We start from the raw sequence: 72089 nt of genomic DNA, 5'->3' as shown, positions 1-72089 counted from the left end.
AAGCCATGTATCTAAAATTTGAAATCACTGACCCCCATGTTTTATTATGTCAAAATGATACTGAATACATATGTAGGCAAACTGGATTAATCTTCTAAAATTCTTGATATTCAAAATGTTTTTATTTCAAATCAAATTGTAACTATTATAAAAATTGTCTATTTTAAGTGCAAACAGGTCATACAAACATTTATGCAGCTTCATGCAAATTTTTTTCGTAATCCCTCTATTCAGTGTGACCATTGTACATAATTAAAAACAACATTTTAAGAAAAGAGTTTGCTTAATCAATAATTCTGACAACAAATCCTAATCAGGCTGAAATCGCATTTTAGGTGCAAAAAGGTCAAATTTAATTGACCATAACTCAGAGGGATGAACACTGACCTCCCATTATCTTTGTATTATTTAAGTGTGTTTTGTCTACAGATTTCAATAGAATACTTCTCAAGAAATTCTTGATACAAGAACATTGAGGAGTGGGATACCTTAAGATAAATGAAAGATTTAATGTTTTTGATTTCAAAGGATACATATACTGAGTTATTACAAAAACAAAAACCTCCTGTTTATAAAATAGGTCTTCTAAGAACTGATAGCAAACATATAAATCATAATCTCTTTTGCATTATAGTATCTGGTACATACGTGAACAACTTATTTGACGGCAAAAGAAATAAAAAGCCTTCGATTTAAATGTTCTCTTTAGTACGGCTGATTTGACTTGTAAAACACCCTTAACTTTTTTTAAATCCAATAACTGTGATCCAGTTACAAACCTGACTTTTTAGAGTGTTTCTTTAAGTGCACAACTGTAGTAGATGATGATGAGAGAGAGAGAGAGAGAGAGAGAGAGAGAGAGAGAGAGAGAGAGAGAGAGAGAGAGAGAGAGAGAGAGAGAGAGAGAGAGAGAAAGAGAGAGAGAGAGAGAGAGAGAGTCTTGAATGAAGTGTAATAATATCAATATGCCGGAAACTGTATAATATTTTGGTCCATTTGACACTATTCAGACTTGTCACTGTTATAACTAAATTATATGTGAATTAATTATTCAAAAGTTTATCAATTTAATCAAGTTTTGTATTTCTTTTTTTCCTATTTCTATTGATAATTTTTTGTAACTTATGACTATGCCCTGTATACTTTTCAAGGCCGAGATTACCGGAGCGTCGTGAATTTACCCAGCACAGCTACAGTGTCAGAAAACTCGGACACTGGAACAGTCATATTGTTTAGTTTGAGCTGATAAATCAGTACCTAGCTGTCACTTCGGACACATTTCAATATGATGCTAAAAGCAAAGATCAGAAAATTGAGAATAATTTTAAAAATAACAGCGATAAGTATTTAGATTTAGTTTACTTATTCATTTTCTTAAATGAAATAGTATTAAACTAATGATAACATCTTGATTTATTTTAGAGGATAAGTTTATTTTATTACTCAAATAAAAATATATTTTCTAAATTCTGGAAAGGTTAACTCCAGCTTTAGAGATTATCCGATAAAAATGTGTTTTGAAGATGAACCTGAATCAGTATCATTAAAATCTCTACAATGTATTGGATTAACAGGTAAAATAATAAGAATATTCTTGTTGTCATGCAAAACAAATACAAGAAAGAACTACAGTCTTCTCGGTTATGATGGAAACCAAAGGACCTTTGTTATTCATATTCGTAATACAACTTGAAGACGTGAAAGAACCGGGGGGGGGGGGGGGGGGGGGGGCTTGGCGTCTCCTAGATTTTCAGGTTGTTGTGACGGCATAAATGCATTAAGATGGTTGGTCTCCGTATTTCCAGCAATTGAATTACTCGTTTTGACATTGTACCTTGCAATTTTGATTATTTGATAGGCTTTTTTTGTTGATTTATAATAAAAATAACCAAAGTTTTAGCACGTAACAGCACGAATTTAACGTATTGAAATTTTATCAAATTGATGTTCAATTATGTTACGAGAGCGATATAATCTGAGGACATTTACACTCGAAAAATAGCATCGAATGATACATTTTCTTCGTTCTAATTTACTTTTAAGTGCATGAGAAAAACCGGTAATTTTGCTTGATTTGTGTCCTTATGCACTATGTTTGCATCATCAATTTAATTCGGTCACAGATCATTAAAATCCATTAAATTGGTTTCACAATTATGTTTTAAAAAATGTTGATCCTTTAAAATGACTACGTTTATTCAATTCCATTTAATATGTTTTAAGTCTATAAACGAGCTAGTCATGGACTAACACTTCCTGATAATAAAGAGTGAATGTTTTTATTGTGCCACTCCGAAAGGAAATATCTGCTTCATAACATGATTCATTATTTTTGAATCAATTTGTTTTCCCCAAGAGCATTCTTTGTATGGCATCAATAAAGATGGAAAATGGTACCAGCAATAAAAGATAATAAAGCATTGGTTTTTGGAACGCACTTCGCAGTTCGCTATTCGCAATAGAAAAGTGAACTGCGTTTTAGAACGCAGTTCGCAATTCAAAATTTAGAATTTATACTTGGGGCCTGATATTTTCAGGGTCATCTACTGGTGTTATACCATTACCACCCTGAAAACATGGTGAAATGATCATTTCTACTTTTTGAGATTCGGGTTTATTTGCAATTGAAAAGTGAACTGCGTTCTTGAACGCAGTTCGCAATTCAAAATATAGAATTCATATATAGGGCCTGAAATGTTCAGGGTCATCTACTGATGGTATACCATTACCCCCACTGAAAATATGGTGAAGTGGTCATCTCTACTTTTTGAGATTCGGGCCTATTTGCAATTGAAAAGTGAACTTCGTTCTAGAACGGAGTTCGCAATTCAAAATTTAGAATTCATATTTAGGGCCTGAAATGTTCAGGGTCATCTTCTGATGGTATACCATTACCCCCACTGAAAATATGGTGAAGTGGTCATATCTACTTTTTGAGATTCGGGCTTATTTGCAATTGAAAAGTGAACTGCGTTCTAGAACGCAGTTCACAATTCAAAATTTAGAATTCATATTTGGGGCCTGAAAATTTCAGGGTAATCTACTGGTGGTATGCCATTACCATCCTGAAAATATGGTGAAGTGGTCATCTCAACCTTTTGAGATTCGGGCTTATTTGCAATTGAAAAGTGAACTGCGCTCTGAAACGCAGTTTGCAATTCAAAATTTAGAATTCATATTTGGGGCCTGATATTTTCAGGGTCATCTACTGGTGGTATACCATTATTACCCTGATAATATGGTGAAGTGGTCATCTCTACTCAAGATTTAGAATTCATATTTGGGACCTGAAATTTCCAGGGTCATCTACTGGTGGTATACCATTACCATCCAGAAAACATGGTGAAGTGGTCATCTCTACTTTTTGAGATTCGGGCTTATATTATCTGTAATTGAAAAGTGAACTTCGTTCTAGAAAGCAGTTCGTAATTCAAAATTTAGAATTCATATTCAGGGCCTGAAAATTTCAGGGTCATCTACTGATGGTATACCATTACCACCTTAAAAACATTGTGAAGTGGCCATCTCTACTTGAGATTCGGGCTTATCTGCATATGAATAGCGAACTGCGTTCTAGAACGCAGTTTGCAATTCAAAATTTAGAATTAATGTTTGGAGCATGAAATTTTCAGGGTCATCTAATAGTGGTTAACCACATCCACCATAAATATATGGTGAATAAATTTTTTGAGATATAATGCCCTAAAAAATCTACTTTTTATTATTTTGGGATTTTCAACATCGGACTCGGAAACATCGAAGGCCCCTACCCTTGACCCTGAAAGTTTGAAAATTTATAAACTGTGCACACCTCACAGCCTTATTAGCATAATCGGAACCTTTCTGGTTTTTATATTCACGAAAGAATGAAAAAACCCGAGAAAGTCAAAACTTCGTATATCTCGGGATTTTAACGAGACCAGTCTCATACTCGTGAAAATCGAGAGAGGAGTTTAAATGGAAAAAGTAAGTAAAAGTTTTTGTTTCTTATATTGGCAAGCTTTTAAATTATTTAAAGTTGCAGAACAATTGTTTATTAATGTGAAGTCGAAGTTTGGGGTGATTAGCCTTATCTCGTTATATTTTGTTCAGCATGAAACAGTCTGAACAGCAATCCTCGATTTTGTCACCAATCTAAAACGTGCTAAGGAGTAGTCATTCGTCGGTAAGAACATACTTGCTTCCATTGTTAAACTACTCAAAAACTCTTTTAAAAGCCTACAATGCATTAAGTCTAGTACACATGTCACAAAAATGTCGATACATGTAATTAATGGTCGTTGGTGAAATGTGACTTGAAAGACATGTTTTAGTATGAAATTGTATGCAGGTGTATTATAGTCAGTTTTTACACATATTGTTACGTAGCATACGTTAAAAAATATTGTATGTTTTTCCTAGAATATTGAGTTTGTATTAATCATGCTTTCAGTCATTTCCATACAGAAATTCCTCGACACGAACAATGTACACTGTACATGTGGTTTTGATATCTGTATCTTATTCAAACTGTTAACTTTATGTCTTATTTATCTATTAACGATGAGAGTGTTTATGAATCAAGGGTCTGCATTTGTTATGTATATAAATATAACATTATACGATTGAGAGTATGAGAGAGAGATAGACTCAGAGAGAGAGAGAGAGAGAGAGAGAGAGAGAGAGAGAGAGAGAGAGAGAGAGAGAGAGAGAGTGTGTGTGTGTGTGTGTAATTACAGTGTACATGTAATTGTTATTGATTGCCTTGCGTCCATGATTGAACCATATATATATTTCAATAATGCCACATTGCACTAGAAATATTGCTGACAAAGATGTTGAGAGAGATCATGGAGAGAGAGAGAGAGAGTATGAAAAGCCATAACAAATTTTATAGTTATGTCATTTCCCACTTAATGAGTTGTTATAGCTGTTATCATGGTAATGTTTTTACCATGTCTCAGATATTGCATGTGCCCATAAAAAAGTGTAATCTAGGACACACCCTATTGTTTTGATAATGACAGCATTTAGTTTTGTAATGATAGCTAGTGTATCTTTTTTCTTCTAATCTACAGATTTACCTGCGGCTTCCAGATGATCTGAAGATCAGGAATATAGAAAATATTGTCAATTTGATATTGCTGATGATCCAGTCAAGTCTGCTGAAGCCCAGAAGGTACTTCTTTGTCATGTAATATACTTACAACTTGTCTTCCATATGTATAGATATATTTGGTTTAAGCTGATTGAAAGCCAAGCAAGGTCATCTAAATAGCTACAATGTCTTGTGTAAAAAGGAAAGGTTTATATGGGCATCTTGTTGCAAATCTGTTTGATTATTTGTATTTTAAGGGGTGGGAACCTCTGAAAGGAATACCAGGATTTTGAAAATATTATAAACTTTAGGAGATGTGTTTTACACTCTCTGAGTAAATGGGATTTGCAGAAATCCCATGAATTTCTGATGCAGGAAATATGTTTTTCAGATTAGTTTTTGTTATTGACACATTCATATTTTGGTGTACATAGAATGTTGATAGTTGAAACTCATACAGACAATCATATGTTACATAAGTGTTACATAAGTGTTTATGACTTTGATCTTTGTTCAATATATTTAATATCTTTCTGTCCACTGGATATCTAAATATCTTTGAAGTTACACCATTATATTTACATTTTCCAGTGTTTTCACCTGTGATAACACTACGTATCGATTCTGTACTATATAACCCATAATACAAATGGTGCCAAATCGAGGCGCCAGCGGGGTTTTCTTATCTATCATTTAAATATATAATGGTACGATGGCTTAAAATTATATAAATATAAGTAATAAGGAATCATTCTTTGAATATTATGAGATGATAATTTCGGTCGGGGTGTGATCAATTCTATCATAAAGCCCTTCGGGCTTTATTGGATTTGATCACGCCCCGACCGAAATTATCACCTCATGATACTCAAAGAATGATTCCTTATTCCTTATGAAGTTACACATTCATTACATTTATCATGTGTGTGCAGGATTGATTGAGCCAGGTTTCCTGATGTTGTCATATAAGTGATACATTGTACTGCTTTAAAAAGTATATATCACTTGTGACTTACTGATATATTAGTACATATTTCATTTGTAAAATTATTTGACAAATTTAAAGTGTTTTGTAGTACTGAAATGTTTTTATGGCTTTTAAAATTACTGAAAGTACATGCACATGATGCAACTATCTTTTGACGCTGTATATATAACAAAAAGAAACTGTCAGCTGGGTTTAAAATTAGTGGCAAAATGATGTAATACATGTATGTACAATATTAGAAAAGATTACATTGTTAGTAATTGCATATTCCATAAATAACTTCATTGAATATATACATGTAAGTATTTGATGAGTGCACAATGTTTGCAAAAATTACATGTAATTCTCTTAACACTTTATGTTTATTCTATTTTAGTTTCCAGACCATGACATTAATGAATATTTCTTGAATGGAATGCATGAGGATTAGAATGGAACCTTATTCTGCCTTTTTACCAACTCACACCATCTTTTCAAGATTTATGGAGCCAAGCACAGAAGAATTTGTTCTATACACATCATTCATAACATTCTTATTTATGTTGCATAACTTTAAATGTTACTAGATGAATTGTGTTCACATAATGAATACCTGCAAACTTTTTATCGAGTGCACTTATTTTGTATTTTTCCTACCCATCCATCTACATATTCATATACATGTAACATTTTTGGAAGCAGCTATTTTTTTTAAATTGGAATTTAGCCTTACTATTTTATACAAGTTTTTTTCAAAGGGACTTGGACACAATTTTAGATGAACATTTTGTTTTCAATTTCTTTATGCATAATGATTTACGTGCACATTTTGAATAATTGACCATAATTTGAATGTTAGAAGTCAAGTTATAAGAGAGATACAGGGGTAAGAATTTATTGTTATGTAAACAAAGCTCGAGTCTTATGTTTGTTTACAAATAATATAAAGTATGAAATTACCACTTCTTTAAGAAAATGATACATAGAAAAGAAGGTAAACTGATTCGATGTGATCATAAATGATATTATTAATAGAAAAAAGCAACATTTGAATGAAACTTACACCAATAAAACACATATGTAAACAATAAGAAGACTCGCGCTTTGTTTACAAAACAAAGAATATTTAATTCTTTATCTTTCTTTTAACTCATTTTTTGACTTTCAAATTTTGACAAAGCATTAAAAATACCCATATCAACCATTCTAAATATTGAAAATGGAAATATAAAATTTTGAATTTTAAAGCTCAAATCGTGTCTAAGTCCCTTTAATATACTCTTTTGTATACAAACAGAACAAAAATACCTAGTTACAATGGGAAATGAACATAATATATATAAAAGTGTCTGATAAAAGTATAGGTCTTGTTCATGAACAGAAGAAATTGACAGAAAAATATTCAGTTTTAGCCATGAAATACAAATATTAATATTTTTTAAGAATATTATTTAATCTAAAGAAGTTATAAAAGTTTTTTCCCCTTTATTCCAATGTTTGGAAACAAATCCAATATATAATTAAAATTGCTGTACAGTATATCCTATTGATTCCTATAATATATCACTTTAGTTTCTTGAACAGCATGTTTATTACTTTTTTTTTCTTAAAATGATGTATACAAGGTCATTAATTTATTTTCATTATATTCAACTAGATACAAATAGGCCTTCTGCAACCTTTTCATTGTTTAAATGGTATGGAGTTTTAATTACCTTTCATATGAAAAATGACATCTAAATCTTAAATTGCTGTACATTATATCCTATCCATCTAATGTATCACTTTATTTATGTTGAACTTCGTGTCTATTAGTATTATGATTTTTTTTAGAATGATATATGCAATTTCATTAATTTATTTTTCATTTTAAGAAAATTCATTTTAAAAAAGATCTCTTACAACCTGTGTATTTTTTTTTCAGTTTACATAACACAGTGTATTAATTGAATGTAGTTGTGTAGATTTATACATGTACCTACAAGCAATATACATTTAATATTCACCAGGTACATGTACCAGCCTACTATATTTGATAAATAAATGTACTTCTTTCATGCCTTTTACTCATTGTTATATGTATTGTTTATAATTAAAATACTTTGAAAACTTTTCTCAATTTATTTATTTTAATAAGATTAAGAAACGGACTATAGTTAATGCACGTTTTCAAGAGTTGTCTCTCTTGGGGACAATAATGAATGCTCCCCAGGGTTCATGACCCTGAATGTTGAGTAGGCTGTGAGGTGTGTGTGGATCTTACTGAAAATACACATACGCTAATATTGAATATTTCCAACTGTATTAATTATATATATATATATATATATATATATATATATATATATATATATATATATATATATATATATATATATGTACTTAATTACATTCACCAGAAGAAGGATGTAAATCCAGAAAGCGCTAGTGAATAAAAACTTTGGAACTGTTCATTTTCTTTTTCTTATTTGATTATTTATACTATGTGATATCACCTTTCACTCATTTTGGATTATATATATATATAATATATATGCATGGCTTGAGTAATTGTGCTTCTGTTAAAAGTGGTAATTACTTTGTCAAATTTTGGTTGTTATAAAGATCAATGTCATGAAAGATATTTGTTCTAAACACAAAAATGAATAAATTATTCTTGACATAGCATTCGATATTTTTTTAACTATAATATGGAATTAGGCTCAAACAAAAATGAAAAAAAAGAGAGGAAATTTTGACTTAATTTTGCAGATTTTGTTTTCTGCTAAAGTTAAACTTTTATATTTAAGTCAATGTAATTTTGCATGTATTGTGTTGGTATTATCTCACTTAATCATTAAAATAAACACATGACACGCAATACAAAAATATATTGAACAATGCTTAATAACGATAAAAGACATCGTATCTCAAAATTGTTATCATTGACCTCATAGTAATTTTTTACCCGCAAAATAATATCAATATAATTTAATTATTTTATTAATGTTTTTGTATTTCATCATTCAATTTTTTGTTTAATAGAATAAAAAATGGGAACGGATTTTAAAACTAATAGTTCGAGCTGGAATATTTAAAAAAAAAATATAGGTTAAAAATTAATATTGCTTATGAATAGCTTAAAATTACTACTATGCTTCTGAATCCAACTTCTCAATCTTTCAAGGTAAAATAAGGAACAATAATCTTTCCTGCGAAAAAAAGTGTGGGGGGGGGGGGGGGGGGGGCTGAACCCTCTATCATCCTATGTTTCTAATGGTAAGGTATAACTTTGCAAAAAAACTTAGCCCCCCCCCCCCCCCCCCCCCGGTTCCGACGCCTATCAAAGTACTTTATCTACAATGTCTCAGTCCACCCAATTGAATTTGGGAACGATTTACGGTGAGAGTTGACCTGCGATAGACTGCTGTCTCATCCAAGTGTAAGGGGCAATGACTGCCATCCACTTGCACCACGGATAATGGGTAGAAGTACCTATCTTTGCCTCAGAGAGAACTTTAATGGACGGATGTGGTCAATCGGTTTTATGCGGCGTCGACTAGAAACTTATTCAAAAGAGTGTATTCTTTTTTGATCAAGACATCATCAATGCAAATAATTTTACTGTTACGCAAATATTAAAAACTTGTCATATCTTTAATTTTTCAATAACTTTAACAGATTAAACACATTTGAAATTTTACATACATGTGTTTAACGTTTTAAACTGACATTGATCAATTTAGCCTATAAATCGACTGTAATGTAACTGATACCAGAAATTCTACAAATTATACAAATTTATAAAATAGATATGCGAATAAAACATTTCCAGCAAACATAGAAAAAACGGAAGAATTGAGTGTAAACAGACGCGGAAGCAGAAATATTTCAAAAGAGTAGTGAGGGGTGATGGGAAATTTAGATGTATGAAGTACATGTTTGCTTGCAGGGTTTTTCAGAAGGAGTGGGATTTGGGGCTGCATAGAAACTCTAGCTTGTTTAGGAGGTCCAGGCAGCGAAGCATTCAAGGGCTCCTAAATTTTTTTTAGATTTGATTAAGTACAAACGAAACCGTGAAATAAGCATCTGCATTGGCGTTCCCGTCCTTCTCGAAAACCGACATTACAACCAAAAGATGCACAAACATATTTACAGCAAACCCCTATTGATGTAAACTGTATATATATGTTATTAAGTACTGTTCTATGTAAGGTTCAGGCAGAGGGTGGCACATGTGCATGATGAAAAAAAAATTGATCTTTTTTATGTAATGTATGTTCACAGACTTGAGCTTTGAACATATTTTTTTTTTATTGTTAACTGTTGCTATGGTAACCAGCTGGATATCATTCTTGGATGAAATAGTTAACAAATATGCAGGAAAATTACAATTTTACTGTATTTTCAACACAAAATCCATCAATCACTGCAAATTTCATAAAGAAATTTTTGTTATTTTCAAAAACTAAAATAAAGAATGTATTTATTTCAACAACTCTAATGTTTCTAAGCAATACTGATTCTCATAAACTTCAAAACTCCGATATGGTTTGGCATTTCCCTTATGGTTAGGATACTGACAAGAGGTCTTGGGACGCCAGTGAATACCTAGAAAATCTCTGTGATAGGGACAAACTGTAAAGGTGTCCTCGACAGTGAAGAGTCCCACCCGCTTGCAAATTAGATCTGCTTCACTGAACACACCAGCCTCTCCTTTTACAAAAGATCGAACTCCATTTTTTATTAGATGTGAAACAATACCTCTCTTGCAGTCTTTTAATCTAGTCAAAGGACTATGTGCGGTTATAGAACGCAGTTCACTTTTCCATTGCAAATAAGCCTTATTCTCAAAAAGTTGAAATGATTACTTTACCATATTTTCAGGGTGGTAATGGTATAACACCAGCAGATGACTCTGAAATTTTCAGGTCCAAAATATGAATTCTAAATTTTGAATTGCGAACTGCGTTCTAGAACGCAGTTCACTTTTCCATTGCAAATTAGCCAAAATCCTATAAACTAGAGTTGTCCACATTACCATATATTCACAGTGGTAACGGTATACCACCAGTAGATGACCCTGGAAGTTTCAGGCCCCAAATATGAATTCTAAATTTTGAATTGCGAACTGTTTTGTACAGCGCAGTTCACTTTTCAATTGCAAATAAGACCGAAAATCAAAAAGTAGAGATGACCTCTTCACCACATTTTCAGGGTGGTAATGGTATACCACCAGCAGATGACACTGATAATTTCAGGCCCTAAATATGAATTCTAAATTTTGAATTGCGAACTGCGTTCTAGACTGCAGTTCGCTTTTCATATGCAAATAAGACCGAATCTCAAAAAGTTGAAATGATTACTTCACCATATTTTCAGGGCGGTAACGGTATACCACCAGTAGATGACCTTGACATTTTCAGGCCCCAAATATGAATTCTAAATTTTGAATTGCGAACTACGTTCTAGATCGCAGTTTACTTTTCAATTGCGAATAGCAAACTGCAAACTGCGTTCCAAAAACCGATTGCCTTCCTTTATCTGATTTTATATGAACATATATATTTTGTGTTATATTTTTTTTTACAGTGGAATAGGGCACAGGTTCGAAACAGTTGATTTGAACCCCCCTCTCCCTCATCACCCCATCACACTCCGCCACATGCATTCATACAATTAATACGGGACATCATCAATGATATAAACACTATACTACAGAATAAAAATGTGTACTTAACGAGGCAGAGTACAGTTCGAGTGCGCTTTACTTTGCACAGCTTTTTATTTTTATGCAGTCGCATGCACAGATTTTGAATTTTTTTTTTGGGGGGGGGGTTGGTTTTATTTAAAATTAACATAATTTGTAACGCTTATGACTTGAAAATTGTTATTTTATCAGCTTAATTGAGTAAAATGTAAATCTCACGCCCACGACATAATTGTTTTCCAATATTCCTGAAATGTCATTACTTTCTCATTTCGCATGAATCACCAAAGAAAGAATGTTATTGTTTAAATGTACAATATTTTTTGTAAACTTCATTTTTAATACAATATTTCAATTTCTGATATGGTGAAAATAAGCAATGCTGCACAATGCATATCTGATGCTTTGCAAAGCAATATAAAGATAAAATTATTTTTCAGAAAATCATTGCATTGAATTTCTAGCTCCATCAGCATATTGGTGAATTATTATTTTTATCTACTGCATAATTTCTACTCTATTTCTTTAGAAATCCTAAATAAAACTGACTGGGTTGAACTCTACACGATACAGTTCTAACCAGTTTATCGAGCGCTCGAAACCCTCAGCAACGAAAAATCATTGACTGCATGAAAAAATCATTATGATGTCAGACTCGAATTCCCATATAGGATTACATGGTTATTAGTCCCCTACCGGTTTCACCGGAGGGGACTATAGCTTTCCTCTGCGTCCGTCCGTCCGTCCGTCTGTCTTTCCCACTTCAGTTTTCCACGCTTTTTTTTTCTTTATGCGTTTGAGGAATAATATGAAACTTGCTGAACAGCTTCAAAATGTCATACTACAGATCAAGTTTACACTTTTGTGTTATCGGTTTGGTCAGTTGATTCGGGATACAGAAGATGGTAAGATCTAAAGAAGTGATATTCTGCATAACAGTGCATTGTTTTCACAAATTTCTACCAGCAAATACTTAATGGACTTGGCGAAATTACAGGAGACAAAATAAAGTGTATTATTTTACCCATTTTTTATTTAATTTTTATATCAACTATATAGTTTGAATTTCCTCTAAATTTATCTCTGATTAAAGCATAACATCTCCTTTATAATAGTTTTGAAGTAGTTGTATGCTGCGAAGCTTTCATAGAATAATACAAAACGGTAGGGGACGTGTATTGTTTTGCAATACCCTTAGAATGCTTGTTTCTTTTATCTAAAGTCGTGATGTACATTACCAATAATTAAGTTAACTCTTCTTACTTTTAACGATCAGTTTATCAAATTGTTTAAAGAAAGATGAGAATATACACAATTCTAACGCGATAATGTGTTTTTCTACAATGTCGCTACATTTATATCTCGCATGGACCACCAAAGACAGCAGACAGCATTTTATTGTTCAAATATATATTGATAAATTGTATTAAGGACAAAGTAATCATTCTTTGAGTATTATGAGTTTATAATTTCGGTCGGAGTGCGGTCAAATCCAATAAAGTCCGAAGGGCTTTATGATAGAATTTTTGAATCTACTAGGACGTGGTCTTTATTATCGATGTGAACTTATTTAATTTTTATCAATCTAAGTACAGACATCTTGATCAAATTGTCCTATGGTTTTGATTTAAGACCCACTGGACATATCAGGAAAATAGCTGATTATTCCTGTTTCTTACTTCTGCTTCTATTTAATTAATTTGGTCTCACATTTTTTTAAATTTGATAATCAAATAGTCCCTAGTTTACATTACCGAATTTAGTACTTACTTCAACCGATTTAAATGATTTGGTATTCAGTGTCAACAGAATGTGATTTAAAGTGATGGCGTTATTTTTTAATAATCTGCAATAAATATTTTTCAATGGTGTTTTTATATGTTTAAATCCAACACTATAGTTATTGGGCCTTGACAGATTTGTGCCAAGTACATAAATGTATGTCGATGGAGACATTACATTGAAATTATGTAATATTGCACCTTAAAATTCATTTGGAATCGCACGGTTAGTTGTAAATTTAATATGTTAAAACGAAACATTATGTTTACAATTTTGTTAACTTTGAAGGTTGACAAAAAAGTATAATAATTTTTTTTGTGTATAATCGCCTTTCTGCATGCAGTTTATTACCCTGAACTACCATTAAATTTCATTAATGTAACACCGGAAAAAGTTTTCGAATGTTTCAAAACAATTTTTGCAAATTGATATTACTTTACATTTTTTAAAACAACGAATAAAATAAAAATAATAAAAATACAATAAAGGAGAAAAATGAAAAAAGCATTTAAGGTATAAAATAACGACATTAAATACCTGTCTCTGCACAGTACCACGCTAGTAAACTAGAAATAGAGGACATGCGACCGTACATGCAATAAAATTGTTGAAGATAAAATGATTAAAAAAGATCTACCCTTAAGATTACAGAGTAAGATGTATCCGATAACCAAGAAAAATGATAAAAGCTTTAATATCATTTTAATAATAATAATGCATCAAATAATTAAACAAACATTGATAGATTATGAATTTAACGGGTAAAATTGATAATATATTAATAACGGTATTCCATTTGGCCAATTCAGTCTTGAAACTATTAATTTAAGAAGTATTTTATTCAAGTATATACTAGATACATTGAAATGGATTGAACAGCAGGCATAATGCCTATTAATGTTCCCTCCTGTAGTCAAGGTATTATATGAGTAATTATATAATTTTATATAAGATATATATACATATATATTGCAACTGAATTTTGTATAATAGATTAATATTATAAATGGCATTGGAAGGATGTACAGTGCAAAAAAATAAACAAAACAAATAGCTTATGATAGGAAAATGAAAATAAAAAAATAGAAAAATAATCATGGTTAATTGCTAAGGTTGAAAATAAAAAAAAGTATATGTAGTGTAGAGAAAAAATGAGAAAGAAAAGAAAAAACATGTTATAAAAACAAAACAGAAATTGATAACAGAGTAAAAAAAAATGGAAAGTGGGGGGGGGGAGGGGGAGGGGAGAGGAAGGGAGTGTAAGGAAAGTCAGTGGTACCAATTTTGATACATTTTTTATACAATGTGTACATTTTTACATATTGACTTACTAAAATCTGTTTGTACTTTTTATGTAAAAATGGATTTTATCAAAAAATAGTAAGTTATTTTGAAATGTTAGTTTATCACTTCCAAAAAGTAGATTCTTAATTGTGATTGGTATGGAATTGTCGTTCATATAATCAAATAGAGATTTTCTTTGGGAGGCATATAATGGACAGTGTAAGAAATAATGTTTAGAGTCTTCCACTTCAAGAAAGCACTTCTGACATAGTGGAGAAGCAATAAGGTGGTGTGAGTAAAGGTCACCATTTAAGTTACTACTGTTATTTCTCTACTGACAATGCCAAATATTTTCTAATCTGTTGCCATGGTTAAATAATTTATGCATTTTCAGTTTTTTACTATTAATATTTTTGAGGCTGTTCTTAAATGCTGAAACTGTAGTTATATTTTTTGTATTCTGAGGTATATTATTCCACAATATAATTGTAGATGGTATAAAATATTGAAGTAAGATGTTGTTCTTGCAACAGGAGTACGATAGATGAAATTGTTACGAAGATTGTAGGTATTATGTGGGGGGAGACATTCACTAACAATTTTAGATAAATAACCAGGGGTATAATTGTTTAATATTTTGAACAATAATATTAATTTATGGTTATTTCTACGTTTTTTAAGTGTTTCCCAGCCTAATTCCTGATATAGGTATTGTTTAGACGAGTTTCGTCTAAGACCAGTAATTATTCGTGCAGCTTCAATCTGTATACTTTCCAATAAATTACTTTGTTCATCTGTACAATTGTCCCAGACAACATCACTATACTCTAACACAGGGCGAATAAATGCAAAGCAAATTTTAATCAATGATTCCCTATTTATTTTATATTTGAGAATGTGTAGCATGTTCAATCTTTGGCACGCTTTTTCGTAGATATTTGATATATGATGTGACCATCCCCCATTTGATTGCAAAGTAAGTCCTCAGTGACAATGATTATTTTTTTGGATTATATTGTTAAAAGTGTTACCAAAAGAGACCTGGGGATGGGTTTTTTTCTTTCTAGAAAAGTTTACATTTATTGTTTTGTTTGGATTAAAATCCACCAGCCATTGATTAGACCACTGTTTGATTTTTTCAAGATCAGCTGTAAATGATTTAGCTGAATTATTATCATTATCATCAACTACTACAAAAAGTGATGTGTCATCTGCAAAGAGTCTTATTTGGTTGCATATATTTTCAACAATATCATTAATGTAAATAAGAAAGAGGAAGGGTTCAACACTGACCCCTGGGGTACTCCTGCATTAGTGGTTTCAATTCCTGAGGAATAGCCCTCGATGACAACCTTTTGTGTTCTATCAGTAATATAGTTTTCTATCCGTCCAAGGATTTCTCCTCCAAATTCCATATTTTTGTAATTTATAGATGAGACCTTTATGCCAGACCTTATCAAATGCTTTTGATATGTCACAAAATATGAACATAATATCTTTACCTTTATCAAGGTTAGATATTATAATATTATAAATTTCAGTAAGCTGATTAATAGTGGAATCAGAGGGCTGAAATCCTGATTGGTTTTTGAATAAAAAATTGTGGTCCTTCATATAATTGTGCAGGTTTTTGAAAAGAATTTTTTCCAGTATTTTGCATAAGGTGCATGTGAGTGCCATTGGTCTATAGTTTGAGGGGTCCTCCGGGTTGCTCTTGTTCTTATATACAGGTGTAATATGTGACAATTTCCATATAAAAGGTAATTCTTGATTTTGAAGTGTAAGGTTAAATAATTTAGCGATAGGATGCTTGATTGAAGGTATGATATTTTTAAGAATCTTAGGTGAGATACCGTCTGGGCCTGGAGGTTTGGTGATATTTAGATTTGATATTCGATCAACAACATCTTGGGCTGTGATGTTAATTCTGTCTATGCTGTGAGGGGGCCCTGGGCCCTGATGTGGAAGCCTGGGTTCATTAGTTGTTTTTACATGAGATATGCTTGCAAAATGTTTGTTAAGTTCTGATGCTTTATCTACTGGGTGTATATATATTTTACCATTTGATTTTATTGGAGGTGGTACTGTTTTTTTGTTTTTTTATTGTTACACTTTGATAATGATTTAACTATTCGCCACCATTTACCAGGAGGAATTGATTTATCTAGTATTTGTGATGTAAGTTTCTGCTTATACTTGTTTTTTTCCGTATGAACCATGTCAATAACCTGATTTCTTAAGCAACGATATTTGTTCCATTGGTAGTCACTATTAGTTTATTTTGCTTTGTAATGGATCCTATTACGTTGGCGCATTTTACGTCTTAAGGCATTGGTCATGAATGGTTTATCAGAAGGGCGAATGACAACTACTTTTTTAGGAATGTGTTGGTTCACATGCTGTGTGAATACATCTGTAAAGTTTTTATAGACATCATTAACATTTGTAGAGTTAAATACATCTCTGTCCCAATTGACCTGTAGTAGATCACTATTTAGTGAGGTGTAGTCAGCATGTGCGTAGTCTGTAAGTATTCTTCTGTATGTCCTTTGTTTGTAAATTTTAAAATGAATTTCAAGGGTTACTGGACTGTGTGTACAACAAAATGGGGTTAATACATCTATGTTCTCTATTCTTTCTACAGCGTTAGTAATAATAAGATCTATACAAGTACCCCTTGTGGTGGTATAATTAGTTGTAAGTGAAAATTTTTGAGCATATGCTTAATTATATGGTTGCCATCAGCTAACATATCAATGTTAAAATCACCCATCAAAAATTTGGATAAGCCAGTGTCTAAAGCATTTTCTAGTGATATTGCTAAGTTGTCAAGTACATCAGCCCTGGAATTTGGAGGTCTATACATGACCCCAGTTAAAAATTTGTTATTAACACAATGAATTTCTAACCATATAATTTCAATATTTGGATTACTCAGGTCGTTGCGTATAAAAAAACTGCAAGTTGTTCTTGACATAAATTATAACTCCACCTCCAAATCTATTATGGTCTAATCTGACAGGCTTGTGAAATCCCTCAAATTCAATATCCTCATCAGAAATGGTTCTATCTAGATGACTCTCAGATATTCCTATTACATCAAAATCACAAAGTTTGTTAAAAATAATATCTACCTTCAACTTAAGACTACAAACATTATTATGTACTATTTTGACATTTGACAACAAGAACCTTGAACGGGACCAGGATACTATCCCACCAATTAATAGTAAAACAGTAAGTACCAATAAAGCGTAAGACAATAACGTACCTTTAGGAATTGGATGAGTCGGCTGTATTTCATAGTAAATACTGTACATGAAAATATTAGTTATAAGTATCAAAAATGTAGAATAAACCTTTATGCACAGCCTTCATCCCAAAAAATGTAAACAAATCTACTTTTACTTTCGTATTGCAAGCTAATGACCGAAATGGCCTACATTTATAGTAATGTACTCTCGGTGAACAAAGATAATCAAGTAACATAGTATAAGCGATATTTTATCACGTCTATAGGCTAATAGTTGTGATTTATAACAAAACAATAATGGGTTATATGATTTTCCACTACAGTAGAAAATAAATGAAATAAATAACTTCTATACACATGGGCATTGTCGAGGTAACAAATAAACAAAAAACTTATTTACAAGGCATTTCTGAACAGTAGAAATGTCGATTTGGTTACATGAGGAAAATTTAATACAAGGTAAATAAATAAGGTGGAAATAGATTACACAGAACATAAATAGATCTATTTCCCCTAACTAATGGGGTAAGTTAGACATGTTTACTGAAATTATATGAATCCCTTAAGAGACAAAGATTATTATGCTTCTTAAAGACATTGATCAAGAATACACATGTGTGGGTTAAGTGAAAGTACATAGCGTTTCTTGGATTTTTGCGAATTAAATAATAAAGTTGACCAGTCTGAAAATGGACTAAGACACGTGGGTGGCTACAGAGCAACAGCTCTAGTAGCCAAAGTTAATCACGAACAACGACTTAGTCCCTTTCAGTGACAGGGGTAGAAGTGGTCAGGTTACGTTCATCATAATGATGCACCAAACGCGTTTTTAGCTTTTCAAGGTCGTCCTCTGTGGTAAGTGTTACACGATTTTCGTCCATTTTTACAATGATGCGACCATCATACGTCCACACACTATCGACAAGTCTGCTGCGAGCAAGCTTCCGAGGTTCACACAAGATGTTCGATCTTTGTTTAGTCATTACCTCGTTAATAAAGACTTTCGATGAGGTACTCGGATTATGGTTGTAGTTTTTAAGATTGCGCTTGTGATAAAAAACTGTGGCGCGATCTCTGTAACTAAGAAACCGTACAATGATATCTCTTGGTTTCCCATTCCTCTTGCGCGGGCCGACTCGATGGGTTCTCTCTATTCGGTCCAACCCAGTTTTGGATGATTCCTTGGGTAATATCAGGTTGATGACATTCATTGCTAGTTTGTCAGTATTTTCACTGATTCCTTCTTCAGGAATTCCTGAGAATTTTAGGCAAGTTCTGCAGAAATGTTCCATCTCGTCGATCCGGTCTTTTAATAATTTTGTCTCATTTTGAAGTGATTTAATTTGGGGCATGAAGAGTTCACTTATACAGTTTTTGATGAAGGGTTTCTGCATTATTAAATCGATAACCTGTTTGGTGCCCCGTTGATCCTTGGTGAGGTCATCAAGCAAGGAACTTAGTTGGTTGAGTTGGGGGTCATCAAATGATGTTGTTGAATCATTGTTGGTGGAGTCGGAGGTTGAGCTCTCAACTCTTCCCCTCTTTAATGGAGGTTTGTTTGGTGTAGTCGCTGGTCTTGCGGCTCCCTCACCAAGTTGAGCACTATCAGTGGGTCTGTTTGTGACAGATGATTTGACTGCAGCTTTATTGATGTTTTTAGTGGCAGGTTTATAGTTTGACATCATTAGATAAGTAAGTCGCAGCTGGTTTGGTAACAAGTTATTGAGGATTAGCACAGATAGATCACACTGGTATCTCTTAGTTTACATTAACAGTTAGGTTGGTGAAAAGTATTCACATACCTGAATGCTCAGAGTTCATTGTTTTTCCAAGAATTTCACCATTTTCTCGCTAAATTTTAATTCAAGACTATACAGCACATACCAGTCACCCTAATACTCATCACACAATCCATTTATAATTAATTGGAATGGTATATATCACATTACCAACTGGTTTAGGGGAGAGGTGAAAAGTGTGGCCTACTCCATTGCTGTGACCTTGACCTTTTTTTGAAACTATAAAGTTTGCATCAATCTGAAATAACATATTTTTAAAATGTTTCTTGATCAATTTCTTATTTCAAAATATAATGTACGTGCTATGTGTTTTCAATTTAATTATTTTGAAAAGCAATTCGAGAAACAAAGTTTTTGATTTCAAAAGAATTACACTTAACTCGTGGAATTATCTAGTTTTTACAAACTTTGATTTTTATTTTGATGTACAGGTGTTAATTTGGCACCTCATCACCACCTTTTTGTGTTTTAAAAGACGAAAAAAGTAGCAGAAATTGTTTAAAACGCGTTTTTGCCATATCGAAAAGCGATAAGAACCCATTGAATTTTTTATTACCATAATCAGAGTTAATTATTACATTGCTAAACAATAGTAATTAATTTTGAGACATAAATTATTGATCTTTTGATTTTTTTTTTTTTTTTGCTTTTAAATGGAGCAAAGACAGGTTCCCTCCAAATAATTATTCCACTGTAACCAATCTGCGTTTTAAAGAAAGTAACACTGAGACGAATTGATTTTAACGTTTTCCAATGAAATATTTTTTAGATATGTATCTCTTCGCTCACTCCCTATATAAATGTACATTGTGACTATGAAAACAATTTACATGTATAACTTATGTCAAGGATAAATAGAATGTATACTCAACAGGGAGTTTTAGTTTTCTTGGGATTTGCTTTTGATTTCCTCTCCGTCAGCTGTAACTTTTGAGAGAGAGAAAGAGAGAGAGAGAGAGAGAGAGAGAGCTTTCTTTTCATTATTTCATATTTCAACTTTAGCAAAATTGAATTTAAAAAATACACATTTGAAATTGAAACCATTTAAAGGTACAATCTCTTAGAAAATAAATTGCCTCAGAAATTAATATCTCGCATTGTTAAATATCCTATATAAGGAAGCCTCTGTCAAATGAATCCATACAACAAAGTATATAGTTTAAACGACATTTATTTTCCTGGTAATACCCCCCATAGAGATTTGTAAAAAGAAAATGACCAATATTTCCCGTTTTCTCTTTCTTGAAAAAGATTAAGTAATTATCTATAAACAAAATCTATAAAAATTGTATAACATCTTATGAAAATAATGTGCTGTGTTAATATTTTTGAAACAAAAAACATAACAGTCAAAATTCTCTGTAAGCTTTGGAATAGCAGCAGCTTCTAATCTTTACCATTATTTTATCTTTTTTAAGAAGATTATAATTTATGTTTAAATATATTTCTTTTTATTATTTTATGATTGAAGAACAAACTGTCAATTTACCCAACAAAGTAACAATACCTGAAAACACGGAAACCGGAGTCACTATATTTACCATAGAGGGTGATCAGTCTGGCTTTGACTTAGTCCACCAATATCCAGAGGTCACTTCCGAAGTTTTAGAATACGACGCTAAAGGTAAGTTTACTCTCATTTATACTAAAAACCATATTAATTGATAATAATAATAAAAGAAGATAAATAGAAACTCAAATCAACACTCAGTAGACATATTTTGATTTTAGTCCCGCTTTTTGCCACAAAACATTTGTTGTTTGTTTAAAAGGTTAGTATTATTCCCCATCACTTCAAAAGGAATTTACATGCAAATTTTTGTCTAATGGGAAAAAAAGATTAAATCAGTGAAAAAGGCGACTAAAAAAGCCTATTTATGACATAGTCTGTCAATCTAATATACTAACCTCGTTAATTCGAATGCTTTTATGCAGATTAAAAAGAGAAGCTGAATATGTTTACTTCTTATACTATAAACATTATCATATATCTGAATCTTAAAGACTTTAAGTAATATCAACGAAACATTGATATTTCGTCTGCAAAGCCTGGTGATTTTTTAACCGACGATATCCAAAAAATAAACATTCAAAGCGTATATTTTTCTAATTTTGATGTTTATTTGTATGAAATATTCCTGTTTCATCGCTCTTAAGCCATAATAAATACGCTTTCGTCAGGGATATGAATTTTGGATGGAACAGCCATAAAGCACATCATCTAGTGCGCTTCCGAGACTAACAACATAGTGCCAGAAACTTTGCCGGGAAAAAATGTGTTTTAAAGATTGTTTTTCAAAAGTAAATATAAAAATGGTAATGAAAGTTTCATTTAATCGTACAATGTACAATGATAAATCAATTTAAAACGAGTGATGACTTCCACTTGTGCTCATTCGCCGCGTGTTATTGAAAATTAAACGTCACACATTTTCAAAGCTAACCTAGAGGGAAAAAATATATGCTGATAAAAATGAATGTAGTTTTTGCCTGTGCAGCGAATGGATGATAAAATGACTAAACATTATAACGGTTCTTTGTAAGCCTAGATTAAATCTGTATTATTTTTAAAACCAAGAATATTACTACATTATAGATCAAGTCATTAAGATAAGGAATGGCATTTTATTCGATTATGAGGGAGAACACAGGACCTACGTAATGCAATTTCAGGACACTTTTACTGAAATACCTACCCCTGATCTGATATTGGTGATAGAAGTAAAGGACGTGAAGGAGTCCTCAGACACGGGAAGCTTGTCCTCTGGTTCCTCGGGTTGCTGTGATGACGTCAGCACAATAAGATGGATGGTCCCCGCCTTCACCGCTGTTGTGTTGGTCGTTTTGATTGTGAGCTGTTCAGTTTTGTTAATATGGTGCGTTGAACTTTTTTCAATTTGTAGAATTTTCTTAAACGCCTGAAATACTAAACTTTATCACGAAACACACAAAATGATTAATAGTATTAGTATCTTATTTTTTTTTCAAGAATAGTAACCACTCTACAAACCATGAATTAATAAATTTAGACTACTTATAGTTGTCATTCATGGCATTTGATATCATAATAATTCAGTAAAATGTTCAGTTGTAAATTAAAACATTGAAACATTTCTTTTGCAGCATTTTAAAAATGAACAACCGCATCACAGCTGAAAATTGAAAGCGAAAAACTACGAACAATGTATGTAAATATATATATAGAAAGTGGATTTTTACACCAGTACCAACACCAATGACCTGTATATTAAATACAAAGTTTATATACATGCACAGACTTATCTGCCTTTCTAACATTCAATGTATTTATGTATTTATTTATAATTATCTATATATTTATGTTTGGAACATATAGATGATATCGTATGTTCGAATACTATGATTATATAATATTGATACATGTATTAATGTATATTATGTGTATTTTACTGGAGGATTTTATTTATTACATAACGTTCAGTCTAAGTATTCTATTCCAATCAAAGAATCTTTTTTCATTTTCATTTTGAAAAGTCAATAAAATATTTCACACTTCAAGTCTGTTATTTGCATAATATATGCCTGTTTTTTATTGTAAAAAATTTAGATGTTTTATCGTGTAGTAAATATTATACATGTACAACGCTTTTGTTAAGAGCAATACGGTCTGCAAAATCTATAAAGGATTTTTTTTTGTGAAACTTTAATTCATTTTTAAAAAATAAACATAGTTAATAAACTTCTGATTGTCATAATTTTATAAAAAAAAAAAAAAAGAAAAAAAAAAGCCTTCTATATATCCTGGATTATGCAAAATTACTTAAGACATGAATTTAACATTTTTTCTATTGTTAGACGTATTGACTGGAAAACTTCATCAATGCACGTAGCTGTTTGCAGGTGACTCCCCTGTGGTAGCATGTGGAGTAACTCGATATGTCATAAGGAAAAGGTTAATTTCCTTCGTATTTACTTTGCTTATTTCTTCATGGCAGCTTTGAAGCTCCTAACAAATCTTTCTGCCAGTCCATTCGTTCATGGGTGATAGGGTGATGCTGTCACATGTTACACTCCATTCTGTCGCAGAAATGTCTTAAATTCATCCGCAACAAACTGTGGTCCATTGTCCAAAACCAGTGTCGCTGTAGATTATGTAGAAGACAAAGGTACAACTTCCGGCCATTTGGAGTGGGAGTCTACCACAAAAAAGTACATCTGTCCTTTAAATGGTCCAGCAAAGTCCACATGAATTCTCTCCCAGGGTAATTTGGTCCATTCCCACGGGTGTACAGGGGCTGATTCCGGTTTTGGTAAGTAATGTTGACAATCAAAACAGTTTTGACACATTTCTTCAACGTCAGTGTCAAGAGTAGGCCACCATACATAAGACCTTGCTTAGCTATTTGTCCTTACGATTCCATACTTTCATGAAGTTCTTTCAGAATTTCACCACGTAGTGATGTAGGAAAAATGACCCGTCTCCGGAAAGAAGACAGTTTTGATGAACAGTCGGTTCCTTGCTTCTATTTCTGTATGGTTTGAAGTCATTTCCTTGGGAAAATCACATGTTCCTTGTAATACAATGTCCAGTACTTGTGATAACACAGGATCACGTTGCGTTTCCTTTCGTACAGTGTCACTTGAAACTGGTAAGTTTTCTAACTGTGAGATTGATACTCAATGCTTCCTTATCTATCTGGGAATATGCTTTCTCTGCTTTAGTCAAAGTACGAGATGCATACGCAATAGGACGTTCGGTTCCATCCTCCATTACATGCGAGAGTACAGCGCCTATCCCGTAGGGTGATGCATCTGTAGCTAGACGAACAGGTAACGCTGAATTATAGTGGCACAGAACTTGTTCCGATATTATAAGTTCTTTCACTTTTGCAAATGAGTCATCACATTTTGTTGTCCACACCCACTTCTTATTGTTCTGCAACAATTCATTGAGGGGTCCCAGCACTGAAGCGAGGTTCGGCAGGAAGCTATGGTAATAAATCACCAAGCCCAAAAATGAACGAAGTTGGGACACATTTTCAGGTTTTGGTGCTCTTTCATTTGTTTTCTCATTAGACTTGTGTAACCCGTCCTTGTCTATCACGTGTCCGCAGTAGCTAATCTGGTCATTGAAAAATTCACACTTGTCCAGATTTGCTCTTAACCCATACTGTTCAAGTCCCTGTAACACAAGACTGAGGTTATGTAGATGTTCTTCATCTGTTTGAGCCTGTGATGATCATATCGTCCAATATGCACTTGGTTTTTAGAATGTTTGCCAGAACTTGGTCCATTGCTCTCTGCTAGATGGCAGGGGCTGATGCGATTTCAAACGGAAGTCTGTTCAGACAGAATAGTCTCTTATGAGTGTTGATGGTAAGTAAGTGTCTTGAAGTTTCGTCAACTTCCATCTGTAAAAAAGCTTGTGTCAAGTCGATTTTGCTGAATTTCTGTCCATCACCTAGGGATGCAAATATTTTGGCTATTTTCGGTAACGGATATTGCTCTATCTTCATTGCACAGTTAAGTGTCACTTTATAATCACCACATATTCTCACTTTGCCATTTGCCTTAGGTATGGGAACAATGGGTGTTGCCCATTCGCTGAACTTGGCAGGTGAGATAACTCCTTCTTTCTGCAATCTATCTAGTTCCTCTTCAACTCGTAGTCTAAGGGTATAGGCTACTTCTCGGGCTTTACAGAGCTTTGATCTAGCGCCATCCTGTATGGTAAGTTTCCCTTTCATGCCTTTAAGTTTTCCTATCCCTGCATCGGAAACACTTTTGTACCTCTCCAGAATGTGTTTCACATTTGTGTTGTTTTCATCACATAGTCTGATGGATTTGATTTCTCACCAGTCAAGTCTTAAGTGTTGTAGCCAGTTTCTCTCCCATGAGGGCTGGTCCTTCGTGGTTTACAACTAACAAGTCCAATATTTCTTTCTGATTTTTTAGTTCAACTGTGACCCTATTTTTCCCACTGGGTGAATCTCCTCCCCGCTGTAAGTTATCAAGCGAGCGTCTCTGTGGAGGAGTTTGTACTTCGTGAGGTATCGATCCAGAGTCTCTTTGGGTATTATCGACACAGCTGCTCCAGTGTCCACTTCCATAGGAATTTCCACCCCGGCGATGTTTGGTTTTACAATAATAGGTTCTACCGTGATCTTGTTCACGTCACTGAAGTCGAAATGTAGTAAGTAACTGCAATCATTTCCAGACTCAGCATTGTCATCTTTCACATCAACGTAGTGGATTTTTCCGCTACCTATGTCGCGTTGTTTCTTAAAACACACTTTCTCTAGATGTCCTGGGTTACCACAATACCTACACTTTGTGTTTAAGTGTCTGCAAGTCTTTGCCTTGTGGTCTCCACCACAACGGTAACATTTCCCCTGTGTCACACTGACAGGTCTCGACGGAATTTTCTGTTTCTGTTTCACCAGAGGTTTGTTTATGCCCACGTGTTTTCGTTTTCCCTGCAACTCCACGGTGTCCCGACTTCCTGTTTCCATGGCGACCGCGGTCTGTATAGTTTTTTTCTAAAGTTAGGTTTGGTTCAACCAGCAGCTTTTTTTGAATGTGTTCTTGTTTAAGTCCACACACAAATCTGTCTTTCAACGTTTTGTCACAGTGAATGGCCAAGCGCCGCAACTCGGCAATATATACCGCTACCGTTTCGCCCACTGTCTGTTCACGTTTGTGAAACCTAAAACGTTCTGCAATTTCTGAGGGTCTGGGGCTTAAATGATCGGTAAGTTTATTAATTAGGTCATCGAATGTCATTGCAGAGGGTTTTGTTGGAGCCCACAAATTTTTCAATAGTGTATAATGTATTTAACTGAGCAAGCCTCAAAAGCCTTGTATGGTGTATTTAGAAAAATAAGATATTTCGATTTACCAATCGATGTCAATTTGATCTGTTTGATAGTGTTCTTAGTCCAATCTTATTTTTTGGTTGTGAAGTGTGGGGCTATGAAAACAGATATTTTAGAGAAAGTTCATTTAAAATTTTTGAAATTTGTACTGCATATTAAGTCCAGTACCCCAAATTGTATGGTTTATGGGGAAACTGGGCGATATCCTTTGTTAATTTTTATCAAGGTACGGATAATAACTTACTGGGCTAAACTTTTTGTGGCGCATGATTGTAAACTTACGCATATAATGTATCGCTATTTTTATAAATGTTTTTCTGAGGGTTCGTTTATGCACCCATGGTTGAAATATGTTAGAGATATTCTTAACTCATGTGGTCTATCCTATGTCTGGATTAATCAAAGTGTTTCTAGTATCAACTTGCTAAAATCTATTGTTAAACAGACGCTAATAAATCAGTTATTACAAGATTGGTTCAGGAATGTAGAAAATGCACCCAAATGTTTGAATTAGAATCTTTAAGAAAAGCTTTGGACAGGAAACTTATCTTATGAAATTTCCTATTATCTAAGATTCAAATTTACAAAATTTAGAACCTATAATCATAAATTACCTATTGAAACTGGGAGATGAAATAACATAGAAAGATGTCGTAGAATTTGTTCATTATGTAATAAAAACACTTTGGGTGACGAATAACACTATGTTATGGAATGCCAGGCATTTTCTTTATTCCACAACAAATTAATAGAAGAAAAAAATTCAGTAAATGTTAATACTTATAAGGGAACCTTATGAATACCAATGACATCGACTCATTAAAATAATTGTCTATATTTGTTAAAAAAATATTAGCTCGATTTATTTAACTCTGTACTCTTCCTTACTTGACCCTGCATTTGTACATTTTTGTAAATATTTTTGTTTTTTGTACCTCATGTACCACTGATATGGTTTGAGAGAAATATTCTCAAATAGCTGGTACAGTTGTATGTGCATGAAAATTTATGATATGTACTATATTTCTCTAAACATCACTTTTTGAATATGTGAGATTTAAGGTTTAATGCAGTCTAGCAGAGATGGTGACCTTTGCATTTGTTTCAGTTTGAAGTATCTGTTTAAAAGACGTCCAAAACAGGTGACACGACATCTTTTGAGTTTAAGACAACAGTTGATGTTTCCAGCAGTGCTACAGAGAAAGACCAATCGCTGGTTCTGTAAGTTACCTCTTGGTTTTTTTTTTTGGCACTGTTACTCTTATTTTTTTCGTACAGTTAATGAATAGATATGAGATTGACAAGATCCGATTAAATTGTACCACAGGGACTATATAAGTCCGTTTTAACATTAATTTCAATGTAATCATACATTGAAATTAATGTTAAAACGGGCTTGGCCCCTGTGAATTGTAGATATAAAGAGATACTCATGGTCATACTTCTACATAGTGAGAAGGAAATGATTTATCTTCGCAAAGAATTATTAGGGAATATACAGATTGCACGCATCTCTCAACAGAAATGTTTATATACAATCATATTTTGTTTCGTAACATAAATATGCATGATAACTACATTATAGTGTATAAATTCTAAAGCCTTGTCTCATCTTGAGCGCTTCTCGGTTTAGATTTTCTTCTAATTTGCATTTATTAGCGAGCGCAGCGAGCTCTTGGAGTAGTTGCACATTGATGCAACGGATTTTTCACACTCTCACAAGAACAAGATAAAAATAATTAAAGACTATGTACATGCATTGTAAATACATGCATACTGCTGACAAACGTAATTCCATTACATGAGACTAACGGAGTTATCGTCCTTTTGAGTGACGTCACAATGGATCCGACAGAATTTTTCGGCGTCAGAAATTTCGACCCACAATGCAATGCCGTTAAATTCTCACCTTCTCGCGAGAATCAAAGTAAAAATGTTTAAGTAAGTAAAACGGCACATTTCGCTTAGTTGTTTTTTTCAGGGTAGTTTTTAAAAGGAAAGACGAGACTTGACCGACGTGAACTTTGACGTCATAATAAGGGGAAATTACTCTCTCTACCTATTTATTTTAAAAATCTGCTGAAATAGAAATACCAATTGTCAAAGACATTTCTTCAGAGATAGGAAACAGATGTAACTTGCTCTCATTTGAATGAATGCTCACATTAATTTTATTCACTATATATACGGTAATTTCCAGGAGCGTTTTTTAAAAGGGGACGGGGCAGCCTCATTCAAAAAATCTTCACAAGCAAAAAATAAAAAAAAATATCAAAATCAGGAAAATTCTAATCCGGGGTGAGGAATGGGGAGTGTGTAGTATGCCTTTAGCTCTTTAGCTGCTCAATGGTATCTTTATTTTCACTTCCATTTATTACATGCTCCCAGGGGGGGGGGGGGTCCATTTTCGTTATATGATCAGCAAATTGTTTTTATACGTTAATTAAACTGTATGATAATTAAGCTTTTTTTAATATGTAAGTTTAAGAAATTGGTCTGCTGCAAGAAAAGAGGAAATAAACTACAGTGAACATTATGTTCAAATCTTTATTATTCAACAACGTTGTATCTGAGATAAAATCTACTTAAAAATAAATACTTATATACTTTAATTTACATCAATGGATCAATTTAGACACGCTTGGAATGCTAAGAATTAGAATTGTATCTGAGATAAAATCTACTTTTAAATAAATACTTAGGCTATCTACTTTAATTTACATCAATGGATCAATTTAGACACGCTTATAAATGCACTGAACACAAATAAAAACTTATTAACCTAACTTTCTAATTAAAAATAAGTTTGGAAACTATATGTCAACGCACTTTTTCCAAAAGATTTTTAAAGTGCGTTTTAAAAAAGCTAAAATATTTTGATGTTCATACAGAAAAAGAAACTCCGTTTATTTTTTTCAAAGTTGTACCTTTTCTCAGGAATATAAAAATATGACATGTAATGAACAAAGGATTTATAATTAATGAAAGATTTTAAGTAAAAAAAAACATTTGCAAATCAAAGTACTGATAGTACTGAAAAGCGCTAGCCTAGCTTTGTTCTAAAAGAAAGTTACTTTATGCACGCTTAGTTAGAAAGAATCGATTCCATTTTTAGGTCACCTGAGCCACTCAGGTGACCTATTGCAATTGGTCTTCGTCCGTCGTCGTGCGTTGTGCGTCGTGCGTCGTGCGTTAACAATTTTACATTTTTAACTTCTTCTTGAAAACTACCAGGCCAATCGTTACCATTTTTGGTGTGAAGCATCTCTATGGTAAGAAGAATCTAAATTGTGAAATTTATGGCTCTACCACCCCTGGGGTTCAACGGGCGGGGCCAAATATGCAAAAAAAGCCAAATTTTCAAAAATCTTCTTCTCTACTTCCACACAATTGAGGAAAAAACTGAATGCATGGTTATGATGTCCATGAGGCCCTTTACCAAAATTGTGAAATTTATGGCCCTTGGGTCAGGGGTTCTGGCTCTAGGGTGGGGCCAATATGGCCATATAGTAAAAATGTATTAAATCTTAGAAAATCTTCTTCTCTACTCCCATATATTTTTGTTAAAAACTAAATGCATGGTTATGATGTCCATGAAGCCCTCTACCTTAATTGTGAAATTCATGACCCCTGGGTCAGGTGTTCAGGCTCTAGGGTGGGGCCAATATGGCCAAATAGTAAAAATGTATTAAATCTTAGAAAATCTTCTTCTCTACTATCATATATATTTGTTAAAACTAAATGCATGGTTATGATGTCCATTAAGCCCTCTACCTAAATTGTGAAATTCATGACCCCTGGGTCAGGGGTTCAGGCTCTAGGGTGGGGCCAATATGGCCAAATTGTAAAAATGTATTAAATCTTAGAAAATCTTCTTCTCTACTCCCATATATATTTGTTAAAAACTAAATGCATGATTATGATGTCCATTAATCCCTCTACCTAAATTGTGAAATTCATGACCCCTGGGTCAGGGGTTCAGGCTCTAGGGTGGGGCCAATATGGCCAAATTGTAAAAATGTATTAAATCTTAGAAAATCTTCTTCTCTACTCCCATATATATTTGTTAAAACTAAATGCATGGTTATGATGTCCATTAAGCCCTCTACCTAAATTGTGAAATTCATGACCCCTGGGTCAGGGGTTCAGGCTCTAGGGTGGGGCCAATATGGCCAAATTGTAAAAATGTATTAAATCTTAGAAAATCTTCTTCTCTACTCCCATATATATTTGTTAAAAACTAAATGCATGATTAAGATGTCCATGAGGCTCTCTACTAAAATTGTGAAATTCATGACCCCTTTGTTAGGTGTTCATGCTCTAGGGTGGGGCCAATATGGCCATATAGTAAAAATGATTTAAATCTTAAAAAATCCTCTTCTCTACTCCCACACATGTGGGCAAAAAACTGAATACATGGTTATGATATCCACAATCTCCTTTACCTAAATTGTGAAATTCATGGCCCCTGGGTCAGGGGTTCAGGACATGAGGGGGGGGGGGCAATATGGCAATTAAGTGTTAATGCATATAATGTTTAAAAATCTTCTTCTCTATTCTCACACATCTGTATAAAAAAAACCGACTAATAATTATGTTTACCAGGAAGTCCTCTACTGAAATTTTAATTTTCATGTCCCCTGGGGTATGGGTTTTGACTCTAGGGCAGGGCCAAAATGGATGTATAGATGCTAATGCATATAATGTTAAAAAATTATCTTCTTTACTCCCACACACCTGAAAGGAAAACTAAATTCATTATTTTGTAGACCAGATCTTTTAGTTTTTCACCAAAATTATAGGTTTCACAGTTCTTTTTGAATTATATGTGGTTGTCATTACAAATTTATAATTTTTCTACTCCAGTATGAAACCTAATTAATTAGATGCATATATGAGACTCCATGACAAGTTTGTGTATTGGATATATGCTACTCAGGTGACCGTTAAGGCCAATTGGCCTCTTGTTCTATATTTCAGCTTCTGTTTAGGCACTATATTTCCTCATCACTGTGTGGCAGCCCCAGCAATGTTGTACGTAAGCCCTGCACCTTAGATTCACAATAGCCACGGATACTTTATATTCACAATAGCCCGTGTAAATATGTGCGTAAATCCCTGAAACTGGTTCCCTATTTCTGCTCATAGGGGCGGTTATTTGATGCACCGGAAGTAGAAGTCTAACGACAATAAAGCGCTTAGCTATGTTTAGCGCTTTAGAAAAAAGACAGCCTACATTTATTATTAATTCCTGATATTATCCAATTTACATGTAACAGAAGTATCGAAGTCAGATTTCTTATGTCATATATAGCATTGAATCATGATTTTTTGAAGTATACACTCTCATAACTGCAGCGGTGTGTGCATACAAATTGAGTCATGCGCGTTAGCGCGTTATGAAAATTTGAATGCACACACCGCTGCAGTTATGAGAGTGTATACTTAAAAAAATCATGATTTAATGCTTATATTTACATTTTTTTAACTTCTTGCCTTGTCTGCAAATGTGATTAATACCTTAAAATTCCTATCTTATCCTAAGGGTAAGTTAATATTAATGGAAGAGCCACAGTAACAGCCACAAGCGTGAACTTTGATTTTCGCTTGTGACGTTGCAGTTTACAGCGTTCAACGTTTGTGACGTCATAATAAAACTCGTCAATTTGACCTTTGACTACCTGTTGCATTTAGAGGCATTTAAACATCACGGAATTTAATGGAAAAACACAGTAGAATGTAAATATTTAATCTATAAGGCTTAAAAACGGTAATTGTAATGGATAACACTACACGAATATAAAGAATTTCATATCTTCTTTTTTTAAGAACCAGAAAAAGACACAGTCGTCAAGGAAATTGATTTGCGTTCTGAATACCATTATTGGGAAGACAATCAACAAAGACCAATAAATTGCAAAACTCTATTCCACGAATTTGATAACGTCAATGTGGATCGGCGACCAATCAAAATTGCCCATTGTGAGGCAGTTGGTGACGTCACTATTCAAATCGGTCTAAATGGAAGGAACGGTATGCCTAATATCCCACCGAGTGAAATCTCGACCGTCCAGATTAACTATGGCTATTTTCGGGAAGCTGTAAACGTAACTATAGACGTTTATGGAAAAATATTGACCGATGACTTTATAGAAGCACTTGAACATAACGATACATGTAATTACATGTGAGAGGTTTAATTTTCGTGGTTTCGTGTCATATTTTTGTTGCAAAGGACGACGATTTTTTTAACATTTAATTTGTATTAACATTTCATGATGTCGTAGAAAACCATACTGCAAATAAAAGAAATATGTAGAACGCTGAAATAAGTGACTCAAGATTACTTTGATTTTAGGGTATTGGTGTCTTTGGTATTATAACTGAACAGAATGAGAATTAACGGAATGGTTGTATGATTTGCATTACTGAACAAGAATTATCAGTATATTGAAATGAATGTGTTCTAATCCATGTGTTTTATGGTCCTTAGGTTACTACGTATCATGTAGTTAAATATCCATTAATGACATTCAATCTCACATTGAAATATTTTACAACGCAGTAGTAATGCAGTTGCAATTTAAATGATGTATGAATGAATTAATACAAACGAGATTTGTTGGTGTAAAATATTAAATAAAACATTAGAAATTTGAAAAAGAAAAACACAATAATTGCATTACTTATATTTAAATCAAATTACTTAGTCCTGATTCCGACTCTGGCAAGGTGTCCCAATGTGTGTCTGGTTTTTTTTTAATGTTCGCAACTTATGAAAGCAAATAAAACCGTGATTTCAATTGATGGCTAATGGAATAAGACGTCACAGATCAGTGAGTGGTAAACAAGGATCAAATGTTTGTTTTTATTGTTGCAAAGCAAATGGGTTATGTAGTCTCATAAGAGTAGGTTGAAAAGATCAATTAAAGATTTAATGTTTTGATTTCAAAAGATACTTATAATTACAAAAACAAAAATTTGTTTCTATAATAGGGCTTTTATCTACTGATAGGAATTATATAAACATTAATCTCTTTTGCATTTTAGTATCTTGTACCTAGAATCATGTGATCATTTTGTTCTCGAAGGCAAAAGAAATATAAAGAACCTTTTAGATGTCTTTATTTTTCTTTATACGGCTGATTTGACTGGTTAAACAAACTTAACCATTTTAAAATGTTCAACTCAAACTACTTAGATTCAATAACAAAGCTCCAATCCTATCCAAATATTTAAAATACATCTTTATCAGAGATCCAATGAAATGCCTCTAAATATTTTCAATATAAGACAGGCACATTATCTTTCTATTATTTATTTTACAGGAGTTATTGATTTGTAAACATAATTTTCAAAAGAAAAACATGTATGATAAACAGATTTTGAAAGTTTTAGTTTTCGTAGGATGTTTCTCTGAGTGCTTATCCGTAGTAGAAGGTAAGAGAGAGAGAGAGAGAGAGAGAGAGAGAGAGAGAGAGAGAGAGAGAGAGATTAAAATGAAGTATAGTACTATCCCTGAGACTGCATGCTATCCTTGGTCTTAGTCTCATTATGCAAAATTATTTGCGTTTCTTATTTATTCTATGGTTTCATTTAAAACCAATACAAATGTTTTTTGAATAAAAATGCTTAACGCAAGCTTCATTCTCATTGGACTCATGGAATATTTTAATTACAGTTATAAATAAAATCACATTTATCAAAAGTTCAAAGTGGACATTATAAAACTTCATGTTGGTACGCATGCTCAAGTGGAAAATGTAATTGAACAAAGTATTATTTTTTTCAGACCCAATTCTTTCATTTCAATTACTGCCTTTTAAATGTATGGATTTACTAACTTATGTAATAATGTGACTCTGTGTTTTACTGTGTAATAACAACAAATACAATATTGTACTTATATGTCCATATTAAGATTGGTTATGCATTCTTACTTTTCAATTGTGCTAGCTCCTGGTACATGATTGCATCAAAATTAATGTTCTTCAGCTAAAACTATTCAGACTCGTCTGTAAGTGAATTAACAAAACAAAAGTTTATGAATTTAATCGAGTATTGTATTTCTATTCATTTTTTATTGATAATTTTTTTTACTTTATGAATATGGCCTGTATACTTTTCAAGACACAGACATTCTGAGCGTGGTGAATTTACCCGACACAGTTACAGTGTCTGAAAACTCGGACACTGGGACAGTCATATTCAACTTACAGAGTGCGGCGCAGTTTGACCTGATAAGCCAATACCCAGCTGTAACTTCGGAAGCATTTCAATATGATGCTAGAAGTAACTAAAGTTTCTTTTAATTAGCAAAAGTAAAACACAAGTACGATTTTTATTTTGATTTAGTTTACTAATTCATTTCCTAAAAACTGCACAATGCCAATTTTGTGTTAAAAAATGATAAAAAATTAAAAAACAAAAACAATTTTGCATACTTGAGTAAAAAATTTCATTGCAGGCAAAACCATTACAATAAAGAATGACGATCTTCTTGATTATGATGGAAACCATAGAACCTTTGTTATGCGTTTTCAGGAACAGCAATATCCTCCAGCAAATAAGCGCAGAAAACGTGCCGCCGGCACAACAGAAGATCTTTTATTGGTTATTCAACTAGAGGCTGTGAGAGAAGCGGGAAGCTTGGCGTCTTTTGGATTTTCAGGTTGCTGTGATGGCGTAAATACCCTAAAATGGATGATCCCCGTATGTACAGCTGTTGAATTATTTATTTTGTTGGTGTGTCTTGCAATTTCGATTATATGGTAAGTTTTTTTTTTTAAATAATATCTGTTAATTTTAATTAAAGTTTGGACCGTATTATCTTCTTTTCCAAAAATCAAGTATATATGTTGATAAATATAATAAGTAAGTATAATAACGATTTCTGATTTTATTTGCAGCTTCATTAAAAAGAGCAATCGTAATGCAGTTGAAGTTTTTCGGCAAGAAACGTAAACATCGGAGACAATATTATAACTCCTTAGTCTGTGCTATTTATATACCAATATCTATCAAATTCATCATTATATACATGTAATTTAACACAATTATCTGTGCATAGTTAGAATGCATGTCAAATACAATCACAAAGAAAGTTCTACATGAAACATTCACTTTTTAAGAGGATGAAAGATAATTTCAATTGGTAAGTTACGGGGAAGGTAACACTTTGTCTTAATTCTTTTTTTTAACCAATTTACAAACATTATGGCAACTGCAACATATATTTTTATGTACATTTTGTGTACTTTTTCTTAAAGATATCGAATATAGATTCATTTGTATGTGAGCTGTACTCAAATGAACATTTATAATTAAATGTATATACTAGTACAACCATTTTGTTATGCTTAGATTGAAACACGATCATGCAATAACCAAGCTGTCTCGTGTTGTAAAACAATTAACATATTGAGTCTTTGTCAGATGAAGGGTGCAGATATTTACTGAGTTATATTACGAGAGCGATATAATTGTAGAAAGGTAAAAACTTCTAAAAACATTCATTTATGTTCATTTTTTGCGCTTTGGAGTAATACCGGTATATTTTCTCAGAACCCGCCTTAGCACGCTAGTGATCGTTCCAGCTCGGGCACTGATGGTTACTCAGGCCCTTAGTGTGTCTTTTACATGTGTAGTTAAACTGGCGCTGTGGTCGGCTCCCCAGCTATCCCATAAAAAATAGCATGCGGCCAAATTACACCAATTACTATTAAGGATGTTGTTTACTCAGAGTTTGAGTTGTCAAATTCGGATTGTTATAAAGTTCAACATCACAAGCAAAATTTGTTCTAAACACAGAAAGAATTTATGAATACAATAATTACAGATATAAGATTTGATATTTTACTGCATTTTTATGGAAAAGGCTCAACCAAAAATGGGCTTATAGCAAAACAGAGATAATATATTTCCATTTAATTAGAAATTTAGGCAATAGGTGCGTTTAGAGTTCATCAGATTGTTACCAACGGTAAGTTCGGTCACCAATATCTACAAATGGTTCCAAATGGTAGCAGTTGGTTACCAATGTTGATCACTGATGTACTTTCAATTTTAAATGAGGTCACCAAATCTACCAGCAGCCTAGAGCTTAGGCAGTTTGGTAGGTGACGTCATTATGCTAATTCAAAATGGGGGGCTGAAAGAAATATATAAATACTAATGTAAATAATGATTCGTTTGAATAAAATATCAAAATATCTTGTTGCATCTTGTTGCATGAATATCTTGAATACATTCTAAGACAACTTGAGGCTTCTAGATTCTGTCTATGTACCATGAAACATTAGAAAGTATGTATATGTGAAAGCTAACTACTTTTTGCTGGTGTTAAATGTGATTGTAAAGGAAAGGTACAGTTTTTTTCAATATATAACTTAAAATTCAAAATTTGTTCAAATATGGTAATGATACAATTATACAATGGCATATTTTCCCATTATTTATGATAAAGAAATATAAATGTGTCTGCAGTCATCGCCCATTCTAAAACGTTTATGTTTTATGTGATACCACATGATAAAGTTGAAACTATGAGTTTCATCGTGGCGTCAGCTTTCTATAGAATAAACTAATTGGAGTCTACTGCTAAGTTATAAAAAGACATGAGATAATGCACTTTTAATTATAACACACTTATCATTGTGAAGGTCTAATCAAGTAACTATTTAAAGGGTTTTTTGTATCTTTGTGTGAATAAATGCTTAATTTTGATTGCGCTCGATATTAGGATAAACGTATGACATGCAATGCAAAAAAATTGAAAAAGCTTAAAAACGATAAAAGACACCAAATCTCAAAATTTTGTTATTGACCTCATATAAATTTTTATAATAGCAGATTAAGGTAAATATAAGTAGTTTAATACTATAAGCAGCATTTAGCAGCATTATCATCATACGATTTTTTGTTAAATTGAATAATAAAAGGGTAGGGATTTTAAAACTGATTGGCCGGAATATTTGTAATAATTGTTACTGAAAACAAATTGCTTTGTATCTTTTAAGTGTCACTGCCATTCATAAATCGTTTATAATTTTGAAAAAAAATTTATTATTTGTAAAATTTTCACAATTTAGAAAATCTCAATCTCATTGAAAAAAAAATATTAAATGACCATTGACTTAAAAAGAAGGTCATTGCCATATTAAAGATGTGCACACCTGTACAACTACATGTACATAATAGTATGCCAGAAAATTAATTTTTTTTTAAATTATAATATTGTAACTAAAGCTATTAAGTTTCGTAGTTTCTGCTGATTTTGTGATACTTGATTTTTGTTTATCACATAATATTTACATTTTTCAGTGCCTTTGATTGTGATAATGCTACGTATCGATTCTGTACCATATACAGTCCAATTACCTCAATTACGTATAATTCGTAATTAATTGTACAATTGCTGAAAAGTATATAAATATAAGTAGTAAGGAATCATTCTTTAAATATTATGAGGTGGTGCATGTAATTTCCTTTTGGGCTTTATTGGATTTGATTCCCCGACCAAAATTATCACCTCATAATACTCAAAGAATGATCGCTTATTCCTTGATTATTACTATTTTGATAATGCTTTTTTGCATGCGAGGGCCTATAAAAATGCAAAGACTTTCTCTTAAGCTTTGTTTACTTAAATAACTAAATTAAGTAGAAATAGTTAGGTTATAATTTTGAATAATCTTATTTCAAAAATTTGAATATATTGATACATTGTTTGATCTTAAAAATTATTTTAAATCTAAACCTGCAAAAAGAGGCCAACTGTTGTGGTATGCTGCCTACAATAAACCATTTATTGTCATAAGATAATTTATGTTTCCATGAATTGGGCATAAAATCTAATAATACTGGAATCTCAAATCCAGTATCGTCATGATATTCTATGTACCAAAATTTGACAGGATTAGTTGAACTGAAATAATTTACCAAAGACAAATAATCTTCAAAACATCTATGATAAAATTGGCTTAATAAGATGACATCGCCGAATGTAACGGGGCTACGAGAAGTAAATACGATTCATTTTGGGAAAACAGAAGACAGCTGCAAAAATTCACGGCGATGCAAATAAAATGTTAAATATTATTCGAAACTTCAAGTTTAAATGTAGTTTGGGTGTTGGACACTGTATATAAGATATCAAACAGCCTGAAATAATATGACATATCTGTAAATATTTGGTCGAAAGAAAGAGTTACGACACCAGACGTTCATTTTTTCCTTACTTTGAACGAAGAGATATACAGAGAAAAATAAAAACATCGAAGAACTATCTTATGATTCTCGAACAAATGTTAGCATATAAGATGTTAAGTGGTATTGGAATGTTTTAAAGGGACCTAGTCACGATTTTAGATAACAATTTCATTTTTTATGTTTAAACTGATTGTGCATTTTGATTGATTGACAAAAATTTGAATGATAGAAATCAAGTTACAAGCGAGATACAGAGGTATGAGATCATTGTTATCTAAACAAGCATGAGCCTTAGATCAAATAATTTAAAGTCCAGAAATTACCATTTCTTTGACAAACTGACAGGTGCGAAACAAGATAAACTTATTTTATGTGTTCATTAATAATATTATCAACAAAAAAACAACATTTGATTGACATCATACCAATACCACATATATTTAAACAAAAACAAGACTCGGGCTTTAAATTTGTTTACAAATGCCAAATAAATTTAAACGGTGTATCTTGCTTATACATGTAACCCAAAAGCTGACTTTCAAACTTTTAGGAGCAATTAACAATAACCATATTTATTATACTAGATACTTAAAATGGAAATATAAAATTTGAAATTCTGGAGTTCAAATTGTGTCCAAGTTCTTTTAAAATGAAGAGAGAAAGACACACGAAATTAAAAAATAACACAGATTTAAAAAAATTTGTTTTTAATGATTATCTTCATAATACTCTCCTTTGACAGACACAAAGAATTTCAACCGGTCTATCCAAGCTTTGAATGCATCCATATAATGTTTTGTGGAATGGTATTCATTTTATAAATGGCAGAACCCAAAGTATTCCTGTAAGCATATCTTCTTCCTGACAAGTGTTTTTTTCATTTACGAAAAAGAAAAAAGTCACACGGAGGAAAGTCGATTGAATAAGGAGAATAGGGCAAAACATGAACTGTTCCGTCTCCGGAGTATTTTTTATTGTTTCCAAATTTGTCCGGTCTTGATATTTTAGTCATGTCGTAAAGGAACGTTGTATGTACGTTGAACCATGTGCTCCCGAGCACACATACATCTCTCTCGTCCTATCTATATCTATTAGTACTGTTACAGTCATATATGTCCCGCACAGCGTAAGTGTTTTTTATAATGTTTTTCTTCATTAGAATTTGTGTAAATTGATTATTCACTACTTTATACATGCAAAAAGATAGTATTATTGTTTACACAGTGTGTAGAGGAAACTCGAAACGATTTTAGTCTTGATACGTAACTGAACAAATTGCACTCTTATCTCATTCTAAGTATAATAACTTTATTCTCGAGACTCATTTCTACGTCTTACACGTGTAAACTTTTTGTAAACATATGCTAGATTAGGTGAGTATTTTTCATACATAGGTAAAAAATGTGTATTGCTAGATTGTGACATGATATTGTGTGTATTTTATTTAGTCTGCATAAGTTACTGTGTAGGAGATAACTGAGCTGTATAAATAGCTAAATTTGTGTATTTTGCTCACTTTACTAGATTTCTAAGAGAAACCTTGTTTGAATTTTAAAAGTATGGTCACCAGTACCTGTCACAATCCTGTATGATTCTATTGTCTGTTTTGTTATCAGAGATTATATTGTAATATTATGTTTTGTTATTTTTTCAGTTTCTTACCATTTATAAATACACATGCAACAATAAAGTGGATGTTCAGTGTATTTTGGGTTATACTGGCAGTTATTTGCGAACTGTTACATGGACCCTTTTCCTTTTCCATTAATGATCTCACAATCTGGGATTTATGTGCTGGGCGTTGTCATGAAGAAGTCAAATTCTAGATGTTGGTCTCTTCCTTTTGTAACGTTCTTAACGTTCTTCAGCACATGATTTTGTATACATGTCTAGTGATTTATCGGTCTTTTGGAATAGCAACTTGAAGTACATGACCTTCTTTACGAAAGAAAATTGCGTATAATACTTTTTTGTACTTTTTTTTTTGCTTAAACACGGCGTTTTGCTTTTTTAGTCAACCACATTTTGTTATCGATTTTCCTCTGAGGTTCAAAATACTATACCCATGTTAATGGACGTCGTCCATTGCATTTTTTGTAAATTTTATATAGTTTTCTACACATTTCAACCCGTAATTGTTTTTGTTTTTCTGTTAATAGATCTTAATAGTTAGTTCCATCTTGCACTAACCTTTCGGAGACCAAAATGTTTCTTTGAAATTGTAAATACTGTCCCCGATGAAATGCCTTCTAAATTTTCTATTTGTTTAATGGACAATCGACCATCATTCCTAATAATATTGGTTGTTTATGCATGTATTGCATCCGTTGAAGCCATGCAAGGTGCTCCAGGAGGTTGCTTATCCTTATATGGATTTGCTGACCCACCTGTAAACTTGTTTCAATGACATACACTTGTTTCCACATGCTTCAATTTCAGCCTTATTAGATGGTGACTTACCAGTATTATTTTCATACATTGTCTCGAGTAGGGGTTATATATCAATCTCTAAAATAAGTATTTGGTGATATAAAGTGGTCAGATATACGACCATAAGAATAATATGAACATAATTATGCTTGGAAAAAAATTCAAAGTCAATTGAACCATGCATTTTATGAAATTTTATTAGTGACATTATTTATTGAACGTCCTTCGTATAATGATGGGATGGCTGTGGAAACTGTGCATGTTACAATTCGTGACTGTGCTCCGTGAATCTTCACACTATGTTTTATTCATTACTTTAATGAAACGTACATGATAGACGGAGACACAGACAGAATATCTTCGTACATAGTAAGTAATTTTATTAGGTGTTTGAAATTTTGTTTAAACTAGGACGTGATCTTGGTTATTATCCTTGTGAGCTTACTCTCTGTACATCACATGAAAAAGAGACTGACCTTCTATGTTTTCTACTGTACCAAAGCCGTTTTTGAAGACACATGGACATCATGCTTATATTATTTACTGGCATATCATGGAATCACTGTATTTCTGTGCTCTACTATTATTTTTATTCAATTACTTCGGCTTCTCTCAGGGTTATTTTTTTCATTTCATAATTATATACTCCCTAGATTATATTACCAATTCTACTTCATATTTTAACTGATTTGGTATGCAATGTCTACAGAATGCGATTTAAAGTGATGGCATTTCCATTTTCAATAATGTGCAATAACTATGATTTAATGGTGTTTGTATATGTTTCAATCCAATTGTTAAATGATTGATTTGTGCCAGGTACGTATATGTCTGTCAAAAGAGACATCACTTATGAAATTATATAATATTATACCTAGCCTTGAACTGAATGTGGAATCGCAGGGGTAAAAGTAAGATTAATAAATTTTTATAGGAAGTTTAATCAACATTAGATGTTGACTTTATAGAGGTATTCTATTTGTATGGCAGCCTTTCTGCATTCATTTACCTTAAACTTCAATTTAGTACCCTTTACAGATAAAATTATCCCATTTATGATTTCATTTACGTAACATTGAAATGTTTTTGTATATGTTCGAAAACAAATTTCGCAAATTGATTTTACTTAACATATTTTAAAACAACGATAGAATTATAAGAAATACAACAAAGGAGAAAATTTAACAAGCACTTGTGGTATCAAACTACTCAATTAAATACCTGTCTCTGCATAGTACCATGTTGCGCTTATATTAGCTCATTAATATTTAACAATTAAGTTTAAATGTACACGATTCCGGTCCCAGCTTTTGGCTGATGGCATGACAAATCACAGTTAGGAGGCTAAATGGTGAACAAGTTACTCATCAGACCTACCTTAGAAGTGTATTAAAGATTTTTAAAGTCATAAGTTACCATTGAGTAGATCTAAATGAAATCCAAATATTTTAACTTTAAAATCAATATATTAATCCCTATCTCTTTCAAAACTCTTTCTTTTAAGGAATTTAGTATAGTCTACAAATAGCAACGATCATACGGCCCTCTTGATTTTGTAATGCAAAGGAATATTACTGGTATTATTATACAAACGCATTGCTTTAATCAAGTATAAATTTATCCAAACTGAAGTTTAAAAGTCATAAATGGATGATTTTTTTTTCAAAAACCTGCAATAATAAAAATGTCTTTAATTAATAACGTTGTTTACATTTGCTATCAATTTCTTAAATGTTGAATACTGTTAAGGAACAACGATTTGAAAGGCAGCCATTACAAACTTTATTAAAAACTTAATGTTTAGATTCGCATAATTCCAAATCATGCTTACTTTTTTGCCCAATTCCTCTCGATTTTTTAAGATTTTTCATATTGTACCAAGGCTTTTTTCAACGACTCTAAAGAGGGATAGCACATTTGCTTAAAATTATTCAAAAATCGCAAAATAAATCATTCTGTTCAAATTACTTAATATTTATATTACTCTTTTATACGTAGACAATCTTTATTGTTCATCATAAACTAAACATAACTGTCTTATGTAAACTGTTAAATCAAAACCAGGGGTGCAAACTCAAGGGTTCTAACGGAAGCTTTATATTTAAACAATTTTATTTTCAATCACATCTTTGTTAACCTCTTGATGCTGTGTTATTTTACCTTCCCCCCTTTTTTCATTGAAATTGTGTTTACAATGGCATATAGACCCGACGGGCCGTGTGTTAAATCTCTGCTTATTGCTGTTGATATTACACTGGAAAATGTATACACATATCACTATTAATAAATAACTTACTTACTTACTTACTCAATTCCAGCATTTTTCAGATTAAAGTAGAGATAGAGAAGATTCATATTTGTATCTTCTTGCTTTACTTTCATAGACATTTTTCTGCACTTTTTAAGAAATGCAAAAATGTTCAAACAGCTACGATATAAAGCATATCACAAAGAACAAACACGGATATAAAGTTGACATAGAATTTTTATCTATTTAACAAAGATGTGTCGTGTATTTTGTTTTCATACCTGTCAATCATCGAAAATTGTTGTAAGTATTAGAAAATTGAACAAAATCTGACTGGACATTTAATGTGATAGTTGTTTTAAATAGCGTTCAAATAAAATATGCCTACATATTTAAAATCGTACCCAAAATTCTGTTGCAATTTAATTAAGATTTAATGATGTATGTATAAATTCATACAAACGAGATTTGTCGGTGTAAATTTATATAATAGATACTTAACAATAAAAAATAAAACCATTAGAATCTTAAAGAAAGAAAAAAAAACCACCAATATACGCACCCTTTATATCTAAAACAAATTCCTTAATCCTGATACCAACTCTGTTAAGGTGTCCCACATTGTTCCTGTCTTTTTTAATGATAGCAGCTTAAGAAAGCAAACAAATCTCTGGTTTCAAATGATGGCTAATGGAATAAGACGTCACAGATCAGTGAGTAGTGTTTGTTGTTGCAAAGCAAATGGGTAACATAGTCTCACAAGAGTAGGCTCAAAAGATCAATTAAAGATTTAATGTTTTTGATTTCAAAGGATATATATAATTTCAAATACAAAAATGTGTTTATATGATAGGGCTTTTATGTACCGTTAGGAAATATATATACCGTATATTCTCTTTTGCATTATAGTATGTGGTACATATGTGATCATTTTATTCTTGAAGGCAAAAGAAATGTAAAGTACCTTTTAGATGTCTATATTTTTTTTTAAACGGCTGATTTGACTGGTTAAACAAACTTAACCGTTTTAAAATGTTCAACTCTAATTACTTTGATTTTATAACTAAGCTCCAATCCTATCCAAATATTTAAAATACATCTTTATCAGAGATCCAATGAAATACCTCTAAATATTTTCAATATAAGACAGACACATTATCTTTCTATTATTTATTTTACAGGAGTTATTGAACTATAAACATAATTTTCAAAAGAAAAACATGTATGATAAACAGATTTTGAAAGTTTTAGTTTTCGTAGGATGTTTCTCTGAGTGCTTATCCGTAACAGAAGGTAAGAGAGAGAGAGAGAGAGAGAGAGAGAGAGAGAGAGAGAGAGAGAGAGAGAGAGAGAGAGAGAGAGATTAAAATGAAGAGTAATACTATCCATGAGACTGCATGCTATTTTTACTCATTTCGCAAAATTATTTGCGTTTCTTATTTACTTTATGGTTTCATGGTTTCATTTATAACAAATACAAAGGTTTTTAAAATAAAAATCTTTAACACAAGCTTCATTCTCATTGGACTCATTGGAATATTTTAATTACCATTATAAATAAAATCACATGTATAAAAATTTCAAAGTGGACATTATAAATCTTCATGTTTAAGTGGAAAATGTAATTAAACAAAGTATTATTTTTTCAGACCTAATTCTTTCATTTCAATTACTGCCTTATATATGTATGAATTTACTAACTTATGTAATAATGTGATTCTGTGTTTTACCGTGTAATAACAACAAATACAATATTATACTTATATGTCCATTTTAAGATTGGTTATGCATTCTTACTTTTCAATTGTGCTAGCTCCTAGTACATGATTGCAACAAAATTAATGTCCTTCAGCTAAAACTATTCAGACTTGTCTGTAAGTGAATTCACAAAACAAAACTTTATGAATTTAATCGAGTATTGAATTTCTATTCTTTTTTTATCGATAAAATTTTTTAACTTATGAATATGGCCTGTATACTTTTCAAGATCCAGACATTCTGAATTTACCCGACACAGTTACAGTGTCTGAAAACTCGGACACGGGAACAGTCGTATTCACCATTCAGAGTGTGGAGCAGTTTGATCTGATAAACCAATATCCAGCTGTCACTTCGGAAGCATTTCAATATGATGCCAGAAGTAAGTCTCAGCAAATTGTAAATAATCTCAAAAATAACAGCGATAATAACAGAAATGTACTTGGCCTTTCAATAAAAACAAACCCAGTATTTCACTAAGGAAAATTAAAACAATTTATTTCAAGTTGGACAATATCTAATTAAGGGGGGTTATAATTAAAAATGTCTACAATTTAGAAAGGGTACCATTAGCCCTAGAAATTTTCCGATATAAAATGTGATTTGAGGATGGATTTTAATCAGTTTCATAAAGATTTAAAAAATTGCAACAAGACTAATATCTAGTAATATATGTTTTCAATTTAACTGAATAGTGAGAAAATTATTTCATTTTAGACAAAACCGTTACAATAAAGAATGCCAGTCTTCTTGATTACAATGGAAACCATAGAACCTTTGTCCTGCGTTTTCAGCAACGGTTCATACCAACAAGGCGCAGAAAACGCGAGATAACGGGAGATCTTTTATTAGTAATACAACTAGAAGACGTGAAAGAAACGGGAAGCTTGGCGTCTTTTGGATTTTCAGGTTGCTGTGATGTCGTAGATACCCTAAGATGGATGGTCCCAGTATGCACAGCCGTTGAATTCCTTGCTTTGCTATTGTGCTTTGCAATTTCGATGATATGGTAGGCTTTATAGATATTTTTTTTTTTTCAAATTAAAGGTTTGATTGTATTTTTTTCCTTTTTAGAAAACAACCTTCGAAAAATCTTGCTTGCTTCATAAAATTTTTTGCTAAAAGTTTATATAAAAAAAGTTAGCTGTTGATATATTTAATAATTTGTTTTTTTGTTTTTGCAGTTTCATCAAAAAGAACAACCGTAATGCAGTCGAAGTTTTTCGAGAAGGAAAGTAAAAAGCAGAAGCGATAGCGCGGTTTGATGAATTGTCTGCAAAATATGGTGTGTTATAGGACCGACGACATACAAAATTAGCATTCAAAGCTATATTTATTTTAATTTTGATGTCTTTATTTATAAAATATTCTTGTAACATCGCTTTAAAGCCATTATATATGCCCTTAGTCAGTAGTATTAGTATTAACATGTTAATTAGTTTACTTTCGAGACAAAAACTAGCGCCAGACACTGTGGAACATACATTCTCTTTTATGAACAAATAGATAAGATTTAACGATTATTTGTCATATTAAGTACATATTAAATTGGTTATGTTATTTTGGATGTTTCATTTAATCTTATAACAATAAATACATTCACAACATGTGATTACGTGTATACTTGTGCTCATGAGCTTCGTGATGTTTACAGAAAATTGAAAGTTGCAGATTTCTAATCAAAACATGATGGAAAATATACACTGAATGTAAATATTAATCTTTCACAGTGCACAATTCTCTGTTTGTGAATAACTTTATCTCAAAGTTAACGTATGTATTGTAATATTGTAATAAAGTTGATTCAGTTTTGTATATACTGGTGTTTATATTTGTGTTCCTCTTTAATTTTGTTATGAATGGGTTACCGTATGTGAGTGACGAGTGTCGGGTGAGTGTGCTATTTTTAGATCGAGTATTTAAAGTGACCGGTTTGGGTGTAGTGGTCAGTAGAGGGTCCGGTAACGACATCAACCGGGTGCCACGTTTTGCAGCTCCTGTTTCAAGATATGGTGAATATCTCAAGTTAGCTTAATACTAAGGAGAAATGGGTAGCCATTGAAATTTTGGATTCTGTTAAGCGGGCACATGTTTTCCTAGCCGGTAAGGTTGTTTTGTTGTTATTTTGTACATTTCGCTGGTAATTTAGTTCTTAGTGTAATTGGTAGTATGTTTGTATGTTTATCGGGACTTTATTAGTCACAGTATGTTTTTTTCAGTGCGTAAGGGTGTTTGATACAATTACCTGAAATACAGACTGGTGTGCTAGACGGAAATTTTCCTATGGAAGGTCGTGGGGACAATTGACGAAGGTCGGGGATTAGTCAATTACAGCCATCAGTACTGAGTTATATTCTTGAAACCAGGGAAAAGCTGGCAAAGATGGCGGACATTGTGTCAGAAAATGAAGAAGTAAGTAAAATTGAACAGAAAAGGTACTACGATCGGAAAGCAAGGCATCGATCTTTTGAAGTTGTGGATTTTCTCACAATCTAATACTGACAAAGTTAATTAAAAGTTATTTAGTGATTTAGTTATTAAAAGATAATTAGTGATTTTTGGGACTCAACGTTTGCAATTTCAAAAGAGACCAAGTGTAATGAAAAATGACAATAACAAATTGTCAACCATCTCAAAAATCCATAAATCGAAATACAAATTCAAAGCAGAGCAAGACGGATCTCAAAAAAGATTGAGGTAGGATCGGGTGCCTAGGAGGAGTAAATATCCTCTGCTGACCGGTCACACCCGCCGTGTGCTCTTTGTCGTAATCGGGAAAAAACGGAAAAGTCCGTAGACGATTAATTATGGTCTAACAAATAGTATGAAAAACGTCAGACAGCATGGGACCCAGTGGAAAATTGTTTTTGCTGATAAGGTCGATGTATCGACCATAGAACTTACGAAAAGGTGACTTCAAACGATACTGCTGTAACATGTAGTCCTGTTTTATCAACTTGTTTGTGAGTAGCTTGCTTCGCCTTAGAAACTGTTCATGCGGTTTATACCCTTGCAATTGTGTATCGAATTAACTCTGAGATAAAAACACCATATTCAGGTGATGAATGTATATTGCTATAAAAATTGAAGTCAATTGAAAACAATATTGTCTGTTTTTCATGTTAAGGACATCAAAAACTTACTGAGTTCACTCAAGTTGATAGTGAGCTATTCTGATCACATTTTATCTGTCGTCCAGCCGTCTGTCTGTCCGTCCGTCTGTCTGTAAACATTTTACAATTTGTACTTTATTAATTAAATTTTTTAAAGCCCAAAGATCTTTCACTCAGCTTACTTAATGTCACAACATGTCAATTTTTACTCATTGCATAGATTCTTAGATATAGTCATGAACAATTGTCAACCTTCAGTCCAGAATACGGCGGTGGGCCTCGGCCTCATCAGACTCACCAAAAGTGGAAGTTCGGAGGCCATTACCGGCCATATCTGTCTCGTTAAGATCGTTAACATGTCTGATCAATTATTACTTCATGAAACAGTTACCATCGTTGAGACTCGTTTAAGAAATTTGGAAGAATTCATCACATTGCTTATAATTCTCTGGATTTTGGTGAACCTTCGGGACGACGGTAATCTACTCGTTGTTTCTACTGCACATCCAAAAGCGCGTACAACCTTATACCTTATATCCTCTTGGCCAACATTCCCGCACCCTTGTTCGTACTGCACACGATATATTCAGTTCCAGAATATATCCCTAGCACCGTACAAATCAATGCGGTCACATATCCATGTATTTAAGTAGATAAGAATCATGATTTGAGTATCATGAGGTGATCAAATACAGTCGGGAGTGATAAAATCTTATGAAGCCCAAAGGGCTTTTATGATAGATTTGATCAAGCCCAACCGATTAATTACCTTATAATATTAAAAAAAAAATGATTTCTTATTACTTATATTTACACGATTTTCAGCAATTGTACAATTAAGTATATAAATGGTCACTGATGAAATGTATTGGGATTTATAATACAGAATCGATTCGTAGTTTGATTTCAGATAAAGCCACTGGAAAATGTGCATACTTGCATTTAAACATCACACCCCCTTTTTTACTTATATACACATACCTAACGAATAAGATACCATTCTTTGATATTATAAGGTTATCAAATACGGTCGGGGTGATTAAGTCTAATAAGTCTAATCTATGGTAGAAATTGATCACTCCGACCGTATTTGATCTTACAATATTCAAGGAATGATTCCTTATTATATAATTTCCCTCAAATAAAAGATTCAATATTAGAATAGTCATTGATGAAATGTATTGGACAATACATTACAAAATACATTCATAGTTTATCACAGACAAAGAGATTTGAACATGTAAATATTGCAAAATCAAAACAAACGCCTAGATATGCAATATCAATATTAATTTTAGTTCTACATGGATTCTTAATCATCTGTAATGTTTATGATAAGATTAACGATAGTTTATTTCTTTATTAACTGTAACAAACAAGATTAACTTGGTCAAAATGTAAACATAACCAAGCTTCCTTGCGCGACAAGACATTTAGTCCAGGCCAGGTATATGAAGGTTATATTACAAGAGCAATGTAATCAAAGGATATTGACTCATAAAAAAATAACATTTCTTTTTCTTTTCATGTAAATATTTGGTGCGAAGGATTAATACTGGTACAATTTGGCTTGGTGTGTGGTGTGTGTTCTCATGCACTGTGTGCATCCGGGTGTAGATCACTTAAATCCATTAAATCCATACGTTTTTTAAATTATTTTTAATCAATTATTTGAAATAAATGTGTCTTTTCCTTTTAATTTCATTTTTGAAAATTTTTTGAATTATTAACAATTCTTACTCCAATTGGTCGTGTCACTGTCATTAAGAGTTTGTTAATTCCAAAACTAAATCATTTATTTATATCGCTTCCTACTCCCAAAAAGGAGATTGTAGCATTTATATGCAAAGCCTTTTTTGAGTTTCTATGGAAATCCAAAACAGACAAAGTTAAAAGGTCTCTTATAACACAAGACTACTTGTCAGGTGGTATGAAAATGGTAGATGTTAGAAGTTTTATTACATCACTTAAATGTACATGGATTAAAAGGTTAACTTGCTCACATAAACCATGGATGGATATTTTCTATGCTCTCAATGGAGATGATATTTTACAGAAATTGTATGATTTTGGAGATAGTTTTGTGTTTGATTGTTTGTTAAAAGAAAATAACGCCTTTTGGAAAGATGTTTTGATTGCTTGGTCATGTTATATGAAATCTTTTACTTACTCTCCGCACTTTAAAAACAAATTTCATTATATTCCAGTGTGGTATAACTCTAATATAAAAGTTAACAACAAACCAGTTTTTTTTAAATCCTGGTATGAAAAGGGAATAAAGGTTGTGCAAGATTTTTTTGATGATGATTGTAATCTTTTAGACTTTGGAGTTCTTAAAAACACATACAATCTATCTGATAGTTGTGTGATGCAATACAATAGCATTGTTACAGCTATTTCAAAATATTTGAAATCATTGTTAATAGATAGGTCTTCTTTCAAAAGACTTCCTAATCCATATGTACCTTTATTTTTTGAACCTCTCATATCTTCTGAAAAATGCTCAAAAATCTTTTATAATTTCTTGAATAAAAATGAGGCTATTCCAACCTCAATCAGCAAGTGGGAGGCAGAGCTTAGGCCATATGGAGTAGACACAATATCAGTGCAAGATGTTTTTAAAATTTGTTATAAAACCACTAGTGATTCTTCTGCCCAGTGGTTACAATTTCGAATCTTACATAGAATTGTTCCTGTTGGAAAATACCTTAAGAAAATTAACATTAAAACTTCTGATTGTTGTGGTTTTTGTATGGAAAATGTTGAAACAATAATACATGTTTTCATTGCTTGTGATAAAGTACAAACACTCTGGAGTGATTTAAGTCTTCATATATACAGAAAAACCTCTGAAAGAGTTGGTTTCAATGTTTCGAATGTTATTCTCGGTGATCTACCATTGTCAAACAATAACAGGGTTATAAACTTCATAATTCTATATGTTAAACAATATATTTTTATATCCTTAATGCAAAACAAAATGCCAAATTTTCTTGGATTACTCAGTCATTTAAGAATAAAATACCATGTAGAAAGATATGCTGCTATCCAAAATCAAAAGCTGCGCAATTTTGAAAAATTGTGGCTTACATGGAAAAACATTTTAGATTAGTTTATGATATTATGATTATTACTATTCGTATTATTATTTGTTATTTATTTTTTGGTTTTTTATTTTTTTTTGGTTTTTTATTTTTTTTTGGAAGCAAAGTAACCATTTACCACTAATATTGAAAAATGTATGTAATTATACTTGTGTGTGAGTGAGTATGCATGTGTATAAAATTTATAAAAACTGAATTTAATAATGTCAACATTAGTACTAGTATGTATGGAACAAAAACAATAAATTATAAAAAAAAAAAAAACAATTACTTCCTGGTACATGTAATAAAGACTATGAATTTCTATTGCGCCTCTCAGAGAAGAAAAAAACGGCATAATAGCACGATTTGTTACTTGTGTTAATCAGTTTGTTTTCCTCGAGAATATTCTTTGGAGGCATTATTAAAAGATGTGAAGTGTTATAAGTAATAAAAGATAATATACTTATTATATCTTACTTTATTTGAACATATTTTGTAATTATTTTATGCAATAGAATTGGACACATGTTAAAAAAAAGTTTGTAAGCATCCCCCTCAACGTGCTTTCTTACAATTTATACGTGACATATATAGTTTGCACATCATCAATAATGTCAATAGTATACTCAAGAATAAAAATGCGTACTTAACAAAGCCGTATTAAGTTCAAAACTTTGCAAAGCTTTTTATGTTCATGCTTTCGTATGTGCAAAATTTTAAGTTTCTTTTGTATTGTATTTATTAAAAAATAACATTAACATATGATTACTTGAACATGTATAGCCAATTATGTTTACGTGTTAAAGACATGAATGTTTTGTTCAAATCATAGCAAGGTATTAAGTTTAGTAATTTATGTTTTTATGCTTTCTTGTTAAATACTTAAATCTGGTTAGTTTAGACGCAGTTTATAACTTGTTCTAATGCCCTAGGCGTTAGCAACAAACTTGGCAATGTGTAACACAACGAATTGTTACATGCGCGTAAATTATGCCCGTAGGATTTGCCGTAGAATTTACGTCATTCCTATATAAAAACAGTAAAGTTTTCTTTATACTTAAGATGAGTATTTAGTATAATAAGATAAATAGTGCTGGTTTGGGAGGGTAAAAGTTGACAAGCAGCGTTGACGATGGTTTTCTCGGGATGTCAATTTCAACTGTTACCCTCCCAAGCAGGCACTATTTATATATTGTTGTTTTACTTGCAGTATTATAAACACTTTAATGTTAATATATTATTGTTACTTTTTAACGTACATATCACTACATGTATATATCAATTACAATTACAACAACTTACGGTCAGTCATTTTATCAGGTTATTAATATTTTGAATCAATTAGGTTGAAACCTAATTGATTCAAAATATTAATCAATTAGGTTGTAACCTTGATTATCAATGTAAACTTTTTATTTGATTATCATCAATTTAAGTAGAACCACAAGTATCGAATTGTCATTCTTTGGTTTTGAACCAGCGTCTTTTACGACCAACGAACGTCAAGTTTATTTACTGGACATATTAGGAATTTAGCAGATTATTCTGTTCTTCTATTCAACCACTTTCGCTTTAAATAGTTTTGTTTTTAATTTGATAATCAAGTTGCCCCTAAACTGTTGTTTATGTTACGGATTTTAATTTTCACTCTAATTCATTTAATTTTTTAATATTCAATGTCTACAGAACGCAGTTTAAAGTGATGGCATTTCGATTTTCAAAAATCTGCAATTATGATATTTATTTTTAAATGGTGTTTGTATATTTTTTATCCAATTATTAAATGAGTCTTGAATGTTTCTTATCAATAACGTAAATGTTGGTCAACAGAAATAACACCTTTGAAATTATATAATATCATTACACCTTGAACTTAATCTGGAATTTCACGTATAGAGTTTTTTAAACAAAACAGAAGTTTGATCAACTTTAGATATTGACTCTGTAGATAGGTATTCTATTTGAATGACATCCTTTCTGCATTTAGTTATCATAAACTTCGGTACCTTTTAATGATGATATTTATCAAATAATGGCTTCATTAATGTAATACTTAAAATGTTTTTGAATGTTCGAAAAAAAAAATGCAAATTGAAATTACTTAATTTTTTTAAAAACAACGATAAAATAATAAAAACTACAATAAAAGAAAAATGAAACAAGCTCTTGTGGTATCAAAAAATGCCATCAAATATCTGCCTCTGCACAGTACCATGCTGCGTTTGGAGATTTTTAATATATTAAAGTTAAAAAGTACACGATTCCGGGATCTCAGCTATTGGCTAATGGCATGACAAATCACAGTTAAGGAGGCTAGAAGAACAAAGAAGATAGATTTTTTTTACACATATATTTACGAAAACAAAAAATATTTTATATAATAGGGCTTTTACATGTATGCAATGAAAGCAAGCATATAAAACATTATCTCTTTTACATTTTAGTGTCTGGTACCTATGTGATCAATTTATTTTAGACGGCAAATGAACTATTAAGCCTTCAATCTAGTTATTATTTTTTAGTACGGCTGACTTGTTAAACAAACTTAACAATTTGAAAATGATAAACTTCAATTATTTTGTTTCAGTTACATAACTCAAATCCCATCGAAATACTTAAAATAAAATATTTTTAGAGATCGAATGAAATACCTCTAAGTATTTCAATAAATATCAGATACATTATCTTGACATATTTTTTACAGGAGCTCTCGCACATTGAACACAGTTTTAAAAAACATTACTTTTTTAATAATCACAGGTTTTGAGAGTTGTTTGTTTTCATAGGATGTTTCTTTAAGTGCTAATCCGACCGAAGTAGATCGTAAGCTTGAGAGAGAGAGAGAGAGAGAGAGAGAGAGAGAGAGAGAGAGAGAGAGAGATAATGACATGTAAAAATATCCCTGAGACTGCATAATACCTTTGGTCCATATTTGCAAAATTATTTGCGTTTCTCATTTGCTTTAACGTTTTATTCAAAACTATTATAAATTAGGTTATTTTAAAAAAAAAAACACCTTTAACGCAGTCTTTGGTCTAGTTTCATGCAATTGGGCCCATTTGGATAAATTAATTACGAGTATAGGGTGAAATCATTTGTATCAAAGGTTCGATGTGGAAAATATAAAACATTATTAGTTGGTACATATGTTCACGTGGAAATTATAGTTGATTAAATTATTTTTTTCAGGCTAACGACAAATTCATTTCAATTGATCCCTCCTAAATTAAAAAAAATACTTATTAACAAGACTTTGACTCGTGCATGCACGAGTTGGTATTGCATATATCGAACATTTACGAAACACAGATACATCGACGCACCGTATTGTTGACATTTACATATCCAAGCTTTAAGCCTACAGTAATGCTGTTCAAATCAAAGATAGGTATTAAGTTTAGTAATTTATGTTGATGTTGTTATGTTTGATGTATTCTTACCACTTAACTGTCACTATTTTTATTACCATATTTATCACTATCAACTAAAATGTTCATTAACTAAACTTACAATTAGTAATTTTATCTGGTATTTGATATTTTGAATCAACTAGGACGTGATATTGTTTACCTATGTGAACTTATTTAGTTTTCATCATTCTAAGTACAGACACAATAATCGAATTGTCCTATTGTTTTGGACCAGAGTCATTTTAACGCCAACTGGACTTATCAGGAAAATAGCTGATTCTTACTGTTTCTTACTTCTGCTTCTATTCAATTAATTTGGTTTAACATGATTTTGTGTTTTAATTTATTAATCAAATAGTCCCTAGTTTACATTACCGAATTTATATCTTATTTTAATCGATTTAAATGAATTGGTATTTATTGTCAGCAGAATGCAATTTAAAGTGAATGCGTTTATTTTTCAATAATCTGCATTAATTATTTTTCAATGGTGTTTTTATATGTTTCAATCCAACTAGTAAATGGGCCTTGACGGATTCGTGCCAAGTACATAAAAGTCGGTCGATGGAGACATTACATTTGAAATTTTGTAATATTACACCTTGAACTTAATCTGGAATCGCACGGTTATTAGTAAATTTCAAATGTTAAAACGAAACATTATGACAACAATTTTGATAAACCTTGAAGGTTGACAAAAAAATAGAATATAAATTTTTTGTGAATAATGGCCTTTCTGCATGCAGTTTATTACCCTGAACTACCATTAAATTTCATTAATGTTACACCGGAAAAAGTTTTCGAATGTTTCAAAACAATTTTCGCATATTGGTATTACTTTACATTTTTTAAAACAACGATAAAAAAAATAAAAATACAATAAAGGAGAAAAATTAAAAAAGCATTTAAGGTATAAAATAACGACATTAAATACCTGTCTCTGCACAGTACCATGCTGCGTTTATAGCCTTTTCAAGTTTAAATGTATATAATTCTGGGATCTCAGCTATTGGCTAATGGCATGACAAATCACAGTTAACGAGGCTAGAGAGTCAACATCAAATATACCTACAGTTTTTATATATGACTAATAGTCTTAATCTCTCATTTAGTAAAAATCATATTCCAAATATTTTAGCATTAAAATTCAAATTCTTCAGATATCGTTATTCTTTCTTCTTTGTTAAGAAAGAAAGTATAGCTCACAATCCAGCTCTCTTGATTTATTAGTAAAAAAGTTTTATATGGATTTCATTATTAAAAAAAATCGTTTTCTATATCAAGTAAAGATTAATCCAAATCGAAAATTTGAAAGAAAATGAAATGAATTTATTTTGAAAACCAAAATTGATAAAGATGCTTATTAATTTTGAAAATTGGATTTATTTACATCAAATATATGAATCATTAATATATATATATAACATAATAAATTATCTTGATAACAAATTACATAACGGTGTTAACCTATTTGTGTCTTTTTAATTTCTTAATTGTTATTGGCAGTTCAGAAACAGCGATTAAAAAAGCCGGGTCTTCCGAACTTTATTAAACAAAAAGTGATTAGATTTCTCATTTATTTTGTGTCCATCTGTACTTGATTTTTTTAAGGTATTGTAGCATGACGTTTATAGACAAGTCTGAAGATGCATGGGGCAATTGCTTAAAATGATTCAAAAAGCGTAATCAGATTTAAGAAGAAATAGAGGACATGTGACCGTACATGCAATGAAATTGCTGAAGATAAAAATCACATTAACCTATCTTAAGATTACAGAGTAAGATGTATTCGATAACCAAGAAAAATTATAAAAGCTTTAATATCATTTTTTGTCAACAATAACGCACCAAATAATTAAACCAACAAAACTCGACGGACAAGATTGATAATATAATAAATAATGGTATTCCATTTGGCCATTTCAGTGAAAAATAATAATAATAAAATGAAACTATGAAGACTTAGTATGCATCAATCTGAAGAAAAAAAATATATTTTTAAAATGTTTCTTGATCAATTTCTAATTTCAAAATATAATGTACGTGCTATGTGTTTTCAATTTAATTATTTTGAAATGCTCGCTATTCACCCTTATAAAACTTTTCCAAATATTTTGTTGTAGAATACATCAAAGAAATTTGAGAAACACAGGTTTGGATTGCAAGAGAATTACACTTGACTAATGGAATTATCAAGTTTTTACAAACTTTGGTTTTATTTTGATGTACAGGTGTTAATTTGGCACCTCATCACCACCTCTTTTGTTTTAAAAGACAAAAAAGAGGGAGCAGAAATTTCTTAAAATGCGTTTTTGCCATTACTGTAAAAACGATTAGAAGCCATTTAATTTTTTATTACCATAATCAGAGTTAATTATTACATTGCTAAACATTAGTAATTAATTTTGAGACTTAAATTATTAATTATTATTTTTATGCTATTTAATGGAGCAAACACGGGTTGTTTCCAAATAATTATTTCCGCTTTAACCAATCTGCGATTTAAAAAAAGTAACACTGAGACGCATCAACTTCAACGTTATCCAATGAAACCCCATTTTTTTTTTTTGATATGTATCTCTTTGCTCACTCCCTATATAAATGTACATTGTGACTATGAAAAAATTTTACATGTAACTTATGTCAAAGATATACAGAATGTATACTAAACAGGGAGTTTTAGTTTTCATGGGATTTGCTTTTGATTTCCTCTCCGTCAGCGGTGAGTTTTAAAAGAGAGAGAGAGAGAGATTACTTTTTATTTTTTCATAATTCAACTTTAGCAAAAATGAATTGAAAGAATAAACAAGAAACCATTTAAAGGTACAACCTCTTAAAAAATAAATTTTCTCAGAAAATAACATCTTTCATTGTTAAATATCTTATATAAGGCAGCTTCTGTCAAATTAATCCATACAAAGTATAAAATTTAAACGACATTTATTTTCCTGATAATACCCCAACAGACTTTTTAAAAGAAAATGACCAATAATTCCCCTTTTCCCTTTTTTGAGAAAGATTAAGTAATTATCTCTTATAAAAATTTTATAAAAATTGTATAACCTCTGCTTTGTTAATATTTCTAAAACAAAAAACATAACAGTTCAAATGTCTTTGTAAGAAGATATTAATCTATGAATAAATATTTTTCTTTTCATTATTATATGATTGAAGGACAAACTGTCAATTTACCCAACAAAGTAACAATACCTGAAAACACGGAAACCGGAGTCACAATATTTACCATAAAGGGTGAAAAGACTAGCTTTGAATTAGTCAACCAATATCCAGAGGTCACTTCCGAAGTTCTAGAATACGACGCTAGAGGTAAGTTTACTCTCATTAATACTAAAAACCATATTAATTGATAATAATAATAATAATAATAATAATAAAGATAAATGAAAACTCAAATCACAACTCAGTGGATATATTTTAATTTTAGTCCCGATTTTTGCTACAAAACATTAGTTGTTTGTTTAAAAGGTTAGTATTATTCCCCATCACTTCCAAAGGAATTGACATTCAATTTTGTGTCTAATGGGAAAAAGAGATGTAAATCAGTGAAAAAGGCGACTAAAAAAAACTATTTATGACAGAGCATGTCAATCTAATATACTTACCTCGTAAATTCGAATGCTTCTATGCAGATTAAAAACAGAAGCTGAATATGTTTACGTCTTATACTATAAACATTATCATATTTCTGAATCTTTAAGGCTTTAAGACTTCATTGATATTTTGTCTGCAAGGCCTGGTGATTTATAAGACCAACGATATCCAAAAATAAGAATTCAAAGCACTTTCTTTTTTAATTTTGATGTTAATTTGTATGAAATATTCCTGTTTCATCGCTCTAAAGCAATAATTAATACGCTTTTCGTCAGGAATATGATTTTTTTATGGAACAGCAATAAAACATGTAATTTAATGCGCTTCCGAGACTAACAACACAGTGCCAGAAACTTTGCCGGGAAAGCTCTTTTTTGAGATCGAAAAAAATGTGTTTTAACAATGATTTTTCAAAAGTAATTATAAACTAGAGCAAAGCTCGTTGCAAAGCAACGAGTGGGTCTTCCTTTAATGCCGGAAGTAAAGCTGGAAGTTCCTGTAAGAAGCAGAGCTCTTAAACCAATGACAAGAGTAACTTAAATAAAAAGATGAAAAAAATCGAATTATTCCTGATACGACTTAACAAAATACGAATGATTAAGTACGCTTTACCAAAAACCTTTCCGAGTTCAAAAACGACTAAACAAAACAAATCCGAATGTGTTCAAGTACGACTTAGCAATTATTTTTGGTACGAGTTAATTTTTACTTTGAACATAACGCTATTTTCTTATCCAAGAACGTGGAATTAAAATTTCCGGAAAACTCAATTTTTAAATCCCAATATTATTGTTATGCATCGTCCGATTTTAAAACGGATTTCAGTTTAAAATTAAGCATAAAAAAGCTTCTTTGTTGCTTTATAATTAATATCAAATCATTGGTAAGAAAAGAGTTATTATAAAAAGACTTAATAGCCCTTCTGGCCCCTAATTTGAGGGGTCAGCCCCTTTTTCTTGATATCAATTAAAAGGTCTCGCTAATTTAAACATATTTTGTTCTACAAGTGTTCACAAATTGTAAAACGTTATCGAGATATCTAAACAACTGTGTTTTAGGGGCTGACCCTTTAACCCCTTATCGGGGTCACTAACAACAACATTTTTGGTATCATTTTGTTAAGAACATTATTTTGAACAACTTTTGTTCTACATTGCTTTTCAAAATATTTCTCCTTTTTCAGATATTAATGATCAAAGTTTTAAACTACTGGCCCCTTGAAACCTCTAATTACGTAACATATGACTTAGGTATGATACTGTATAGATAAACAGCTGTACAATGGGCATTTTTGCTTCTATAAATAATAACAACATATTTTTCAGTAAAGAGTTTTTATAAAAAGACTTTAGAGCCTCCTTGGCCCCTAATATGAGGGGCCAGCCCCTTTTTCTTGATATCAAATTAAAGGTCTTGCAAATATAAACATATTTTGTTCAACAAGTGGTTAGGAATTGTTTACCTTTCTCAAGATATCTGTAAAAATGTATTTTAGGGGCCGACCCTTAAACTCCTTACCGGGGCCACCAACAACAAAATTTTAGTTTTCGTATTGTTGAGAACATTATTTTGAACAACTTTTGTTCTACATTGCTTTTCAAAATATTTCTCCTTTTTCAGATACAAATGATCAAGGTTTTCAACCTCTGGCCCCTTGAAACCCCTAATTACGTAACATATGACTAAGGTATTGTACTGAATAGATAAACAGCTGTACAGTGAACATTTTTGCTTCTATAATTAATAACAAATATTGTTCAGTAATGAGTTATTGTAAGAAGACTTAAGAGCCATCTTGGCCCCTAATATGAGGGGCCAGCCCCTTTTTCTTGATATCAAACTAAAGGTCTTGCAAATATAATCATATTTTGTTCAACAAGTGGTTAGGAATTGTTAATCTTTCTCAAGATATCTGTAAAAATGTATTTTAGGGGCCGACCCTTAAACTCCTTACCGGGGCCACCAACAACAAAATTTTAGTTTTCGTATTGTTGAGAACATTATTTTAAACAACTTTTGTTCTACATTGCTTTTCAAAATATTTCTCCTTTTTCAGATATTAATGATCAAAATTTTCAACCTCTGGCCCCTTGAAACCCCTAATTACGTAACATATGACTAAGGTATTGTACTGAATAGATAAACAGCTGTACAGTGAACATTTTTGCTTCTATAATTAATAACAAATATTGTTCAGTAAAGAGTTATTGTAAGAAGACTTTAGAGCCATCTTGGCCCCTAATTTGAGGGGCCAGCCCCTTTTTCTTGATATCAAATTGAAGGTCTTGCAAAATTAAACAACTTTTGTATTACATGTGTTTACAAAATATTTATACATCAAGAGATATTACAGAAAATGTGCGAAAATTTAGTGAAAAAATTTGGTGCTAATTTTCAGGTTCAGGCGAGCTTCGAGGCCTTGAGCAATTTTCATAATTGGAAGCATGGGGGTACATCTACATACATTCATCTACATTCCCTGAAAATTTCAAGCTTCTATCTTGATTAGTTTCGGAGAAGATGCGTGGACAAAATGACCCTTAAAAATTTACAAAATCGTTAATATCTGAAACCGGAAGTGACGTCATCATTTAAAAATTTTATTATATGTACCGCCGAGCATGCTTTATTTGTCCTGCAAATTTTGTGCGAATCGGTTGGATAGTTTTTGACAAATAGTGCTCCAAAAAAGTCAGAAAAAGAAAAAAAAGAATAACTAGAGCAAAGCTCGTTGCAAAGCAACGAGTGGGTCTTCCGGTAATGTCGAAAGTAAAGCTAGAAGTTCCTGTAAAAAGCAGGGTTCTTAAACCAACATAAGAAACTAAGACGAAAAAAATTGAATTATTCTTGGTACGAATTAACAAAATCCGAATGATTCCAAGTACGAATTAACAAAGCTTATCGATTTCAAGAACGACTTAGCAAATACACATCCGAATGTGTAAAAGTACGATTCAACAATTATCGAATAATTTTAGGTACCAGTTAATTTAACTTTGAACATTAAACTATTTTCTTAACCAAGAATGTGGAATCAAAATGTCCGGAAAAATCAATTTTTAAACCCCTTTATCTCTGTATTGCATCGTCCGATTATAGAACGGATTTCAGTTTTGAATTATGAATAATAAGCTCTTATTTTCTGTTATTATGATTAATAACAAATTATCGCAAAAAATAAGTTATTATGAAAAGTCTTCGTAGCCCCTTTGGCCCCTTATTTGAGGGGTCACTCCTTTTTTCGTGATATCAAATGAAAGGTCTTTTAAATATAAACATATTTTGTTCTACATGTATTCACGAATTGTTGACCGTTCTAGAGATATCCGAACAATTGTGTTTTAGGGGCCGACCCTTAAACTCCTTACCAGGGCCACCAACATAAATGTTTTAGATACCATATCGTTAAGAACATTATTTTAAGCATTTTTTGTTCTATAATGCTTATCAAAATATTTTTCCTTTTCTAGATATTAATGATCAAAGTTTTGGACATATGGCCCCTTGAAATCCCTAATTACGTATCATATGACATATGTATGGTACCGTATAGATAAACAGATGTACAATGAACAATTTTGGTTCTATAATTGATAACAAATTATTTTTCAGTAAAGAGTTATTATAAAAAGAATTTATAGCCCTCTTGGCCCCTTATTTGAGGGGCCAGCCCCTTTTACTTGATATCAAATAAAAGGTCTTGTAAATATAAACGCATTTTGTTCAACAAGTGTTCAGAAATTGTTGACCGTTCTAAAGATATCTGAACAAATGTATTTTAGGAGCCGACCCTTAAAATCCTTACTGGGACCACCAACAAAATTTTTTTAGGGAGCATATTGTTAAGAACATTATTTTAAGCATTTTTTGTTCTATAATGCTTATCAAAATATTTCTCCTTTTCTAGATATTTAAGATCAAAATTTCGGACTTTTGGCCCCTTAAAGCCCCTAATTACGTAACATATGACTTAGACATGGTACCGTATAGATAAACAGATGTACAATGAACATTTTTGGTTCTATAATTGATAACAAATTATTTTTCAGTAAAGAGTTATTGCAAAAATACTTTAGAGCCCTTTTGGCCCCTAATTTGAGGGGCCAGCCCCTTTTTCTGAAATCAAACAAAAGATCTAGTTAATCTGAACAACTTTTGCATTACATGTCTTAACAAAATATTTACACATTAAAAGCAAGGGCCGAAAATGTGCGAAAATTTCGTGAAAAAAATTGGTGCCAATTTTCGAGCTCGGGCGAGCTTCGCCGCCTTGCGCATTTTTCAAAATATAAAATAAACAGGATCATCTACAAACATTCATCTACTATCCCTGAAAGTTTCATATTTCTATCGCAATTAGTTTTTGAGAAGTTACGTGGACAAAATGGTCGTTAAAAAATCACTAAATCCTCAAAATCTCAAACCGGAAGTGACGTCATCGGCCAGAAATTTTATAATATCAAGTTTGTTTGATGCTCAATACGTCCTGTAAATTTCATGCAAATCGGTCAAGTAGTTCACGAGAAATAGAGTTCGAAAAAAGTCAGGAAAAAAATAAAAAATAAAATAATAATAAGGAAAAGAAACAATAGAATAACAAGAGGGTCTTCCGTCGGAAACGGAAGACCCTAATAAAGAAAAAGAAACCGTAGAATAACAAGAGGGTCTTCCGTTGGAAACGGAAGACCCTAAAAATGGTAATGAAAGTTTTATTCAATAGTACAATGATAAATCAATTTAAAACGAGTGATGACGTCCACTTGTGCTCATTCGCCGCGTGTTATTGAAAATTGAATGTCACATATTTTCAAAGCTAACCTAGAGGAAAAAAATATATGCTGATAAAAATGAATATAGTTTTTCCCTATGCAGTGAATGGATGATAAAAAGACCAAACATTATAACCGCTCCTTGTAAGCCTAGATTAAATCTGTATGATTTTTTTTAAATCAAGCATATTACTACATTGTAGGACAAGTCATTAAGATAAGGAGTGGCAATTTATTCGATTATGAGGGAGAACACAGGACCTACGTAATGCGATTTCAGGAAACGTCTACTGAAATACCTACCCCTGATCTGATATTGGTGATAGAGGTAGAGGACGTGAAGGAGGCCTCAGACACGGGAAGCTTGTCCTCTGGTTCCTCAGGTTGCTGTGATGATATCAGCACAATAAGATGGATGGTCCCCGCCTTCACCGCTGTTGTGTTGTTCGTTTTGATTGTGAGCTGTTCAATTTTATTAATATGGTGCGTTGAACTTTTTTTAATTTGTGTATTTGAAATACTGAACTTTATCACGAAAAACACACAAAATGATAAACAGTATTAGTCTATCTTTTTTTCAAGAATAGTAACCACTCTATCAACCATGAATTAATAAATTTAGACTACTTGTAGTTGTCATTCATGGCATAAGATATCATAAAAATTCAGTAAAATGTTCAGTTCTAAATTAAAACATTGAAATATTTCTTTTGCAGCATTTTAAAAACGAAGAACCGCATCACAGTTGAAAATTGAAAGTGAAAAACTACGTACAATGTATGTAAATATATCTACAAAGTGTACTTTCATACCAGTACCAACTCCAATGACCTGTATGTTAAATACAAAGTTTATATACATGCACCTACTTTTATCTGCATTTCTAACATTCAATGTATTTATGTAATAATTTATATCTATCTATTTGTGTTTGGATCATATAGACGATATCGTATGTTTGAATACTATGATTATATAATATTGATACATGTATTAATGTATATTCAAAATGAATGTAGTTTATAAACTTCTGATTGTCATAATTTTATGAGAAAAAGCCTTTTATAGGTCCTGGGTTATGCAAAATTACTTAAAAAATGAATTTAATAATTTTTCTATTGATCGAGGTATTGATCGGAAAACTTCATCAATGCGCGTAGCGCATTAATGAAAAAGTTTTCCGGTCAATTTTTCCTTTGATACGTCGATCAATAAACAAAAATTAAATTCATTTCTTATCATTTATTAAAACATTTTCAAATTTTAAGATGTGAAGTGTCATTGATCATAAATGTAAATAATTTAAAAGAAGCAGCGTGGTAACTAGATAGTCAGTGAGGTACTGATATCTGTCTCTTGGAATACGCCGAAGGAGTTGATGCACTACTCATAGCTTTGCTTTACTATGCTTATTCTGATGACCGATCATGTACGTGTGTTAATTAAAAACTCATTGTTACCAAATTTGAACAGCAGTGTTACCGTGAAAGTGTATGTGCCCATATGTTCGTTATGATTTATTCCTGGAATTGGGACAGCCTGTTTTTCCCTAAATGTTGATCGTTGATCTCAAGCAGACGAAATTTAGTGAATTAAATAATGTGTATTGTTTAATTTTAAAGGTAACACTTTCAATCTGTTATATTCATAAAGCTGAATTTTGTTTGCTGGCAACAGACACAACTGCCAGTGTTTATTATGGAAATTCCAGTTCTATAAATAGTATTAAATCAGAACAGATGAAAAAGTAGATCCGGCAAAAGTTATATTGATGCAGCTATCAAAGAAAGTTTTCGACCAATCAGAAGCACCAATGTCTCATCAAACTAATAAATATTAATTAATTTTATTGTCATCCTGACAATAATTGGTTTGCTATCTAGATATCTTATTATTTAAATGCTTGTAGATAAATCTTTCTTTTGCAAGTTAATGGCGGGGTATTCAAATGTTGTAAAATGTGCTTTAAAAATACTATAGAAAAATTTATGGCATATCAAAAAATAAACTAGCGAGAATTAAGAAGATAAAAACATCAAAAACGGCATTAACAATATATTCCATGTGGTTTGTAGTCTATAAAAGTTTCTTACTAAAATATGTGTACTTACTATGATACAGACTATATAGCAATTTAGCATTTATTTTACCGGGCAAATTCCCTTTTTGCATGCATTTTCTCTTTACCAGATTTTCAAATGTGTGCTAAACAGGAACAAATTAATGTTTATTTTCCAATTAAACATGTTTAAGTTAATCGTTTGTTTGTACAAAAAAATATATAATGAAGAGCATTGGGGGTTGGTTTTTAAAGTGAAATAAGGTTTTTAATCATGTGTGCGTCAAACTCATTACCCATGTTTACCGCACAGTTAACATTGGTGGAAAAGATTTGACAACTGCTACTATATATTAACCTCAAGTCTTTTGCAAAAACAAAAAACAAAAACCAGAAAATATGTGACACTGAACGGGTTTTTCGTGATTCCATCTTATAACACTTCTCTTACTCCTTTCTTCTCGGTGATCTAAAGAAAGCCCTAAATAAAGAGCTTAGGGTTACTCTGATATTACATTTTCATACATAGAAATGTTGCAAAGCTGATATCCTTCAAAATCGGACTGTTTCAACTTAACTATCCGTCGATTAATGAAATGTAAATACAATGTCTTAGTAAAATATCTACCACAAAGATTCTTCTGTATAAATATATCAGTTTACGGTCCTAATGGACTTTAAACAACCTGATAATGTCTGATATTGTTTTATGCACTACTTATTCAGAGTATATATTATACTTTTTTAATAACGAAAGACAGAAATTGTCGTTTACTGAGTTGAACAAGAAGGACAACTCATGGTTGGGTAACAATCAGACGATTTGCATATCTTCTTATTTCGAATTTAACAATTCTACGTTGGTAAGCTTTAGTAATAAGACCCCCAAGCCACCCCGATGTTTATGTGATTACAACAGATCTATATAAAATGCATGTCAATAATTGTTTCATGAATTGGTTTCGTAGATTTAATTCATATTTCAAATTTTGATCCCTGAGCAACTCTCACTCATTTTATGAAATGCGACAAAGCATTGCAGAGGTTCATAGGTTTGAAATGATTGCTTAGGGATTGTTATTGATTTGGTATACCTTAATATTAAAGAAAAATATTTATATCTCTTACTTATAAACATGCACTTGCTATATCTGCACTCTGTCAAAAACCCTGCTCGGTACCAGGTGTATGTGTTTTTCATAAATAGCGATAATTTTTCAATGAGTCCATGATCTCAGCTATCAGCAAGTGGCATGACAAACCACAGCTTAATAAGTTGTAAATCAGGAAACACTCTTTTTATTGTTATTTTTGAAAACTCGTTGGCTTTATCGAGTAAAAGAAAGGTAATCCGATCTGAAAGTTTTTAAAAATTAAAAAAAAAATGGATGCTTTTCAACCTGAAATGATAAAGATAGTAAGTTTAAACAATTTTCATTTAAGATATTTGCCTCTAATAGCCTAAATATTGATTATACCCTTTAACATATCAATGAACAGCTACGTTTTCATTAAACCAATCTTCATAATGTTGCTAACGCTTTAGAGATCTAGAGATTTACGCTGTTAGTATATGTCAAATTATTCAGAACTTTATCAGAGACCAAGTATTTGGATTTCCTCCCTTATTCCAAATCGTATTCACTCCTTCGCTACAATTTTGTTTCACATCTTAAGTTTTATCAACGATTCTCAAGGTGGCTTACTACACCTTGAAAAAGTCTCTAATCCGCAGAAAAATTGCATGATTATGAAAGATAGTATTATGAACAAGAAGCATATAAGTCAAACAGGCAACAAGGTATGCAATTTTAGATAAATATAATTATGATATCAAAACATGATTCAGTAAATATATCTGCACAAAAGTCCTAGGCGTATTCCAACTGAGATATAATGATATTTAATTTGTTTAAAAGGAAGATACATGTACAATAAATTAAACAAACATTTTGATAGCCATCTTGTGACGTAATGTCATTACAAGTATAAATCTTGATGTAGTGAGATATTATAATTTTTTGGTTGACATGTTTATTTAGAGCATATTAATATTTGTGGGCGGGTACGATCATACTTATTGTGGTGAGAAAATAAAAATGTAATGAAATTGAAGTTATAATTATTTTTGGTAGGACATTTTTATTCTGACCATATTATATCTAAAATATAATAATAATGTAGGGGTACCATACGGCTTTCCATAGATGTGCCTTGAGAGAAATATTGCATTTGCTTAAAATGATTATTTTAAAAAAAACAGAAAAGAAAACAAAACTCACTGTTACATTAATACTAGTATACAGATAAGGCTCTGTAACTCTCTGCAAGATACCTAAGCAACCTTACTTCCTACATGTACTTTAATTCTTACATGATCCAAATGGTATATACTAGTATACGAGTACAAAGCATCTCCAGCGTACTTAGCATACGCATCACTGAACCGCTGAAAGATTGAAGGTAAACATTGTAAGGGTTGGTAAGTAAATTGCCTTGTAATACTTTTTTTTACACTCAAATTGTTTTTCCTTAATTTCATAACTATGAATAATCTTACAAAACTTATTTGTTATTCTAACTGAACTAAATAATCAGGTATTATATGGTTTAGAGTGATGCCGTTTTGAAATTTGATAAAGTGGAATTGTTATTGTTTGATGATGTTATAATATTTGTATCTTTTTCCAATCTTTCAATTTATCTTTTTTGACCTTATAAGATTTGTGTCAGCACGTTCATGTATTTAAATAATGAAAAATCATACTTTTACCTACATTTAAAATGTTATTGCAAAACATTGTGAACAATTAACTTTATCTTCAGATGAAGTCTAATAAAATACAGATAATCTTTTTGTTTATTTGACGGCTGTTTAAAATTATTTTAAAATTTACTTTTATCAGCTAGGAAACGCAGATATTCATGCAAAATTCCCCGGAATACTGATCAAGATTGATGTCAGAACAAATTTCAAAAAATGACTTTTTTGGAACATTCACAGCAATCTGGCGAACTTGCATAAGGGGATCTGTAAAAAGAAACAAATAACAATGACCACATAACCCTTTAATTTATTAATAAAAAGGGAATTTTACTGGTTTCATTAAATACAAACATCTTTGCTATTATCAAGTAAAAATTAAACTGAAAGTTTCAATTTAAAAAAAATGAATGAAATATTAATGATGCTTTTAAAATTGAGAAATTTAAATGCGGATAAATACCAATACAGCACAAAATGTTATACTTACTCATATCAGTTTTGACCTTTTATTAAATCAAATTTCTTAATGTTGCTGACACGTTAGAGACAACGAATAAAAGCAAGTTATTCCGATGTCTATTAAAATGCTTGGATTATTTTGCTTAATAATTATAGATCCTATACATTTGTAATTTACTTTTTGTCCTCTTCTACTCAATTTTATAAGGTTTTATACACTGTACATTGAACCATGGCTTATAGCAATTGGATAATTGCTTAAAATGATACAAAAAAGCAAACAATCAATATATATACATTCCTCAGTGTCCTTGTCTGCAATAACTGTGAATCAGTTTTAACATATTGTCTAATAAATTAAAAATGACGTATTGAGGGTCGGGTGTGCATAATTTAAAGAAATGAAAATACCGTTAGAATGACAATAACGTAGAATTCAATCCACTTGTTGAAAGTTATATAAGTATAGGCATTAATTATGGAATTATTCTTCGAATAATTTCCGGTAATCAAATACTGTCGACCGTGGTCAAATCTTTTGTAGATAACTTTAGGATTTATTAGAACTGATCAACCATGACCGTAATCAAACAAAATCATGATGTAAAAAGAAGTATTCTTTATTCCTTAATTAAATTCTCTTTTCGAATTAATTTGCTACGCAGTTTTCAGTTTAATGAAGAATTAGAAAACAGTTCCATCTATTTCTTCTTGCTTTACTTTTGTTTGCATTTTTCATGCCTTTTTGTAAAATGTAAGGAAATTTGAAAAGCTACGGTATATATATTGCAGAGAACCCCCCCCCCCCCCCAAAAAAAAGAACTTAAATAGACCTTCAAGTTTATTTAATGAACATTTGCGCATTTTTCTCGTAAAGTATTTCAATTTTTTACCTGTCAGATTCTTTTATATTGCTGTAGTTGTTGACAATTGTCCGAAAATCTGTCCGAACATGCAGACATGAACAGTCCAGTTTGATAGGCCTACCCTTGCATTGGTCTAGGCCAAGATGACAATTCAAAGTTTGTCTGTTATTCACGACGTTACTGTAAAACCATTCGACCATAGCGCACTTATTAATACAAAGCACCATTAATGGATTATGAACTCCGAGAAATATTTAAGTAATTATTGTTCTTTTATTTTGTTTTTAGATAGACATGAAAATGGTGGCATTACGTCTCATTACCCTTTATTTAAGGACGGTATTAAAATGTAACAGATTTGGTAAAAAACGTAATTTAATCATCATTCCGGAAATGATAAAAGATATTGTAATTTTTTTCGTTTATCAAAAGTAAGAATATGAAATGAACAGTTCATTATGAAATCCTAATGGAATTGTACAACGTAAATGAATTTCCATACAAATCTAAATGTGACTGTTTGCCTTCAAATAAGAAGTTTAAACCAGTCTGCGTTTGTAAAAAAAAAAGTAATCGCTGAGACGCATCAATTTGGACGTTATCCAATGAAATATCTTAATATTTTAAGATATGTATCTGCAATCTCACTCTCTACATAAATGAAAAATTGTGTCTTCGAAAACAATTTACATGTAACGTATGTCACATATACTAAGAATGTATACTCAACAGGGATTTTTAGTTTTCTTGGGATTTGCATTTAATTTAATTTCAATTAATGGTAAGTTAGAGAGAGAGAGAGAGAGAGAGAGAGAGAGAGAGAGAGAGAGAGAGAGATACTTTCATTTTTCATACTTCATTCCATCCAAAAAAGATTTTTTTTTTAAACATTAAAAATTGTAAATGTTCTGGTCAACGTCTTTAAATACGTAAAGGACTTTATTGACATTCATTCTCATAATAATAAATAATATTATTTTGTAAGCTTCAGATTCGATATTTGGCATTAGCTTTTTCCAAAAAAAAAACTTTTTGCCGAAAGTAAAAGAAAAGAAAGATAATTCATATTTTTTCAGTATTGTTGTGGTACATTTAGTTTTAATTGTATATTTCTCTGACGATCATGTTGTTTTTTTTTCGTTATTTGGCTTTGCTGAAGTACTCTTTAAAAACAAAATTTAACCTTAATATAACACTACATCCCTTGCATTGGAAAACTTTTATTTCTTTTATTTCTCAGAGGGAAGCTTGTCCTCCGGTTCTTCTGATTCGTCGGGTTGTTGTGATTACGTCAGTACAATACACTGGATGGTGCCCGTATGTACCGCTGTTGAGATAATCGCTATGGCGGTGTGCTCTTCAATTTTGTTAATGTGGTTGGTTCACCACTTTTTGTATATAAAACTATTTTCAGCGTATAGAATTCTATATTTTTCGCAAAAACCCTCTGAATGGTTTCTGTTGAAAGTACACGTATACGATTTTCAAGGATATGATCCCCATCATAAACGATTAGATTGTAATTGTTGCACTTGTCGTCATTTATGGCAATGGGTGTCAAAATGATTAAGTAAAGTATTAAGTTGTTGTAAAAGGTGTATTTGATCTTGCATTTGATTTTTAAAATCAAACACTTAAAACCACTATCGGACTTTTTTGTAAGTAAAGCAAAACACGTGAACAGTTCAGCCTTTTTATGATATTTTCTCTTTCCTGTCATTATTTTAAAAAGTCATACGGTAAATACGGCCAAGAAAAAAAAATGTATAGTTATTCCATATCAACAATAATATCCCATTTAGACATCTAAGATACATGTATGTTGAAAAATGCAATACGTCTTTTTTGCAGTTTTTTGAAAAAGAACAATCACAACACCAGTTGAAGTTTTACAGCCAGGAAAGTGAAAAAAAAACTCCGTATATGATATATAACTACTCTTGTGTATGTTGCTGTATATATGTTTACATATGTATGTACCACCTTCATATTCTACTTTATCTCTCTACTGTTTTATCTTTACATTTATATAACTATCTATTCGTAGAAGATTTCGTGTATTTGTAAACTATATATAATACATGTTTTGATATGAATTTATATTGAATAAGAATACTTTTTAAGTTTCTTATTGAAATTTTTCTTTCAATAAAAACAAGTCTATGTACATGTATTTCAATCAAAATTGTATCATTTCACATTTATTATTAGAATAAATCAAATATTGTACAAATATTATGTCTCTAGTTTGTCAAATATATGCATGCAGTCTTGTTCACGAAGATTATCAGGACTGCGACATGCCCTAAAAACTTCTTAGAAAACGGTTAAGCCCTATGCAGTGTTCTCAGGCTTTCCTAAATATTGCAACCGCCGTAGGTTCATCTAAACTTTAGGACTTATAATGACTTTGTTATTGGTGCTGTTGTAATGCCTTTGTAGTAGCATTTGTAAAATACATTCAAGCATCTATTTTGATTTGTTAGTTAAATTGTTGGATACTTTATATAACTTTATTCACCCCACCCAAAAGCGCCTGCTTTGCAGCATTTAAATTTAAGTTCACTTCATACACATGATGATGTAATGAGACGGTT

General features: G+C 31.6%; 2 protein-coding genes and 2 long non-coding RNA genes across 4 annotated transcripts; all 4 read left to right on the top strand.

Moving 5' to 3' along the window:
- The first annotated feature begins 3812 nt into the window (after positions 1–3812).
- LOC128190241 (uncharacterized) lies at positions 3813–8084 on the top strand. The gene is made up of 3 exons (XR_008244340.1): positions 3813–3966; positions 5058–5158; positions 6442–8084. It is a non-coding gene; the product is annotated as an uncharacterized LOC128190241 (long non-coding RNA).
- Positions 8085–21312: 13228 nt separating this feature from the next.
- Positions 21313–23080, top strand: LOC128192763 (uncharacterized). Its single transcript, XM_052865719.1, has 3 exons — positions 21313–21475; positions 22448–22727; positions 22975–23080. The coding sequence occupies exons 1-3, from the start codon at positions 21313–21315 to the stop codon at positions 23012–23014; spliced, it is 483 nt and encodes a 160-aa protein (XP_052721679.1). The 3' UTR covers positions 23015–23080.
- Positions 23081–45407: 22327 nt separating this feature from the next.
- LOC128172369 (uncharacterized) lies at positions 45408–46821 on the top strand. Its single transcript, XR_008242256.1, has 3 exons — positions 45408–45733; positions 46069–46360; positions 46536–46821. It is a non-coding gene; the product is annotated as an uncharacterized LOC128172369 (long non-coding RNA).
- Positions 46822–57600: 10779 nt separating this feature from the next.
- On the top strand, positions 57601–64173 carry LOC128163651 (uncharacterized). Its single transcript, XM_052827278.1, has 4 exons — positions 57601–57682; positions 58135–58287; positions 63545–63824; positions 64058–64173. Exons 1-4 carry the CDS (start codon positions 57601–57603, stop codon positions 64095–64097), a joined length of 555 nt encoding a protein of 184 aa, XP_052683238.1. The 3' UTR covers positions 64098–64173.
- The last annotated feature ends 7916 nt before the right edge of the window (positions 64174–72089 follow it).

This window comes from Crassostrea angulata, chromosome 1 (genome assembly GCF_025612915.1).
Source record: "Crassostrea angulata isolate pt1a10 chromosome 1, ASM2561291v2, whole genome shotgun sequence".
In the NCBI taxonomy this organism is placed as follows: domain Eukaryota; kingdom Metazoa; phylum Mollusca; class Bivalvia; order Ostreida; family Ostreidae; genus Magallana; species Magallana angulata.
The sequence above is the reverse complement of the archived record's forward strand: the minus strand, read 5'-3'. Positions and strand labels throughout refer to the sequence as shown.

Bases quoted from the DNA above. Each gene is read 5' to 3' on its own strand.
- LOC128192763 (XM_052865719.1), top strand. From the start codon at position 21,313: ATGATTGAAGAACAAACTGTCAATTTACCCAACAAAGTAACAATACCT. The intron at 21,476-22,447 runs GTAAGTTTACTC...ACTACATTATAG, and splicing joins TTTAGAATACGACGCTAAAG to ATCAAGTCATTAAGATAAGG. The intron at 22,728-22,974 runs GTGCGTTGAACT...TTTCTTTTGCAG, and splicing joins TGTTCAGTTTTGTTAATATG to CATTTTAAAAATGAACAACC.
- LOC128163651 (XM_052827278.1), top strand. From the start codon at position 57,601: ATGTCAAAGATATACAGAATGTATACTAAACAGGGAGTTTTAGTTTTC. The intron at 57,683-58,134 runs GTGAGTTTTAAA...ATATGATTGAAG, and splicing joins TGATTTCCTCTCCGTCAGCG to GACAAACTGTCAATTTACCC. The intron at 58,288-63,544 runs GTAAGTTTACTC...ACTACATTGTAG, and splicing joins TCTAGAATACGACGCTAGAG to GACAAGTCATTAAGATAAGG.